The 71,054-nt window shown below is 45.8% G+C and overlaps 1 protein-coding gene and 1 long non-coding RNA gene across 3 annotated transcripts; one reads left to right on the plus strand and one right to left on the minus strand.

The window, feature by feature from the left end:
- Positions 1-776: 776 nt before the first annotated feature.
- LOC129211125 (uncharacterized) lies at positions 777-6,651 on the minus strand. The gene is made up of 2 exons (XR_008578756.1): positions 5,346-6,651; positions 777-2,389 (listed from the first exon to the last, which is right to left on the minus strand). It is a non-coding gene; the product is annotated as an uncharacterized LOC129211125 (long non-coding RNA).
- A 13,381-nt stretch (positions 6,652-20,032) lies between these two features.
- Positions 20,033-30,906, plus strand: KLF15 (KLF transcription factor 15). 2 transcript variants are annotated; one of them, XM_054838444.1, is made up of 3 exons: positions 20,033-20,467; positions 21,592-22,699; positions 28,844-30,906. In XM_054838444.1, the coding sequence occupies exons 2-3, from the start codon at positions 21,657-21,659 to the stop codon at positions 29,010-29,012; spliced, it is 1,212 nt and encodes a 403-aa protein (XP_054694419.1). In that variant the 5' UTR covers positions 20,033-20,467; positions 21,592-21,656; the 3' UTR covers positions 29,013-30,906. The 2 variants fall into 2 exon arrangements, with proteins under 2 accessions (XP_054694419.1, XP_054694418.1); XM_054838443.1 differs by lacking the exon at positions 20,033-20,467 and adding an exon at positions 20,648-20,690.
- The last annotated feature ends 40,148 nt before the right edge of the window (positions 30,907-71,054 follow it).

Genomic DNA, 71,054 nt, shown 5'->3' on the forward strand with positions numbered 1-71,054 from the left:
CCTTTGCTTTGTGGCAAAACTACAGCTGCTGTGACTGCATGGGAACGGATCCAGCTGAAAAATACCCTGCCTGAGGAAAAGTTCCTTTATATTATGATCACTGTGATGGCTTGAGGAAGAGGCACACGTGGGCTGGGGGAAGGTGGAATTGCTCCTTTCAGTGACAGCCTGTGCTTTGATTGTCTTAGGGAGATAATGAAACTGCAGCTTCGTGGTGGTAAAACAGGCTGATCCTGCAAGCCCTGCACACAAATTGCCTTCAACAGGAGTGTATGGAGCAGACCAAAAAGGATTCATAAAGTGAAGTTATGGGTCATGCTAAGAGCTGCAAAAGGGAGCACATGCTTCATGGCTCTAAACTCTTTCTGCTCATGTGGAATGGATTAAAGATAAAAACAACCCTGTTATTCACTTTCCTCCTGAGCTGTTTCAGTCCTGTCTATCTTCTTCTCCAGAGAAGCTTGTAAAGGAACTATTATCTGTGATCCAAGACTGTGGCTCATATCCCCAGGGTAGCTCATGGGATCCACTTCCCCTTGCCAGAGAACGAGGCATTACTGGGACCAGCTGCGACGGTTTGGGAATGTTTGGTGCCAGCCTGGCTGTTTCCTTGCAGGATCCTCCTATTTGTACCTCTATTTTAAGTATGGAGTACTGAGGCAGAGAGAAGCAAAGTGACTCTGCCGATGCTGTGCAGTGGGTCTTTGGTGGGACAAGCCCCAAATCCACATCCTGTAGCTGTTTAGCTGGAATCACAAACAGCCCAAACATTGCTCGTCATGCAACAACAGCTTTATTACTTGGAAATGCTAGAAAGTTTCCACATCCCGTTCCTATTCCTTTGCCTGCACCTGTGTGAATGCCCGCTGTTCTCCCCACCAGGATGTCAGCAGATCCTGTAGCTTGTTTTCCACTGAAATGTCTCCTCTTAGGTAAATATTACATCTGGGGTTGCTTTGCCAGTGGCTTTCCTACCTGGAGTTTGTACAACAGGTCAATGCCCTGCTCAGAGATAAGAGGAGTACTCGCTGTGAGTGCTGTTTGCTGCTGTGATATGCCACCCTGCTCTTCCCTCATCAGCTTCTCCTTTAAAGGTTTTTGAATGCTGCTTAAGTCATGGAGGTTTTAGCAAAGTGAAGGAAATTTAAGACAAGCCGTTGAGTGCTTGGACGGAGCAGAAGGACTTGTTTATTGCAACAGCCGTGGCTTGTAAATTATTCATCTGTGTGTAATTGAAACACGCAGATCCTCAGAGGTCTTGTTACAAAGGGTGAGGTGAAGGATCATCGAGCTTCGAGCAAAACAGGAAGGTTAACAGGTCCTGGGGAACCCTTCTCCATCCACCTGCATCTGCTCTACAAAAATACCTGTTTGCAGAAGAAAATTGAGTTGCTGATAAGTGAAGCCATGCACAGATATGTGTCTGTAGGGGGAAGAGGACATCTGTAAAATATCTGTGTCAGCTTTTGCTCCAGTGGGAAACACAGATTTGAAGCTGGTTGCAGTGAAATGTATACACGGCCTGTAGGCACAAAAGGCTCTGGCCTCTGTGAAACGGAGAAGTAGTTTCCAAAGACCGAGAGAGTTCAGAATAGCCGGCTAAGCAGAAAAGAAGCCAGCACACTTCGGCTCAGCAGTTCTGTCTCCAGACAAAACCAGACTTCAACTAATTAAAAAGAGCAGATGCTAGCTGGAACATTAATTGGAACAACTATCATCTTTTGTCTATGCTTAAATCTGTATTCTAGCTTTCTTATAGTAGGTTTGGAGAGAGAAAGAATTAACCCCTTAGCTGGCTTATTATTTTGTTAGGCACAGCATGTCCTTAGAAGAGAGCATAATGAAATATCTATGAATAGGTTTGGATCATTTTTTTTTCAGGAGCAAACAATTCTCCATCTAATAATGCAGAACCATCATCACAACCAGAATCCTCAACCCTTCCTTCTCACGGCGTTGTCAGTAAAGTGATCTTGCTCAGCTTTCAGAGGCCTTGTAAGTAGTGCTGGGCACAGGGCCAGCTGCTGTTCTTCCCTGTATGTATTGTATTAAGAGGACACCTCTTCTCTGCCCTGTGCTCATTTGTTCCCCTCAGCCTGTGTTCCTTCTCATTAGACTTGATGTATGATCTATAGAAAGTGCAAAGAGCTCAGCTGACATCTGATATGCTTATAAATAGCCTGTCTGCCCTGTTACAGTTCTGTAGCTATCCCAACATGAGCAAACACTTGACGTATTGCACTCTTCCTGGAACTGGGATGCTATCGAAGATTTTCCTCTAAAGCATCCAAATTTGGCCTCTGCTGGAAGCCGGGTACTTGACTGCAGGCACCACTGGTCTGTTCCAGATTGGCAGTTCCTCGGTCTTGTCCTAGTCTCTGATTCCTCCCTAAGAGATGAGGCAAAGGCATCATTTGAGTAATGGGGCTCTTCCACTGTTCCTGCCCTCCCTGCTCCGGTCCCCTGTCACAGGCAGGGCACACAGGCACAACTACAAGCCCCGGTCCTTTCCTACCTCTTCGCTCACACGCCAGTCCCAGGCTCCTGTTACTTCCTTCGTTCCCATGCCCCCAGTTTCCCCCATCTCCATCAGGGCCAGATCCCGTGTCCTCAGTGGGCTCACCAAGTCCATCACGACTCTGGCAGTCCTTGCTGAGATCTGTCCTGTGATGCTTTCCTGAGCACCAGCACTCCCATCTAAAAGCGACATGCTATGGCTTCCAGCAGACAAAGAGCAGCAAAGACAGAAACCCCCAGTGCAAACTCCTCCATGCTTCCTTGGTACGTATCACGTAACCCCTTTTTCTTTTGCCAGCCTCCTTGAGTGATAACTATTGTCATTTCACACCCCTTGTGTGCACTGAATGAACCTCAAATTTGGCTTCCAAAGAGATTGCCAGAGAGAGGTGAATTTAGGCAGGAGATCTGTGGAGGCTTAGGGGGCTGATTGCGATATTTAAGATTATCCCTGACTCATTTTCTTTCAGGTCTGATGCAAGAAGTGAGTCAGATCCCTCCGACACAGTTTGACCCGACGGATGCGGCCAGCAGACAGCCGAGAGGCAGTGTGTAGAGCTCATGGTGTTTTGCAAATGGAATAAAGTTCATTTAACGCAGCAGGCGGCTGCCTATATTTGCTGTTAACTCAAAGGCCTCTCACCTGAAAACAACCTGCAGATCACTTACCCCATCACTGCTCGCAGGTGCAATTAGCTCCTGAGAGCTGCTGTTGGCGGAGGCAGCGGGTATTTCTGAGAGGTGACCCTCTTTCCCAAGACAGGGCAGAGGTTTCTTTCCTGTGATGCTGAGTTAATCATATTGAAATGCTCACAGTCCTACAGCCCCTCTTGGGTGGCCAGGACCCTGACCAAAACACGGTCTCCTTCCTCTGAGCTTTCTCTCTTAGCGATGCTGCCAATACTAGTAGTAACGTAACTTTGCTTTTTTTTGGCTGCTTTCTCTTCCTAGATGTGAATGCTGTTGTTACTAAATGACACCTGTTTCCCATGGGTCCCTTCAGCTTGTAGGAAAATCCTTCTTTCCCCCCAGCTCAGCCGCAGACAGGCATCTCCTGAGGCTGGTGGCTTAGGTAAGATGCTCCTTCTGACTCAGTTCTCACTGCACTGAGCTCTCAATGCCTGTCTTCCTTCTGGGTGTGTCTTGTTGACTACTGACAGCCGTAGGTGAATGGCTTGCACACTGATTGATGTCTGGTTTTTAGACATTTAGAGGTTAGGAGATGAAGTTCATGGAAATTTGTTTCCTAATATTTACCTCCCATGTTCTGCCAGCATCTCCCCTTACCAGCACCCACCCCAGTTTCACTGCCCTCCAAGTATCTGTGGTGGTCTGCTGCCTGCTCTGTTCTCCCTCTCAGCCAGGTTCTGGTTCAGACTCTGCCCATTTTCTTCCAACAGGAGACAAATTCCTACTACAGCTCCTGCAGCCCATCCCCACCTCTGTAGGGCAGCCCCCCCCTCCCCATGCTGGGTATGGGACAGCCATTCCTTTGCAGTCCCCCAGCGTGGTGTTTGCAGCCGAGCTGTCTGCAGAGAGCATCTGCATTGCTGCATTTGGGCTGGGGGCAGGTTTTATGATTGCTTCTTGAGTTGTTCTTTGTGGTTGCTAACCCTACCTGTATGCCCCAGAGATGTGCGGTGTATCCCAGCCCCCGGGGAAAACGGGGGCAGCGGTGCTCAGAGCCTCTGATGGGAGTTTCTTTGGGCATGGCAGCAATCTCACTCTGCTGAATGCAGACTTGTGCCAGGTTAAGCCATCACCCTTGAATGCCTTCTCTGTTCTTGTTCCAACGCGGCTTCTAAATTAGAAACCCTACCACCTGCATATGATATGAGCAGGGATTTTGCAACACTGGGAGGCTGAGTCAGGCATAGGGACAAGAGCCATTTCTGCTCCTGAAAGGCTCAGTTGCATTCAGGTGCCCGCTGCAATGGTTTCCCTTCTCGCCCCATCTCCCCAGGGGTTGTGCAATATTGGCAAACGCACTGGTCAGCCCGGTGTCGGAGGAGCAGCCGTCCCAGCGCTGGCAGCTCCAGGGCCCTGGGCGCTAGCTGGCTCAGCAGCGACTCTGCTCGCTGCCTGCCCACGGCTTTTCCCCCAGTCAGCAACAGCATGTCCAAGGTAAATTACCTCTTTTTGGAACAGCTTTAATTTGAGCTCAGATTGGCAGCCTCTCTCTTACTGTGAACCTTTTCGATATAGCAGCAGGACACCATCCGCGTACGGAAACCAAGCTGAAAATGCTTGCCGTGCTGTACCCCCTCCGATGGCCCGCCACATGGGTGTGTTATGTGGGCTAAAATTTACTGCTCCCAATTTCCCTAGGCTGTACCCTGAAGGGAAGGCAATTTGATGCGTGTCCTTCAGATCCAGCCCCTTTTGCCAGTTCCTGCTTTTTAAGCTTCCCAGATAAAATCTAATGGAGCTTGTTAGGGCTGTTCAGATCGGTGGCGGCTGTGGGAAAGGGTCTTGTAAAATAAGAGTATTTGGATTTCTGTTATTCTCATATTTAGTTTCCTGTAGAACTTTCAGTGCTTTCTGAGCCTGGCCTACAGCTAAACCATTCTCAAGGACCAGTTAAAGACTCTTATTTATTTTCTTGATACTTTTTCTAGCATCTTGTAAACCATCTTCTGCCTTTGGCACTCTTAAATGGTGAAGCAAGGAGTTTTACCACTACAATATATCTATGTTTTGTTACAGCAGAAGGAATAGAGCCCGGTTCCTAATGAGGGTCTTCTAGTTGTTCTAAGTTTCCCTGTTTGAATATACAGCATCACCTTGGGATAAGCCCAATGAAATCTCCAGCAGTTCCCCTGATTTACCTTCTACTCCATGAACACTGTGTTAGACCTGGGACTTTGTGCTGTGCTCATCCTGGGTCACAGCTTGATCTCTTCTCAGAGGGTAAATCCTGCAGCTCCGTTAACGTGTGTCTGCTCAAGACAGCCCCGTGAAGCAGCCCGTGTGGCTCCTTGGCAGGCACGTGGACTTGAAGGCAGCCAAAGACGACTCCTGGCATGTTTTCTTCTTGAAAGTGGGGATAAGGGAGGAGGAGGCTGCAGTAATTGAGCTGACAAAATTTTTCGTCTCCTGTCTGAGTCCCAGTGGGCCCCAAAGAGAGTCGAGAAGTGCCAAGTCCTTGGGCTGGCCCTGTCCCACGCAAAGGCTGTCTTCCAGTGTGGTTCAGGAGCCTCTGCTCAAGGTGATTTTTCGGCATTTTTATTCCTTTCTGCGCCTCTTATTCTGGGTTGCTGAAGCTTTCCTGCTGGCTCATATTTTTATGAGGACTTGTCTCACCCATCGGGCTCTGATGACTGGGCCACCTTCCCGTCCCTGTTTCCAGAGGAGCCGTGCTGCGGCTGAGCCTCACCCGGGGCGCCTGGACACGGTCTGGCTCTGCCCCAGCAGACCGCAGTTCCACCGGCAGCTCAGCCTGTTCCAGACTCTCATTCCCTTTTTGCAAAGCCTCCATCTCTCTCAATTCTTTGGTGCATCGTTGAGCCCAGTGGCACCTCCGTTGCTCATTTTCTCTGGGCTCAACAAAAATGCCAGCCCTCAGCGTTCTCATCCCATGTCTGAGTCCAGCATTGAACCATCTGCCCCAAGCAGCCAGCGGAGCTGTCGAGATGCCCTCGGGGATTTCTCTGTTCCTGCCTGTGTCCAGCTCCTTTGGCTGCCTCAGAGCCTTTTTGCATGATATCCTCTGATTTCTCTCCCTCCCATCATCCCCAAAAACATCACTGTCTTTTGGCTTCCCCATGAACCTTCCTCGATTCTCTTACCCCAGAGAAGACCTAAATATCTCCATGCACTCTTGCTGACCTACGGGGCCCTGGGATTTTTGTAGCCTTTATTTCTCTTGCCCAAGCCCATTTGTACTAGGCAGTGTCCAAACAAAATGAAAAAAATCGAAGGATTGTTCAAACCCTTTCCTCTACCCCATGCAAACAGACCCACTCGTGAGGGCAAACAGGTCTTTTGCCCATCATTTTGCTGCTGCACAGTGATGCCCCCTCTCTTTTAAAATGTTTTTGCCTGAAGGCAAATTATTAAACAGCTTTTTGAGCAGACTTGCACCGATTTCATTGTCAAACTCTTGCTGTTTCTACACACTGAAGGCCAGATCCTGGGGGTGCTGAGCCGATTTGCTATGAGCCGTGGTTATGCCCGCTTCCTCAGTAAAGTCTGTTTCGGCATTGCACAACGTGTCTGTTCTCTGGGGGGGCCGTGCGCAATCTCTGATCAGGACAGACGTCTGAGCTTGATCCTACTGGAATGACGTCAAAGGTTGCAATATTGTACCTCTTCCCGGCTCCGGCAGAGCCCGGCCTGGCGATGTGCCGCTGCAGTGGCTGCAGCTGCGCTTGAAGCCGTGCGGCTGCTGCCGGTTTGACCCGTGCAGCGCAATTAATACGTTACTAAATGGCAGCACAGGTGGTCCGTGTTGCTTTGCACGGTGGAGATCTGCTTACATGCCTGGCTCTTCCTTGCAAATTCCTGCTGTTCCAGAAACGTCTGACTGAAAGCAAATGGAAGTTGCTTTTAAAAGGAGCATCCTCTGATGTTGACCTGTGAGCAGGGTAGAGGCTGAGGTAAAACTCCAGCAAACTCCCAGCCTTTCCCATGCTTGGGACTCAAGCTGGCACAAACAAATGTCATTTGTCACAGAGCTGCAGCAGGCAGCACGACAGAGGGTGCCAGTAAATCACTGGCTGTGGTTTGGCGCTCATCTCTGTGGCGCTGGTTAGGAGTACGTTATCTATAAGCAGCTAGTTTGAACGCTTGCTGCTGAGGTCTGCTGAAGGCGACTGGGACAGTTAAAGCAGCAGCCTCAGGTTGTACCCAACCAGCCGTGGTGAAATAAGGGTGTCAGATACACTGCTACGCCTGGCGGCAATAGGGGAGGTTTCCCGGTGCTGCAGGGAAGGGACAGGCGCATCCTTGGGGCACCCCGAGGCACCCCAGCCTGCTGCCCTCCCCAGAGGCTACAGCACGGCAGGAGAGTTGTGAAATGCCGTTGTGCTGCTCAGCTCGTTACTCATTGCGACCTCTTGGCATCATTACCAGCGCTGCCTGCGTCTCACCGGTCCTTTGCCGGACCTACCCGCTGGTAAGGTGGCTGCTGACATTTCACATCTGCCAGACCCAGTTTGCAGCGAGCTGATTCCAGCCCTAGATGGGTGAAATGATGTTTCTGGTTCGGTCGGCTGCGCGCTGGCCCAAGCTACGGCCCATTTTGACAGCTCTGCACACAGGTCAGGGGGAAGGAAGAGGTGTTTGACGGTTTCAATTTTTATATGAATGCCCAGGCAGTTCTTAGGTTCTTAAAAGGGTGCTGACCGATTAAGAACAGCTCCCAAGTTTTGATTTTGGAAATACTGGGATTTTCCAAGTTGTAAATCCAGCAGGAGGAGTTCCAGCGTGCCGTGGCTGTGCACAGCGTCTCCTCCCGTAGGCAGCTCGGCGCTGTTCGGCAGTGGCTGCTCCCTGGGCGCTGCTGCACGTGGTGAATGCCATGGGGAAAGTAAAAAAAGATGATTTGTAATGTTAGCAGGACCATTTTTGATGGCTCATTAAGTGAGCAGACTATAAGATGTAGAAGACTGTATAAAAAAAAAATCTATGTTTACAAAAATGGGAGAGATTGTTTTTTAACATGTATAAGCAGAGGTAAGGTATCTTTAAAAAATTTGGAATTTTGAGCTGGAAATAGGACTGAGACAAGTCTTGAAAGTAAATATTTAATTACTGGATCAATTTTGATAAAGATGCAGAGTTTGCAATTGATTATTTTAGCCTCTGCTGAGCCCATTGGTGAAACTCCTCGTTAGTACTGGTGTTGCTGTGGGTCCCGTCAGCAAATAGCTTACACTTGGGATTATAATTGATTTTTGCATGCTAAAAGTGAAAAACTTGACATCCCTGAACCAACATCCTTTCTGTCTTCTCTAATAGTGATAACTATCTTATTTCTGGGTGTAAAAGCAAAATTAGTTTCCTTGACTGGCCGTGTTAGCAAGGTTGTGAGAAGGGCTGGCATGACAATACTGTGCTCTTTGCAGGGCAGAAATTAGCCAGTATTTACCTTATGGGCTGTGATATTTAGACAAGAATTCCAGAGAGAATTACAATAGTGAACTTCATCTAACTCTGACGAGATTGCATGATCAATGCTTAACTGTAATAAGAGAGTTGATACTTATTGATTGACAGGAGCCGTAGTGCTATCTAGAGAAGCCCTGCTGCCTGCATTAGCTCAGAAGATGATCATGATTAAATGCAAGCTTAAGGAAGGGAAAGAAAAAAAAAAAGTTCAGATCTAAAAATGTTGGCCAAGCATTGGGGTAAATCTGCTTTAGAGCCAAGGGCAGTTGCTGCGCTGTGCCTCTGCGGCAGACAGATCCCAAGTCCACTTGGTCAAATACTGGGTGATTGAGAGAGATCTTTTCTCTAGGAAAAAACGAATTAGCATGTCATTAAGTAGAGGTTATGGAAGAATGAAATCATTAAATAAGATGCGATGTTCTCTCCCATTCAGTGATTACAGTTTCTCCTCATAGGAGCTGCCATATTCCCTGTGCCATTGGCACAATTCGGGCATCTTGAAAAAAAGGTTTTGTCATCAACTTTTTTCTACATATTCTTCACCAGACAATTGATGTGCGTTTTATGAGCATCAGTTTGGTATTGTACAATGTCAACATTATTATCGTTAGGGAACAGGTGGAGAAATCAAAAAGCAAGGAGATGAGGTGAGTCATTTCTGGCTGGAAAGACAGTTAAATAGTAGCAGAATTGAGAAAGGACACGGTTTCCTCTCAAGCAGTGTTTATGGGAAAAAATATATGCCCATAACCTGAATTTAGCTCTCTGTTATTTCTTGTGACACCAGTAGGGGTGAATATTTTGCTCCCAAACACCAACAGAATAAGAAAATGTGCATCTTTAGACCACAGGATGTACAACTAAACCTCCCTCAAATTTTCTGACAAGTCCAAGGTTGGTGAATGAAAACACTTGCTATGATCACATCTGTAGTTTGAGGAAGAATAATCCAGGTCTTCTTCATTGCTTACATTGCTACTAAGGATTCATTAGATGAGAAATTAGAAGACTGCATCACAATGGATAATTTTTAAAATGAGCAATCAATTTGTTTGCAGTTTTTTTGTTTGTTTATTTGTTTTTAATTATTCTGCTGAGAATATCTGCCCTGTGACAAGCAAAGCAGTCAGCCCACAACAGCAGCGAAATAAATCTCAGTCCAGGGCAATACAAATTGGGAAGAAGCTCCAGAGAGTGGTGCTATTTGAAATAAATTGAGGAATTATTTTGAAAGCTTGCATGGAAGAACGGAGTTTTGCCAACTATTACAACTGGACTTCAGAGTAACTGCTGAGTGGGTAATTAGTCCCTCAGGAACACGGGAGTCTGGACAAATGCAAGACAGAACAAGAGGGGAAAAAAAGTGTATGAAGAATTAACTTTAGAAAACAAGCTAGAACATTAGTCACAAGAGGGATATAACTCAACTTTCATTTTACGTTTATTTCTGTGATGAACAGAAATGTTGTTCTTAACCCCTGTACTGAAGCAGGAAACCAGAACCTTCTCTCTTTTTAAGGTGGCTGGAACTACTTTAATAAAGTTCATCTCTTTGATAAGAGGGTGAAGGGGAGGGCAAAGAATTGTGCTGAACATACTGCAAACCCAGCAAACGGGACTTTTACAGGGAAAGAAACCAGTTGTGAAACTGGTTGAGATATTACGTAGTGCCTGTTGTGGTCTTCAGCGACTCCCCCATCATGAAGACGGAGCAATTAGCCAAGGTTTAAAAGATAATGCCCCCCCCCCCAACATTTGCTCACAGCCTGTCTACAATGCATGGTCTCATTTTCCCCTGTGCTGAGCAGCACCACGGTTGCAAGTAGGTGATTCACCAACCCAGCATACTGGAGGATCTTGGCATACCTCTTTGCTGGGTTTACAAAGGCTTGATGAAATACAACTGCAAAGAAAACTCAAAGCATGTGAGACACTTTTAAGGTTATATAGTGCACATGTGGTTGGTCCTGCCCTTCCAGAGCTCCTGATTCATAGTCCTGTGCTGTAACTATTGAACTATAGACTTATTTGTAGAGTTTCTACACTTGGTTTTTGTGGTTCATTGCTCCCATCATTATCTCAACAGCAGCAATTTGCTAATCAGTCCTCTTTGTAGAACAGGACTAGTATTGCTTTGCATGTTTGGTGTTTAGAAAAAAAGAAGAATGTAATTCATGTGATTCCAGAGAAGAAGGAAGCTTTGCAAAAATGTCTAATATGTTCATGTGTAAATCTACATAAATAGGTCATATTCACTGAACTGTGTGTCTGGAAGGTTAACAGTAACATCACAGCTGAATGTTCAGGACCAGATCATCATCAGACCTGGATCTTCTCAATTTTGAGGACTTTGCACTTTGGAGCTGTCTTTACTCTGTAACCTCCAAAGAGATTGAGTCAGCTTCCCTGCTGGGCTCTCACCATATCCTTGGCCAAATGATAGAGTCCCACTTGCCCATTCTGCACCAGTACCCCCAGGAGCACTGTCTGTTGGTGCCGCAGTGTTGCATTTCTGACCTGGTGATGCTCCACTATGACCTGAGCAAAGGTTACTGGTGTTTACATGTAGGCTCTGTGTTTACTATTTAAGGTGAGCAAGAGGCTCTGGATTCCATCGGTTGGGTCATCCTCTCTGTTTCCCAATTCAATGCAAATGGCCAGACACGCAGGCAGCTCTTCCTTAAAAACATACAAATTCTCTTGAGAGGTGTGCCAGTTTCTGGCAGACGTGGTGTTGGTGATGCACAATGGACACCACATGGTCATAGCTGTTCATTCCTGTAAACATTGTCTTCAAAATCACCATCTCCTGTCACCACGTTAAGCCACTTCCCTGGAGTGCTCGGCACAAGGATCTTGCACAAACACCCCCAGCTCTGGCGTATTCCTTCCAGGAGAGGGCAGGGGAATACAGTTTATTGCAGATCTACTCCTGAACTAGAGCCAACATTCGTCATTTCCCAGATTTTCCTGTATGTCTTCCAGTATATTTTGCTTTCCTAAACTTGGATGAGCAGAGGTAGGTGCTGAATCTCCTCGAAGTGAGTCAATGGGTTTTGTCACATTTACAGACCTGCCTGTCCCTGAGTCATCTTCAGGAGGGATAGCTTGGACTAGGCTGCTCCTCTTGCTCTTGATCCTCGTGCAATGAGCCTCATGTGTCACGCTGAAGACATCGGCTTCTGCGCAGCTTCAGGACCAGGGTTTAAACAGCTGAGCCCCAGCTCTTCTGCTTCATCTCACCATCAAGCCAGGGGAGGCAGTGATGGGACAACTTGTCTGTCACACATTCAGCAAACCCAAATCCCTGCAGAAGGTGGTCTGATTCCCTCAGACATTCGTAACCTTAGCAGGTGCAGCTCTGCTCGTGGGTGCTCTTGCCAATAGATTAAAATGCAGGGGTTATGCATGGAAACTCGAGCTTGGAGCTGGACCTGGTTAAAGATGGCCTAAAGAAATACCAGCCAGAAAGTCAGCTGATGTTTTCTCTCTCAGCATCTTAATGAACAGAAAATTTGGGAGAAAATCAGAAACTCTCCCCAGCTCCCCACTGTCTTTAATAGTCCAAAGGGTATTACCATAAAAAAAATCCTAAAATTAGTTTTTCCAACTTATCTCCCCCTAGACCTATGACTCTGACTTGAAAAGACCACATAATTTCCAAACTAGTGAAGGAAAGAAAAAAAAAATCAATAAACATTGGCCCTGCAGCACAGATGCCCTTGCAAGGCCAAAGAAATTAAGTCCTGAGATTGCTGTTGCTGTTTCCACCTTGTCCTGCAGGACCACAGTCAGGGATAAACATATTCTTTGTGTCAATATTTCTGTAGTACTGAGAGAACTTGCAGTCCTTATCTGTGAGTGTCAAGGACTGCAGAGTTAAAGTGAACGTAACATTACTGGAGAGTCTGACAGGGTTTTTGTTCCCTCTGTGCCTGTGTAACTGTTCTGGTGCTGAAAGCTGCAGCCCAGCGGACCTCGGCCGGACACGGCCATCGGCTTTGTAGCACACAGAAGGGATCCATCTGCAGAAGGCTAATTCAAAAAAAATCCCAAAATAGAATTTGAACTTCCTTTTAATTTTTTCTTTGCCTGATTATTTTTGCTTCTCTCATTGTAAAAGAGCGGCCTTGATTTGTAAATCACATGGAAATGTGCAAGTAATCAATTCAGCCTGACTAACCCTTGTTTTGCCAAGTGGCTGGCTGGCTCATCGGATTACTAATAGCTTGCTGCAGTAAATGGGCAATAGCAGGAGCTGGGGCAGAAATGCCACAGGTGACCTCTAAAGACAGCAAAGCACTTACCCAGTACAGCACAATCCCTCTTTTCGCCCGCCTGTGAAGTTCAAACTCTTTCCCTTCCAGTCCCCTCAAAAACCAGAAGTAATTTGTAACACAAAGCTGAGCAAATATACAGAAGATGGGAAAACCTGAGGCAGGGAAAATAATTCTCTATACAGTCAGTATGGCAAGGCAAAGCGTGGGCAGAGCCAATAATGCTTAGGTGTAAACTGTTGAGTGTGGAGCGGCCGAGCCTTTTGCTGCCTTCCCACCTTTAATGGGTCTGCGCTACGTGGCATAACAACTTGGGAACAATTTCAGCCCATGGTTTCTTTTTAACTTTATAATGCAGTGCTACTATTATCTCCAGGAAATTTTTAAAAGGCTTGAATGCCGAGGTTTATTTGCCTTTCCTGGCTGCCTGCTGTCAGACAAAAGACTATGAAAAGTGCCTTAATTTTACATTAGCTCCCATGTTTGAGTGGGCTGTAGGAATGCTAGAAAGGTTGTGTGAGCAGGGGAACCAGTTTGACCAAAGTTCTCTCCCAAAAGGTGGCAAAGGAGAGAATGGAAAATCCCCAAGCAGGACCAAGGGACAGAAGTAATAATAGATTTTAAAAGGACTTGGCAAAAAGATGAACAGAGGGAAGGAAATCTCTTAGCGATGCACAAAAAAGAGAGAGCAGGGGGAAAGACACGCATATTTTGTAGCAGGGAGCGGGGGGCTCAGTCTTGCTGTAGTACCAAATGAGGGATGCCGATGTGAGGCATTGGTCATAACTGCACAAAAGTCATCCCCAAAAGCCTGTCCCAGCTCAACAGTCATTCCTGGTTCTCATGAAAAGCTGGCAGCCAAAAGTGATCAGAATGCCTCGTATTTATCTACACCTGGGCGTTTCTCCTGCTGTTATTAAAGGGCTTGTAGTGTTTCCAAAACCTTAGCAAACTTAGCAAACTTAGATGTGTGTCAATTTGCTTTCACTGTCATAAGGCTCCAAAGAATTAATCAGTAAATCGGGTCACAGCTTGAGAAGTGCAGTCAGGTATCACAGAGGGATGGAGAAGTGGCTGAGTCTGCCCAGAGCCTGGCACCTACCACTGTAGCTTGTAATTCTCAATTTTTTGGTTTAATGCCCAAAGTGCACTTGCAGAGCACAAAACCAGGATTGTGGTTTGAGGCCCTCACAGCAGATTCATGGGTACAGCAACGCGATCATCCCAGGAAAGAGAATTTCTCAGATAAAATCTGTGCTCAGATAAAGTGCTGTAGAGGATGAAGCTGCGGACATCCTTCCCCAAGGATGACCCCAGATGGGGGCTCCAAGTGACAGTGACTTTTGCATGTTTTCTCATTATTCTCTGTTGTATAATGACAGGTTGGTATAGAAGTGAAATTTTTTATGCTGAAGTGAGATCTCAGAACTTTTGCTATCGTATATCCTGTTTGTTTGGTTTTGACATGTCCTTTGTCTCTGTCTAGAAATTTTGTCTGGGCAGAAAAAGAGGACTTTGGATATTTGTCCAGGGTGGCCTGATGTCCAATAGCTTGGTCAGGGCAGTAATTTCTACAGGAGTGCTGGACACTCAGAAATGCCTAAGGCACAATCGCTGAACATATGCACAGGGGCTTTGCTGAAGTTTCCCAGCACAGATGAGCCTATGGGCACAGCAAAGGGTAACTGGATATATGCAAAAAGTTCGGTGCATCCAGAACTTGTCACATAGTGCGTGAGCAAGCTCAGGTCAGGGGTTCATCCCAGATGCTCTGGACTCACTTTCCAAGCACTGCGTGCTGCCTGCCTGCATTTTTACTATGTTTTTCCAGGGAATTCTCAGGGAGAAATACAGAAGCCTTAGTTACACTCACCTGATTATTTCCATGGCATTTCACCTCATGGTGATCACTGTTGCCGTATATCGAATGGGTAGGATGCTCTATTGGGTTCTTCAGATGTGAAAAAGCATCGGATCCCTCCTCCATCGCGGTGTGCAGCCGCACAAGAGCTGGTGCCAGCACAGGAGAAGATGGCTGGACATCTCCTCTGGTAGTAGTACATGTTTGGATCTCTTTGAGCCCACAGAAAACATCCCATCTTCATATTGCTAGCTTCAGCAACAGCTAATGGCACAGTCCTGTAGCTGTGTAGTGGGCAGCGCATCCAGCCTTGAGTAGTACTTTTAGGAAAGCAGAAAGGTTGTAGGCCTAGGATGGATGAAACTTGAGAAGCAGAACTGGGACACCCACCATTTTATTTCCTTGTAAGGTAAATATGGGATTTCACTGCCTCTCCAGCAATTTAGAGACAGTCAGGAACTACTATAACTAAAAAACAAATAAATTGTCTCTTGCATGTGGAGAAACAAAATTTAGAGAAACCTCTAATGTGTTCCAATGCATATGTAGGTCATAATAATAATAAGATTGTAACTTTGGGGTTTTTTCATGGTAATAAAAATCATAAGGGAATTTCATATCTGTACAGCCATTAATTCAAATTCCATTTAAGTTCAGTCTTGAGGGCTTGGGATTTTAGCTGTATCTAAATCTCAAGCCCTTTGCATTGCATCAAGGTAAACTTTACCTACTCAGGAACAGGGGTTTTAATTGAGAGAAAAACAGTAACACAAGGTTTGCCAAAAATCTATTGGGGTAAAACTATTTAAGGCCAGGGTTTTTACCGATGTAATGCTTTTTACATCACTGAAGTTACTGTAATGCAGAATTTGTCCCTGACGTTTTCATATAAATATAGTATCTAGGAATTTGATGAGCATGTATTTATGCATTATTCACTGAGATGATGTGGAGAGGAAGAGTGAGGTCTGCATGAGAGCAGAGCCCTGAGCATCCCCGGGTCCTTTGGTGATACCCACCGGGGTGAGACAGCACCTGTGGGGTCACCTCTGCACTGCTGCTGGGCCGGGTCTGCTGTGACGTGTCGAGGCTGAATGTCCTCTTGGGAAGAGACAGGTTTATGTTTGCCAAAATGTGAGATGTGTTACTTGCAATTCTGAAGCAGTGCAGGCAGAGGATTTTTTTGCCAGTTTAAGGCCCTGGGCTGGAGTTGAAAAGAGATGAAACTGTGGCTTGGTTCTGCCACAGACGTTTGGTTTGACTGTCTGTGCCTCAGTTTCCCCCCATAAAATCATCAAATGAGGATAACACTTAATTTTTCCTGCAGGACAGCAATTTGCAGTCCTGAGGCCCACAGTCCCTCAGTGGGAGAGTAGGGATGGTGCTCTGTCCCATGTAGCCCTCAAAAAGGTGCACAGACTGTGTTCTGATATCCCGGGCTGCACCTTCCCAAGGATCTGAAAAATGAAAAACTGCATTTGAAAAACCACTGATTGAGCAGAAGAACTCACTGCTGCTGCAGCTGGCACTCCTGCAAGCTTCCTCAGCTGGGCTTCACCTCTGCAGGAGTTAAACACGGATCCTGATCCATGCTGAACATTGCATAACTATAGTGTATATGCGTGTAATACATATATGAAAATAATATAGGTATTTATATAAAAAATTAGTAATGACCATAATAACACCAGGGAAAGGGGCAGGCGTGCGGCCGTGGGGCAGGAGCGATGGCATGGGACTTGCACACCTCCAGGGACCTGCTGATCCCCAGGACCTCGCACCCCTCCAGGACCCCGTACATAGCCAGGAGCTTACACGCTTCCAGGGGCTTACACACGGCTAGGGGCTTGCACACTTCCAGGAGCGTGCACACCTCCAGGGATCTGCACACCTCCAGAGGCTTGCACGCTGCGGGGTCCCGCACGTCCCCGGGGGCTCGCCCATGTGCTGGCCCTCCCGGGCGCCGCCCCGGGGGCCGGGCCGTGCCGTGCCGGGCGGTGCCGCGGCTCCCATTGAGGCCGGTGGCGGGCCGGCCCCCGCCGCGGCGGGGCCAATGGGGGCGGCGGACGCGGTCGAGCCTCTCCCCGGCCTCCCCCGCCGGCGCCGGGCGCCCGTCATGTGAGGGGGATATAGTACTACGGGAGCGGGGCCGCGCTCCGCAGCCGCGCACCCGCCTCCCGGGGGAGCTGCGCCCGCCTTCCGCCGCTCCGCGCTGCCCTGCTCACCGCCGGGGCTTGTTCTGGTTATCGTGGGGTCTTCTGCCTTTTGTTGTTGCCTTTTTTAATTTTTGCATTTGTAATTTTTTTTTAAATTTTTATAATTGTTTTTGCTTTTTGTTCTTATTTTTGTGATTTGGTTTTGTGGGGTTTCCTCCCCTATTTTCATTGTTGTTTTTGCGTTCTTCTGATCGTTCTTGGCGTTTTCTCCCTCCCTCCCCGGCTTGCAGTGGAGTTCAGGTAGGGGTGTGCGAGGGGCGCGGGGGTTTGCGCGGGTGCGCGTCCCGGCAGCGGTGCCCCTGCACTCCGTTGCCGCAGCACCAGTAGCCGGTGAGGGGGGGCGGGCTGGTGGTGTTTGTGCCGCTGCTTCCCGGTCACGGGGGGGGGGGTGTGGAAGGTGAAATCCTCCCCCCCCAGCGGTGCAGCAGGGGGGTGCCGGGCTGCGGCCAGGGGTGGGGGGCTGTTTTCAGGCTGGAGCTGTGCCGTGCCATGGTGTGACAGGCGGGGGGGTGGGTTACTCCCGGTCAGCGCGGCCAGGGGACCACGACGGCGATGGCGGGGAAGCTCGGGCCCCCAAAGCCTCCTGAAAAGGGATGGAGGGAGCAGGAAAACAATAAAAAAAAATAATTAACACCCCCCCCAAAACACCACCACCACCACCACCCCCCAGCAAGCAAGCAAGCAAATGCTTTGCAGCTGTGGAAACCCGGCTGTGGCTGTGCTTGTGCCGGGGTGGGATGGCGTGTGTCCCCCCCGGCCCCGTCACTGCCCGGGCCGCTGAGCCGCGCGTTATTTCGGGCACCGTTCGCTGCTGGGCGGCCAGCCCGGGGGGGGGGCGGGGGGCGCTGCTAGTGCCCGCTGCAGATAAAGTGCTTCCTCTCGTGAAGCCAAAGTTTGGGGGTAGAAAGAGGCTAGTTTCCAGAAAATAAGGCTTTGGGAACGTTTCTGCAGCTTCCCAGAGGCGGTGGCGTTGGAAAAAAAGACAGGGAGACCCTAAACACCCCCCCGGTGTCTGGGAAGCAGCACGGCCACCTTGCAGAGGGGATGAGAGCAAATGGATATCCTGGCTCTTGGCTTCTATTATCATCATTATTATTATTTAGGCTCCCCCCCCCCAAATGCATTTCTATTTTAATATCTTAGAAATGCTGGGCCTGGTTCACTGCCTGGGTTGTGGTTCTGTCCGTGGAGCAGGAGTCAGCCTGAACAGATTTAAAATCTTCTAGGAAACAAGGGAAAACCCCAAAGAGATTAGTCCTAAACTAGAAAGAGCTGTATACAGCAGTATACATAGGAAATGACAGTCAGGGTATCTGAGCCCATGTACTGCTGGGCTATCAGTTGCGCTGGACTGGCCGTCCAGAAATGACAGGCTGGGAAATATGTCCCCGTGTTTCAGCAAGTTCCCGGGATTTAACATTTTAATGTTACTCTGAGTCAGAATATGCCTTCTGGTTTTTTGGGGTTTTTTGGTCATTGTTTTTTTTTTTTAGCTGGTGATTAGATGGACAGGTTTTAAACAGAACAACGTGTTTCTGGCAGAAAGGACATCATAACAACCCAGGGAACTCTTAAAAGTTGGATTCTGTCATGCCGCTGTGTGCTGTTGAACAGCTGCTGTATTTCACGCCAGAAGTGGCTGTTTTTCAGTGGTTCAGGCACTGAGGTCCCTCGATAGGTGCTTACATTTCTAACGTGTTTTCAGGGCTCCTAGAGATGAAAGTGCTTTATGTAAACAGCATCATTAGTTTTCATAGCTTGTGTAGCCCTGACATTCTGGTTTTGTTTTTGAATCTTCTGGCTTTGGCTGTGTCTTCAGGCAAAGTAGGGATGAAAGCCTTTTTGGTTGTTAGCCTGGCCTTTAGGATAAAATATAGCCTCTGCCTGATCCTGCATTCCAGGCATTCCCCAAAATCTTCTTGGCTGCTCTGCAAGTTTTGAGAGTGCACAGAAAGCAGATCTGGCCCGTAATGTGCCTGGATCTATTTGCCTCTGACGGTCCCCTATCTTAAAATGACTCCGGTTACACCAAGTGACATTGCTCCCTGTCAAAAGGGATGGCAAAATAAGCATGCTGGCTGTTTTCTGCTGAAGTACTTTGCTCACAGCAGTTGCTAGGAGTTTGTTGGGGTTTTTTTCTCCTCCTTTCAGCCCTTATTCAAATTAGGGTTTAGTTCTATTCCCAGTGAAATATACGGCTATTTTGATATGTGGCTTCCTAGTTCTCACAGGCATTTAAAGAAAACTTGAATTTTTTTTTTAAGAAAGAACTTTACCAACTGCTTTTGGTGCACGCTCTTTCCCTGCACGCACAGAGCACGCCAGCTTTTCTTAGAAAAAAACCACAACACGTTGCAGTCCAGATTTCACTCACAGCACCATTCTTCAGAAGTTCAAGCTGGAACAATGCAGACGTAGGAGGGAAGCTCAGAAACCATCTGAGGGCAAGTCCTCCTTTCTGCCCCACATTTCACAAGGCAGTCACCAGTTTTTGGTGCAAGATAGAAACAAGCTGCTTGGGTGAATTCTTACTGGAAGCCAATACAAACTTCTCAGCAGCAGATTGTGTTTTCTCTTTCAAAACTGGGAATAGCTCAGCTCTGGGACTTCTGCTGAAGGAACTTTCTGTCAATGCAGAGATTAAAAAAAAAAAAAAAAGCCCTGTGTGTTAGAAATAGTTCAGCTCTTCTGACTCTTCACTTTTACTATAAGGAATGATTATAGACTAAGGTCACAAAACAGAGCCACTAACCTCTGTTTGAACTTCCTCGTGTTCGGCACATGTGGGTATTTCATTATCGTTTCAGAGGCATAGCTGACTGACAGGCATACCAGGAAAATGTGCAATCTTACTTTTAAGTCCTTCTTTCAACCTGCCCCTACTTCCTCCATGTGCATAGGAAGGAGGAAGCTGTATCTTTAAGAAATACGGTTTTTTTCCCTCTGTTTCCTGTGAAATATTAATAGACGCTGCCAAGGGGATGGAGCTCTTTAAGGGTGTTGTGTAAAACATCTCGCTCTGCGTTCGCTGCAGCACTGAGCACACAGACGCCTTTAGATTTTTCTCCAGAGAAGGCAAAGACAGGGCAAATTTTAGAGATCAGGCAGCAAGGATGCTCTGCAATAGCAGTAACAACGATCCCCTTCCCTGCACAAAACTGGAAGCTATTGACTATTCATGGCAAAGCGTCCAAAGCGCAGCGGCAGAGCCTGTGGAAAATGACAGCGTGTAACAAGATTGACTGGCATTTCCTTCGCGCTGGGTCACATGCCTCCTAATTCACACACACACACACAAAACCTCATAGGCTGATCAAATGACTTCTATCTCTGCAGTCCGCATACCTTCCACGAAAAGAGTTGGTTTATTATGCACGTATACAGCTCTGTTTTCAATCAGTCACCTTGAGTGAATGACTGAGGGCCAGTGTTTGCTCCATCCGGAGGTCTCTGCGTTTGCTCTCTAAGCGGCATAGTCTCCCTCCGTAAGCAATTTTTTTTTTTTTCCTCTGGGGGGGAAATAAAACAAATATGCAGATGTCCCTCCTGCCTTTCCCTCCCCAGAAGCCTTTCTAGGAAGTTTGCATGGCTCTAACTGGGAAAGTGCAGGACGGTCGCCACTGTCGGTGAGCGTTGCAGTGGGCTGCACTAGGAAGGATGGATTTTGCCCTTGTGCCTCCATGGGATTGCAGTGGGGTTATGGCTCACGTGAGTAGGGGCTTGCGGGATGCTGCCCACTCGCTGCTTCAACCTGGGGGAGAAACTGGGAGCGTAGCTGCCCACTGTGGGTCGCGGCAGATTGAGATGCCAAGGGTCCGTATGAGCCCTCCCAGTTTAGCAACTGGCACGAGGTTCAGATCACCTTGACCTCTGTACCCAAAGAGAGAGGAGTATGGAGTGATGAGGTGAAACCAGCCACCAGCTGGCTTGCCAGGACACAGTAATTAGCTCAGCACAGTGCCAGTCTTATTAAGGGCAGTGCAGGTGATGATGATGTTGGCACACTGATTCATTACATCTGGAGGGGAAAATCCGCCTAGTAAATGCTGAAGCACAGTAAATATTTTTGGCTCCTGAGAGACTGATCCTTGCATTATGCTGATTAGCCTATATTTGTGGAACGGAGGAAGTTCAAAATAAGGTTGGTGGAAAGCTACAAGATAAGGAAAGGATTTGCATTTTATGGCCACCAGCAATAAACTTTCTTTATTTGGGGTTTTTTTTGGTGTTAAAAATTTCAACACTTTGTTTTTTCTCCCCATTCCCTTCTTTGGCTCTAGGTTTCACTGTTAGGTGAAAGCCCATAATTTATTTTCTCTGGCCAGTAATATTCTGGAAAGGAGCTGTAAATCTAGAGTGCACACAGTTGGGAAATGATTTCTGAAAGAATTCTTTTGCAAATACGTGGTGCAATCCTGCAAAACGCTTCAGCCCTGACAGTCCTTAAGGGGTGGTACAGACGTATCAAAGCGTGTAGCAGCATGTGTGCTCAGTGAGGCTGGATGCTTAGGACGTCCCTGTGAGCTAGAGGGCTTTACGAGCTTTACTTCATGGAGATAAATGATTAAACCAACTTCTGACTGTTGCTGTTTTGTTTTCCTTCACTCAGGCTCTCACCTGAACTTTTGCCGCCTGTTATATGCTGTTGGGATATCCATAAGAGATTGCCCAGGAATGGTGGATCACTTGCTGCCTACTGATGAATCCTTTTCATCTACAAGATCTTCTCTTGGATACTTTGGGGACATGACAGCAGGGGTGAGGTCCTACCAAATGCTGCCCTCTCCCCTGTCGGAAGATGACAGCGACTCGTCCAGCTTTTGTTCTTGTTCCAGCCCTGACTCCCAGGTTCTCAGCTCCAGCTATGGAAGCACGTCCAGTGCAGAAAGTCAGGACAGTATCTTAGACTACTTATTGTCCCAGGCATCTTTGGGGAACACTGCTGCGTCATGGTGGGACAAAAGGAGACTTCAGCCGATAGTGAAAGAGGAGTACTTTAGGTTGCCTGAATTTGCCGTGGATATGGAAGACTCTGGACCATTTCAGCCCACGCTTGAGGAAATTGAGGAATTTCTGGAGGAGAACATGGAGTTGGAGCTCAAAGAAAGACCTAAAAGTGAGACCAAGGACTTGAGAGCTTGCAGCCAAGTTTCTGTTGCTTCGCTACAGCAAAAAGACCATATGTTACCCAGCGCTGGTTTAAAAGAGAGTAAAAATGAACAGTTGAGCAGCTCAACAGAAGGTGGCCAAGCTTCAAATGGAGGAATGTCCCTGGAGAATGGGATACCGGTTATGCTCCAAATTCAGCCTGTACAGATCAAACAGGAGTCCAACACGAGCCCTAGTTCCCAAGGACCAGCACAAGAGAACATTAAAATTGCACAGCTCCTAGTCAACATCCAAGGACAGACATTTGCCCTTGTGCCTCAGATAGTTCAGTCATCCAATTTGAACTTGTCCTCTAAATTTGTCCGCATTGCTCCCGTCCCCATCGCTGCCAAGCCAATTGGACCAGGAGGCATGATCCAGGGTCAGACAGGAATCATCATGGGTCAGAAATTTCAAAAGAACCCTGCAGCAGAACTCATTAAAATGCACAAATGTTCTTTTCCTGGTTGTACCAAGATGTACACGAAAAGCAGCCATTTGAAAGCCCACCTGAGGAGGCATACAGGAGAAAAGCCTTTTGCGTGCACGTGGCCAGGTTGCGGATGGAGGTTAGTACTGGGGTGCAGCACTGTCCTCTCCCCCTACCCCTCTTCTACTCACTCGACATAACTTGCCAAGCAAGTAGGCTTGCACTCTGATTTATAAACTGTTTCTGTTCCCCAAACTTGTTCGGTTGGTTTGAGAATTAAGACCTCTTTCTTCCTCTTAGGTAGTCCAGGGGCTTTGATAAATTAAATAGCAGAGCATCACCTGCTGACACCAGCTGTTTAAGTGTCTTAAAAAAAATAAAAGTAGTCCATTGTAATTTGTATTTCATTCCAAGAGGGTCAGATTAAGCTTGTTACTGCAGGCAATACCTTGCGTTCACATCGGTCTGGTTGCAACACACCAGCTGCAGCAGATGCTTGGCTGGTACCGGCTGAGGGCTGTAAGCGAGTGGGATGGTTTAGGGCAGAATCACTGTGCGCGGCCGTGTGCGGCTCCAACTGCACGGGGCCAAACGTGATCACTGAAGGGCTGTGACAAGTGAGCGTGGTTAAGAGCAGCAGTATTCTGTGCAGTTTCATAGAAAAGGCACTCCATCCCACTCCTTCTGGAAATGCTGGCAGTGACACTCTGGCATGCTCTGGGTTTTATTCTCTGCATTGATTCAGAAAAATGTGTGGGTGCCACTCAAAGTTGCAAAAAGCTGTCAGATGTAACGACATAACCAGAAGGCTGAGGTGGAGTTAAGCGTTGCTTGAATGGAAGATTGCAGGTTTGATTGAGCACAATGTTTCACAGAGAGTATCTCCTAATTTTTTTTTTTGGTATTTTTAATACTAGTTGAGAAATTAAAACTTTGTTAAGAAAAATCAACCTTTTATTTTAAGGAAACTTTGATAGAAGCCTTCCTCCATCTTTCCAATTAGCTATGTTACTAACCTGCCTGCTGCAAGTGTTAATGTACAGCACCACAAATTATGATGGGAGAAAACAAAATCTTAACTCCCTTGTATAAATTAAACCGTGTTTCTTTCAAAGAATATCCTGCAGAGCTTCAGTGAGCAATGTCTAATGAGGAAATGGGTTGTGATCATGGGGAACAGACGAGGTAAAAAGTAACAGGAGAGGGTTGTGTAAAAATGCAAGTATGTGAGACATGCAGCAGTTAGAGATGGCTGGATTGGTTTGAGGGAAAAGGTCAGAATGGGGCTGAATCCTCCGCTCCCAAACTGGACCAGTTTGCAGTTCGAAGTTTGCCTCTTGGTGGGATTGAGGAGATCAACGCAGTTAATTTCTTCGGTGATTTTTCTTTCCAGTTTCAGTTTATGGTGGCTCTACAAACTGGCGGTGATTTTCTTTCCTTTTGTGCTGGTGGCACTTCTCATGAGCCGAGCTCAGTGGCTCGCTGCTCAGGATGCACTGCGATTAAAGCCCCGTTATTTAGCTGATTGGTCCCAGGAGCCGCAGGCTGGTTTGCTCCTGGCCTGCAGTAGAGGCACTCGCTCCTTTTTAGTTGGTTGCCAGAGTACGTGCGCACAGGCAGCAGATGTGCCTCCTGCCTGTGAACGTGCCTGTGGGTGTCGTGTTGGCTTTCCTTGTGCTGGGATGTGAGCAAAACTCTCATTTTTGTGACACGTGAGGGTTCGTCTGATCCACGCTGAGATTTATACCAACAGTCCCGGTGACTTTTGTGGCTCAAGATCAGGAGCCTGAAGTGTTGCCTGTGGGTGACCTTCTCCAGCTCTTATTACAGAGCTGGTGCTTCCCAGGCTGCAAAACAGGGGAACGCTTAGGAAAAATATTAAGTGGTAAGGGATGGAGTTTGAATTTACACGGGGGTGCCTGCCTTCTCCCAGCATTACAGCGAATGGTGTGGATCAAAAGCAGGATGCAGGTGTAAGGTGGGCCAAGAGAAGAGCAGGTCCTGCAGCCTGCAGCACCCTGAACTTTTAGCCAGCCACAACTTTTTAAAGATGAGAAGCCCAACAGGGATGAGAAATTAATCACTGTAGCTACGAGGAACGCATGCCCTGTCCGCAAACAGCTGCTGAAGGGGCTTTTCAAAGTCTTTATTGCTGTTTGTCTTTGCATTTCACAGCCCAGGCTGGTACCCCAATCCCCAACACCCCCAAACTTTGGAAGGGCTCTGCTCTGAGGGGGGAGGTTTATAGCCAGCAGGAGAGGCAGCACCTGGGGAGCCACTTCCCGCGCTCACAGCAATCCTTAGTGCCGGCCTGAGATTCCTGCACATCCCCTACGTGCTGCTCCCACATCAAAGGCCAGACCCAGTTGAGCACTGAATTACTCTGTCCCCTTTTGTCAATAAAGCATGTTTACCTTTTCCAGAAGTTCAGCGAGAGCTGTGATCTCAATGACTTAAGTCAAATGCATCTGGACTCTCTGTTTGCTCCCAGTTTTATATCATCTCAAATGAATTCAAGCACCAAAACACTGCTGGGCTTTGCCCCCCCCCCCCCCCCCCGCATTCTTGTGCTTGTGTATTTATTTTTTCACTGAAGACACTTAAGATCTGAGCTCACTGAAGATAGTAATTTCAAAAACAAAACAAAGTGTTGCCTAGCACAAAGTGGCTGAGCTGTGGGGGAGTTAAAGCTTTCCTTGCTCTCTGGGCAGTCCTGCTGTGGTGAAACTATAGGCTTTAAATGCACCAAGGTAGGGGCGTGAGCACAGAAAAACCCTTTTGCCAGCCCCTAGGACAGCCAGAAACCCCCAAGGACCTCTCTGGAGGAGGCTGAACCCTGCTTGCTTGTGCCTTTCCTTGGCACGGGGCGAGAGCTGTTTTCGGCAGGCTGCAGAGAGGCGTTCATAAGTGGCCGGTGACCCGTTGCTTTAGATACCCCGCTGTACCGGTCAGCGCACTGATCCGTGTCGTGCCAGCTTATACCTTTGGCACACAGCAGCCTCTGGTTAGCACTGCTCCGCAGACAGCCCTGACCAAAAAGCTGAGCTGCAGCGTGGGCCGGTACCCAGCAGCCGTGTTACAGCATGGAGCAGGAGAAGCTCTCGCTGGTGCAGCAGCGTACAAAACTGCGGTTGTTGTAAGGCCTGGGGGATTAGGCAATCGCGTTTAAATGTCCTGCCACATCTTCTGGCTGGAGGCACTTCCCTGCAGCTGGCAGGTGACAGCGTGCAATACCAGCTCTGCCTGGTTTGGTAGGGAGCGTTTAAAGGTTTGTTATGCATGTGGCCGGGACCGTGTATGGGGAGGACCATGCGTGGGACAGGTCAGGGCAGGCGTCTCGCATTGGCTGCTTTTGCTGGTGCTGTGCAAAGGGGTTTGCAGGTGCGCAGGAGGAGCACTGGTTTATGGTAGCAGTGCTTTGGGGATGGGCAGGATGAATCTAGAGCCTCCCCTCAACTGCAGAGGAGAGGTACAGCCTGAGTCAGTCTCAATGGCTGGTGGCCATGGTAGGGACCATGGAGTACTAGGCTGAAGCTATTGACCTTTCTTGCCCTGTGAGCTACATAATGATGTCCCCGTTTGGCTGGGAGACACAGGACACATCCTACACATTGGGGAGCTCTAGGATTCGTCTCCAAGGGAGACGTAGTTACAGGCCCTTTGGGGTCCCACCAGATAGAAGGATGAAGGAGACTCTTCTAATTGTTGTGGGATTACGCAGATCCCTCCACCTTTGAGGAAGAATCTTTCTGGAAATGGCAGTGACTTGGGATAGTGAGGTGTTCCTTTGGGGTACCTTGTTTTTGTTTGAATTTGGCATTTCACTGTGGATTATTTGCAGTTTTCTTGGGGTGATCTCAGTGCCAGAACATGCTGCAAATATCATTTCACTGCAGAGCTAGGCCACCAGATCCTCCCGGCTTCCTTGTCCTAACCTTTGCGTTGTTTTTTTTGTAAACACACCGACAGCTCGAGGTTTATTTCTGTGGGCTCTGTAAGTTGATCTTTCCGTGACTGCTGGGGAACAGTATTGCAACATTCCTGCCTCTTCAGCTAAGGACATCGTTATGAGGCAGAGTGTATTTTTATCGGATGAACTCATCCGAGCTCCCAGGGTATGAGCAGAGCTGCTCATTCCTGATATGCGCCTCTTTCTCCCCCACCATCCATGCAATCCCCATCAAAATGCACTTGCGGAGCTCTTGTGTGGGATTAGCCATGTGCTACTGCACTTCTGTTGCAGATGGTGACCTTAATGGCCAAGGACACGGGACAAGGCAACCTGGCCACATCTGGTTTTACTCCTTCTCCTAGTGATAAGCCTGTATATAAGAGGACGGCTCTTTGCAGAGGTGCTTTTCCCTCTCTTTTCCCTCTTTTCCCTGGATGCAGTTGCCACCACTGGCAACAGGTCCATTCCTTGTCTAACGCTGGGTCCCGCTGAGGCAGTCTGCATGGGCAACGTCATGCCCTCTCCAGAAAGATGCTTAGTCCCACTCATCCATAGCTCTACAAGAGCATCCCTCTAGGGATGTGGCACTGGGACTAGCTCACTGCTAAGGACTCGGGAGAAATCCCTGGCCCTGCTGTTCCCAGGTCCAGACTGTGGTCTTGGGACATCATGGCTGGAAGGAGCAGGGATGCTAGAGAAAGCAAATGTGCAGGTACTACGGGTGAAGAGAAACCCATCACGGCCTTTACAGAGAAGACGCATCCCAGGTGAGGAACAGGTTGATGGATCTATTAGGGCATCTGCCTATGGCTCTTAATGGTGAATTTGAGTCTTTCACCATGGGGATACCAAAGCAAGTACAAGGCAGAAAAGCAAGAGAATGGGTGAAGGAACCTCCCCTAGAAATGCCCTTGGGAGAGGTGTGTCCACACTGTATCTTACCCACGGTGAGTATCTGCATCTGCTTTGCGCTGGCTGCAGAATGCTCTCAGGGTAGCATCACTGCAGAGCTGCGGGAACTGAGGAAACCATTCCCAGCTTTCCCAGTGCCTGTGCCCTGTTCCTTAACTGGTAGCAGGAGATCAGAGCTAATTAAAACCTTTATGTGGAAACTTATTTTTCTTGCATGAAAGAATTATTCATAGGAGCCCAGTGGTCCTGTTTCCCCCCCTTTCATAAAAGTAGCATATTCACTCTGTTGGTGAAGTGATATTTTGCTCCAGAAGGGCACATTTTTCTACATGTCCTTTCCCTCATTTATTCAGCTAGTGCCCATGACTTCATTTATTTATTGTAAATAAACAGCTGATACCATTTCTTGCAAGCTCTCTTTCTGTGTTGGTCTTTGTTACTGCTCTGGCAACAAAACACTTAATTGCCCTTTGTCAGGCAGCAAATTTTTTGTACCCATCTGGACAGGGCTGTTTTAGTGTGAAATTATTAATTAACCCTGTGGCTCCCAGTCAGGTCCAAGCTGGAAATAGAGCCAGCCCTGCTGTTAAGACCAAAGGATTAGCTGATTTGAGTTCAGTAAATCCTGTGGGATTCACGGTAGCTGTTTGGGGATTTTTCTGTGGAGATGGAAGGTGGGAAATATGTAAAATTTAAATGATTCAGGGAGACAATTTTGGTAATTAAAGGCTCGATCTTGATTTCAATTTACCCATGAAGTAACTACGCCAATGGCCATTGGGGCCCACCTGGATGTCAGCTGTTATGATGTTGAGCATCTCTGGTACTAAGCTGTTAATGACTATTTAGCCTGCAGGAGCATGTACAAAAGCCAATTTTTCAGCTGGATCTGATAAGCTGGATCAGATGTAGCTTCTGGGTAGCTCTGTCTGGCTGTTATCTGGGGTCCATCTCAAACTAGGTGCAATTACTGGATGTCCGTTGTGGTCGCGTCAGGGGGAGCTTGGAGCAGACCTCACCTGCGGGACGTTGGTTGTTATCTCTGCTTGAGAGTGGTCTGTGCTTGGATTTGCAGGAGGGAGGTTGCAGGACAGGCTTTGAAGGGGACTGGCAGAGGGATCAAGAGCAACGCTGTTTTAGTTGAGCTGTACCCATGTTATTGGGTTTAGGGCAAGGTTCATACAAACGTTGCCTCCATGCATTGCTCTGAGTCCAGAGGTGATGTGGGATGAGGTTGATAATTGTGTGTTTCCATCACTGCTGCTGACTGCTGGTTGGGACCAGACCTTTCTGTTTGCATGCTTGGTCTTTGCCACAAGCGGAGTCTGCCAGTGGCCTGAGGGGACTTTTGTTCCCCGCTGTGAGAAACTTAGCGATGTAAAAACCTATTTGTCTGAAAGGGCTTCTCTTCTCTTGCAGGTTCTCCAGGTCAGATGAGCTGTCCCGGCACAGGCGCTCCCACTCAGGGGTGAAACCCTATCAGTGCCCTGTCTGTGAGAAGAAGTTTGCGCGAAGTGACCACTTGTCCAAACATGTCAAGGTGCATCGGTTCCCACGAAGCAACCGCTCCGTCCGCTCCGTGAACTGATTGGTCCCGCTTTGCCCTTCCCGCCCAGCCATCCTACAACAGCTGATGACAGCACTTTGCTCACTATATTTGTAGTGATAATTTATTTGTCTCCACAGAACAGTCAATGCTGTTACTTGATGCCACCATGTCTGAGTGTCCCATGTCCTTTAAAGATGATTTGAGAATGAAGTTCTTTTTGGGTCAAGGGAGGGGGTGCTTCTTCCTTTTTGTCTTTTTTTTTTTTTTTTAAGGATGTTATTTTCATTTCCTTCTATCTTTCCCTCCTTTGCTGCTCCTTCTTTTGGAAATTACAGTGTTTTATTTTTAGCTGTTTTCTGCTGCACAGGAAAATGTAAGAGTTGCTTGCTGCTAGTTAATTATAGCCCTGGCATTCCTAAGGGCTTTGCTCATGTACAGGCCATTCATTGTGAGTTTTTATTAAGCTGCTCTATTTGTCCAGTTTGGAAACAGCAAATTCCTTTTGAAATGAAAACAACTCCTTTGTTTTTGGGTCGCCTGAGCCAAGGATTTGTAGGGGCTGGCCATAGGAGGAGGAACAGTGGGAGTCGGGGACAGGGGGAGGCAAGGCATGGAGAGTGCTGGAATGCGCCTCTCTGCCTCTCTGACTTCTCCAGCTCACATTTACCTCTTCCTTGGCCAGGGCTATCTATAAATATTTATGTATATATATTCATACATGCATATATATATATATTTAAGCAGAGGCATGTCCCAAGCAAACCTGGAAGCTCAGGCAGGGTGCAATGGCTTGGAGTGGAGCCTTTTGGTGTGGCTGAGTGCATACCGTGTGCATGCTTCTCCTGTCCTGTGCTGCCGTGGGGGTGAAGGGATGCCCGTGCATCGAGGGAAATGCTGCTTTCCTTTGACCGCTTTGCAGCATCCACTGTCTTTAGCAGAAGAGCTGTTGTCTGGTGTGTAAAACAGCAGGAAGCCATTTTTTGAGAATGGCTGAGCTCTGTTCCTGTCTCTGCTCCTGTTCTCCTGCATGATCTTGGGGGAGAAACCAGAGCGCCAGCCCTGGAGGTGCCCGGTGGCCCTGGTGAGCACCGGGCATACCGAGCATCCACTGCGAGTCAACGCCTCGCTGGCTGGAGCTAAGTCTCCATTTGTCCACTGGTCGGCAGGGTCTTGTGGGATGTACCTGGACCCAGGGGAGGGTGGGAGGCATCGTGGCCTGGTGGGACCGCACCATGAGATCTTCTGTCCAAGGGTGATGTTCAGTGCTAATCCTCTCCTTCCCGACAGCCATGTCAGAGCTCCGTGCAGCTGGGGTGGGCGAATGGGTGAGAACAGTAGCCAAAAGGAAAAAATTTGTGTGGTAGCTGGCTAAGAAGGGAATTTAAACAAATAATCAGATGGTAGCAGGCAAGTGATTTTGTTTGTGTTTCTTCTTCTTGTTTTGTTTTTCCTTTTGAACTCTGGCGATTGCAAGAAGCTTTAGAAGAAAATAGAATTCAGTAATTAGGAACAATTTTATAATGGATGTTGCATTTCCTTTCCATTCGCAGACAGCATCTGTTTGTCTTTTTGTTGGCAAAATGGGAAATAGGAAACTGCGATTCTAGCGCTAGGCAGAGCAGGAGCCTGTGCTGTGCAAGAACAGCAGGTCTAGCTAAAGCGAATGCATTCCTTTTGTCCTCTAGAAATTAATATAAATGAACTATCATCTATTGACTGGTTTATATCACATCCTATGAATGTATGTAAATAAAACTGTACATAGATGCATATCTATATAAAATATCTTTTAATAACGTATCAAAATTTGTGTAAATTGGAAACAAAAATACCTATAAAGCCAGTGTACATAAGTTACAATTCTGTATATTTTCTTTTGTTCTTCATAAAAATATATTTACTTTGACAATAAAATGAAAATGGAAATTTTAAATCCCTTCTTGAAATTATTATTCATTAATTTCCTTTGTAGCCAGCTCTGTAATCAGGACATTAGTGCCTGAAATATTGATTCACCTGGACGTAACTTTTCAGGTGCTGGGTAACAGGGAGGTGATGGAACAGATCTGAAGTTGCCTTCAGAAGTTTTTCTCATCTCAGAAAGTTCTTGGGAGGCACAAGATGTGTCAGCTCTCCCTTCGCCGGAGCCCTCACGCCTCGCCTGGCAGCCGCACTGGGACCCGAATGCCTTCTGTGGTTTCTGACTGCTGTGGAACAGGTCTGCAGCTGCAGTAAAACTGTGGTTAATAAATTAGAGCAAACAGGTTCTGAGGAAGTTCAAGCTGTAGTGGTTAGTGCAAAGGAGGAAGGGCTTCAGAGGCTGCTTGAGACTGTGACGGTGACTCACTGTGTGACCCAGGACAAAGGACTCAATTGCCATGTGCCACAGTTCCCTTTCTTGTAAAGCAGGGATAATAACGCATCATGGTGATACTGTGGGACTTAATTTACGTTTGTGTGATCCTTGGATGGAAGGAGCAAGCAATAAGACCAGTAGTCACAGGATTAGATTGTGAAAGAAAGGCTCAGCACAGCGGAGGTCTTGGTGCCAAGGCGCTTCAGTTGGCTCTTCTGTAAATCCCATGCCTGAAAGAGTGATGTGAAGGATCTGTGGTACAAAGCATGCCTCAGGCCTGAGGAGAAGACGCCCTGTCCTGCAACAACCATTGCTTCCCATTCATAACAACAGGGGCATGAACATGATGCTCTTGTGATCTGCAAGCCAGGACCTCTCTTGCACTGTGCTTTTGATTGCTTGGCCTCCATTGGAAGAAGAAACCAGCAACATTACTGGTGTTAAAATCACTTCTGAGTCTCCATGGGAGCAATGGTGCAGTGGGTCCAGATCTTCTCCCAGCAAGAATCACTCTGAGACTAATGGGCACTTAGGGATTAAAGTCCCTCCCCGATGAACAGCCACCAAAAAACGCCAGCTGATGAGCCAGGGATCTCCAGACCCCTGATTATGTTTCCTAGAGAACTTCTATGAGTCTGGCAAGAGCACCGAGGGATGAGGCAGAGTAAGTTATGTTCACTCCAGGTTGTTGTTACCTCCTGAGATGTAGCCTGAAGACCAGAGTCCTAAGGATGGCTGTTTTAAGAGCGCTAGTTGTGTACGCACTTGAATTAGCAAGCCTGCACCGAGAGGATCTCCGATTCCCTTCTGTTCTCACCCTATCGACATCATGCATTAAACCAGCTGCTTTATTTTAACCAGTGTCTCAGTCTCCTCCCATCTCATCTGGAGTTCTGATATTGCTGTAACATTGGGCAATTCACCCTGCAAGACACTCAGGGCAGAAGTTGTTGTTTTTCTGCAAGCGTCAGTACTTAAAGCTGAAGTGGAGTAATGCAAAATAGCTGCTGTTGGAGCACAGCAGTGCAGAAATCTAAGATCTAAGCTATGTTTTAGCCTGGAATATTTTCCATGAAACACTTATTCTCTTTTTTTTTTTTTTTCCTTTTTTCTTTTCTGAGTGGGGGTTGTGTGAGTTTTTCTGGCTAATACCTGTAAGGAAATTTAAGTTTATGTAAAAGCTGCCACATTTTACTCAAAAGAGTAGAGCCATGTTTGCTGTGAAAGGAGAGTTAGTTCTGCATGAAAATTAATGATGTTTTCAGAGGTTTGTCACAAAAAAGTAGAAATTTCCAAAAGTAGATTTTGATGTTTGTTTTATGTGGAATTACCAGCCCGCCCAGGCCATCCTGATTCATGAGAAAAATGTGGCCTTGTCTTAAGCCTGATTACTCTTTACCCACCTGAAGATAAATATATATTTAAGTGCTTTGATGCAACAACTGTAGATAAGTTTATAACGTCCCTGCTTCAGCAACTCTGCACGGCAAAACACAGCATGGCATCGTTATGCATAAATCTCATTGACTTAAAAACCTGTAACTGGGTTTCTGAGGTGTGAATGCACACGTGTGCAGTGTTGGAGCCTTCACATAATGATCACGCTCTGGTTCCTAACGCTTACAAGATCTTTTTTAAGTTTCTAAAAGGTTTTGTTGGCAATTTCTGGCTGTTTATAGTCTCTTCATCAGAGCTAGGGGTGAAGGAACAATGTTACGAAGGGTGAGGAGCTGTCAGCTGGAAGGTTGTACTTGAGGTAAGGACTAAGCATAAGGAATAAAAGTGGTACTTCTGTAAGGTGGCCTGACTTCTGTCAGCTGTGGCTAAACGCAGAGCAGTGGAGTGATGTGTCTGAGACCACAGAGGGGAAATGGGAACAGAACCAAGAAGTCCCAAATCTCCTGTGCCCCAGACAGTGGCATAGACCACACATCGATAACACACAGCAGGTTGTAAAAGGCAAAGAGTAATAGGACATGTAAGTGAGACATCAGATAAGCAAAGAAAGGTAAAGACGGGGCATGAGATAAAGTCAGGCTGCACTGATAACGTCTATTTTTGGAAAGGATGCCAAGGAGAGAGGAACGAGAGCTCACTTGCTGGTGTGTTGCGCTTGGGATCACCAAGGTAAAACGCCCTAAAAAGGGTCCTGCTCCCCTGACCTATGTCATGTGGGGGCTTTTTCCCCTGGAAGTTTGGGAGGGAGCTCAGGGAGCTGCGTCCCTTTGGAAAGCAAACCAGCCCATGGAGCAGGGTGGTGTGATGAAAGGTGACAAATCAAGCTCCCTGGAGGAGTATGTGGGTTTAGATCCTGTGATGTTTACAACAGTCCCCTGCTTCCCGCCCTCCCTGGGGAGTTGTTCCCACTTAAATCCTTCTGCTGGGAGCCTTATCCTTCTCTAAATGGCCACTATACATTTAATCCAAACAACCAGGTGACTCCAGCACAAAGCCAGTGGCAATAAGCCAGCGTTAATGATTACCCCGGGCCCCTTGGGTTATGTAAGCCTGGATGTGCTGTACCACGGGCTCTCGGCTCAGACATGCCCTCCCCGTCTGGGAGAAATACCAAGGACCTGCCAACACACATAGAAAGCTGTTCGGAGCCAGCTGGGATTTTCCTTCTCCCTTTTTGACAGCACCTATGAAACCCGTTATTCACTTGGTTCAGCGATTGCCGTCCTTTGCTTGCTTGTTATTCAGAGATGCTGCTTTTAAAGAATGAGTTGTGCTAAGCTCCCACTGACTTCAGCATGAGCCAAGGACAGTGACTGCCATGGCTTGCCCAGGGAAAAAAATTCCCAGCTAAGACAGGGACTGCAGATCCTGGTGGGTCCTTGGCTTCCCTTGCTTGTTTCTTCTGGGACATCTGTGGGTTTGTGGCTTTCAGTCTCTTATCCCACAGGTTTTAGTTTTGTTCTTGGTTTCTGGTGGGGTTTTTTTTTTGGGGGGGGAGGGGTGTTTGAAGGTGTGTGGTGTGTGAAAAATAGATATTATGAAGAATCTTCTAGCCTTGACATCTAACGTGTGTTTGCATACAGCTAGAGGGATGGGACATAATGACTCTTCTGGTCAAATGATCCTGTATCATGAGGCTTGTAGCTCCTCAGTGCTCCGTGTTTCACAGGTCCTAGCTTCAATCTGCTCTGCCAGCTCAGCGCAGGTCTTCCCCCAGCTGGAGCTGGAGCGCATCCTTCATCTCTTCCCATGTTCCCTACCTGAATATCACTTTTCTAATAGTTTTGTGATTAGGCTGACACCCATCCTGCCCCATGGAGCTTGCATGCCTTGTCCAGCATCTTGCTGAGCCCTGGCTTGCTATTTAAGCATCCTGTGGTTTAGAGCAACATCTGGCAAAGCTCTGGCCATCATGAGCAGAGGGCAGTGTTTGCATCTCTGCCGAGTGCAGCAAGCCAAGATGTTAGGTAAAATGGGAATGAAATACATGCACCTGTTGGGAAAGCCAGCTCTCCTCTTGCTTGCACTGGTGCACATCTGGTAACCCTTCCCCTGTTCATGCTGGAGCCATAACCATCCTGAAAGGGAGAGAAAATTGAGGTGAATGTGGCCTATGGTTTTCTGGAAGGGAGTGGAGGAAAGAGAACAGAAACTGAAGCAAGTTACGGCTTGTTACGGCACTGTTCTGTCTTTTCCAGCACAAATAGAGTGACAAGCTCTTTTCGCAGAAAGGGCTCTGCTTGCTGGGCAGGAGGAGGGTGGTCTGAGCTGGCAGCGTCAGAGCAGCTGCGTACAGTGCTCTGGGGCAACAGGAGCTTTATGGCAGGGGACAAACGATAGTCATACGTTGTGCCTTGGACAGTTGGCAGACATACAGAGAAGGGGCTGGGATTGCTCACTGTTGGTCCTTCATGTTCCGTTTGATGTATAAAGATACCACTTTTCTCCTCCTGTAGCTGATTCTTGGAGTGGCCTCGAGTGAGTTTTAGCACTTCCCAAAGCAGAAATATTATTTATCTATATGACCCTGATACTGGGAACCTCAATAATTACAAGGCACTCTGACATCTTCAGTGGAAACATCTGTCCAGGAATTGTTTTGCATGTGACTGAGGGTGGAGTCCAGAAACCCAGAGATAGAAAGGTACAAAGTATTACTGTTCTGTATCTAAAAAAGCCTCTGGCATCTGCATCTCCTATTGAGTCCAGCGGGCACCAGCTTAAGCCCTGCTAGCTATTCCAACATTATGGTTGCAAATATAGGGATTGGGCTATTGGGCTGAAAAGCGTCCAGGTATTTAGTAAACTCGCCTTCCATAAGTGAAGGAGTGACATGAACGTTCAAGTTTGGCTGTTGACTGCTGACTTTTTCTGAGAAGTCTATAAACGGCAGCCAGGTAGTCTCTCACTTTTTGTTTCTCTGGTATGTGTTGTTTTTCCATGGACAACATGTCCCGGACCTGAGAGAGTTGGCTGTAGCTGGATTCATTCAGACGGGGTGTCCCTAGTGGCAGATAATGCATCGGGGAGGGCAAAGGGCTTGGAAATTTCGTTATGTCAGAATGGCTGCCCTGCAGCCAGAGCGGCTGGAAAAACACCCAGGCTGCGCTGACGGCGGCAATGCCGTAGCAAGCAGTCTCACGGACCGGCGCCTGTGCTGGACCTTGGCTCTGCTGTGCTGGTTCTCAGGTCTGACTAGGACATTGCAGCACCACTGAGACGTGGATGTGGGCATCCCGGGGCAGGGCTGACGTGGGGAGCCCCTTGCTGTAAATGAGACTTCTCTGCCTCAGCTGATCTGGAAATGGCCTCTGATATGGGCTCATCCCTTCTGGGAGCACCAGATGCTATTGGGGAAGGTCAGCTTTGGCTGGAAGTGGAGTGCAGGGTGACAAGCAATCTGTCCTCTCTCAGAAAACCGAGTTAGTTACAGCTGAAAAGTTTGCTGCTAAACTCTCCCTCTCGCTCCCCAGGTATTAATGGCACAACTGGAGGGTGTTCCTTTACCTGTGACCCGGGACCTTTAGTCTCCTCACAGGCTATTCCAACAACTGATAAATAAATACACATTAGTAACACATTTCCCTTCAAGACAGCATGCATTTTCTTTGGCACCGAAGCTCACAACAGCCCTTGTCAAGCACTGCTCGGCTGCCCGAGCACTTACCCCTCACTCAGCATCGCTGGCACTGCCTTGTAGAGAATCCAGGCTTGTGCATGAGATTGGTGACACCCACAAAAGTTTAATGTGAATCAAGCTGTGTCATGCCTAAAGGAATGATTAGCAAATTAGAATTGGTCCTGATGACTTCATATGAGTTACCTGATATACTGTCACAGATCCCTGGTGTGTGGAGGACCGTGAATCCAGGGAGAGCTGGAGCCACCTTCCTTGCTTTGCTCCTGCATTTTCATGCTAATCTCAGTGAAACAAATTAGCTGTGCTAAATTAATAATAATATTTGGCACTTCTCTAGCATCTTCCAGCTGAGGAGCAGAACATGCTTCCCAGTGGGGAATCAAGCCTTTCAAGCCCCCTTTCAAGAGTATTGTCACCTTCATTGTACAAAGTCAGAAAAAAGATTTAAATGATTTGACCCTTAGTTCTCAGCGAGCTTGTGGCAGAGCTGTAGAACAAACCCAAATGTACCAATTCCTTCTCAGACCTGGGCCTTAATCCCAGCTTTATCACTTGATGTGATACTGATGCGTAGATGCAATTAATTGAAGCACACTGGGGGAGAAGTGGGGATGCCTTTTAGCCTCCTGGATAGGCTTAAGACCTGCATGAGGTCAAGTGCAAGGACTGACAAGTGTGTTCTTTTTGCTGATGAGGCATGAGTGATGTTGGCACAGGTGTGCTGTGACCCTTGCAGCTGCTGCAGCACCTGGGGAGCAGCAGAGGAACAGCTTGGCTGTATCTGCTTGTGACTTTTTGAGTCCTTTCAATGGTCCTCAGTGACCTCTGCAGATGAGTTCATGTTCTTAAGCTTCTGTGGGGACGATGTTGGCTCCCACAGTAAGTAGCAAAAGTTCAGCTTGATTTTTTTTTGTTTTCCTGGCTTTATCACCCTGTAAAGCACTTCCATGCTGCTTAAGACTTCACCCTTATGGTGTGATCAAAAGGAGATTGAGTAGCACCCTCAGAGGTTTCCTTGCATGAAAAATCCAACTTCCACCTTGCAGTACCTTCTTATACCACTACCTGCAATCTTTCCTTCCTTAACTTTGATACTTTCTACTTATCAGGACTCTTCTCAAACACATTCGTTTTAAAGAAAATGACTGGCTGCTGATGCACTGTATGTGAGCTCTCTAGCTAGCTGTTATCTATTAACACAAACATTTCAGATTGCATAAGAGCACCCGTTTTGAAAGTTAGCACATAAGATTTAGTCCATTATAATCTCTGCTGTTTATTCTGAGCTTTTATTCAATTTCTGCAACTAGATAATTTGCATTGGATTTAATAAACTCTACTCTTTGTTGTGATAAGTTCTAATTATTACTTTCAAGGTAGTTTATTGGATCAACAAATATCTAGTCACTAGCTAGAGTGATGTGCTGTTGAGAGAGAGGTTGCTACCTGTCTTACTCATAGTGACTAGGTAGGTATATGTAACCCACAGAGAAACCTCCCAGAGTCTGTGTCATAGCTGCGGTGTATTTGCAAAGCAAGAGATAGCCTGAGTCAGCTGCAGTCTAACAAGATGCGCAGAACAAATAAAGCACATTTGGGGCTGCTGAGAAAAAAATAATTCCTTTTCATTAGAAAAAAAATGAAAGTGCTCACCAGAAGATGTGAGAGAGCAAAGGAGAGACAGCAGAATTGCTAGTGCGGTGGCATGTGCTGGTTCGGTTCCCAGTGCTGCTGGACCGGTCCCTCAGTGTGGCTATGCCATGCCTGGACCTGCCAGTGTTAGGTGTTTTGAAGCGATGCTCCTTCCCTGTTTGCTTTCCACTGAGGCTTCCCTTGTGAACTGAGGATGTTGTGATTTTACCAGAAGGACTCTGTTGATGAGCTAATGTTAAAGACAAATAAAGTTTCTAGTGCAAAACGTTGCAGCTGGATGGGGATTTATTTACGTGAGGTGCTGTTCAGAGATTTGTGGCAGTCACACAGCTATGCAGAGAACGAGGAGTGGGATCTTCTCTTAGTTTGTCCTTGAGGACCCCTCATGAGGCCACATCTGTGTCTACATTAATGGAGGAGCCCTGGGACAATGAGGTGTGAAGGCAGTGGAGGGTTCTCTATAACCCACTTATCTCTGCTGTCAGCACCTTCTCTCTCCTTCTTGTCCAAGGTCTTTCACCAGTCAAAACGTTTCTGTCAAATGAATTTAATTTTTTTCAGTTTTTGTAAAAGCTTTTTATGCTTTGCTTTTTGTCAAATGGAAATTTTAAGGAGAATTGTGTTTTTGTTCAAACCTCAGCAGTTCTCTTTGAAGTTGACATTTCCTTCACTTTTCAGCAATCCTAACAATGTGATTTTTATGACCAAAGCATGAACAGCTTACCAGAACAGATTTCTTTCATGTTTGTAAACATTTTTTATGGGACAAAGTCCACTCTTTCCTGTTTGTCTTTGGAAAATATCCACCTCAGAGTCCCATGGCTGCAACCTCTAAATGCAACCATATGATAAAAGCCATTTGCTGTTCCCCTTGCCTGGCATCAGCACACAACCTCCACCCATGAAGACCATCTCAAGGCCATTTTCGTACTCCAGGGGAAGTGCAACAGTAAAGAGAAGTGAAGACTCAACTGAAGTCTTTAGAGCCTCCAAGCGGAGGCAGCAACAACAGAATAATATTTCTGATTAGTGTTGCAATGTGACGGCAACTCTCATGAAGGAAAAGACAGAAAAACTCTAACAGAGAAAAGATGTTTAGAACTTCAAGGTCAGAGTCTCATTCATTCTTCACCATGCTTTGCTTTCTCTGGTCAGCGGTATTGTTGCGGCAATGCAGAGGTATTAGCTCCCCTAATTTTCCAGACAGGCACAGGGACAGATGTGGGCTTCCTTAGCAAAGGTGGAAACACAATTTGCAACTTCTGACATCCTGCATCACGTTTAATCTGCAAGCCTGCGGCTGCCAGGTTGATAAGCAGCACATGGACTTGGAGCCTCTCCTGTCTGGGCTGTGGGTACAGAGACCAAGACAAAAAAAGGACTCTCGCCCAGGTGAGGACTCAGCGCTGTCAGGGAAGGCTAAAGCCTTACTGAATTTGTCAGAGCCATGGCTTCACCCTCAGTTTGTACTCAAGCAGCCTTCCCACTCAGGGTTAATGGCTTTGCTTGCTGGGTTGATCTGGGAGGTAAATGGTGTTCTCACCTGGGTCTGAGGCTAATTGGAGGTCTCAGCTGAAGGCATCTCCAGGCTCCCATAAGGGGAGGAGCTCAGGTGGGTGGGGTGGTAATGGAGTGCTTATGGGGTGCTTGTGGTTTGGGTGCAGACCCTTCTAGGGAGCAATCAAAGCAGGAGGCTGCAGTAAGGAGTGGCTGGCCTGTGCAGTGAGATGCTTTGAGGAATAAACCTTCAGCAGGTACTGTGTTAGGGAGGCTGTGATTGACATAGTTACATTTCTTGGATTTTTTTGGAGGGTTTTTTTTGAGGAAAGAGGGTCCCTGCAGGGGTGAAAGAGGCTTAAGGCTGGTGGATAAAGACTGTGTGCTGGTGTTTGAGCCTAGGTGGTGATGAATTGTGCTTGGCTGGGAGGAAGCTGAGGTGCTCCCTAGCCAAGATGTATGAGCCTGGGGTCTGGTTGTGTTTGGTCTTGCTTAGAGGGATGTAAGATTGATCCTTGGTTTAGTTCAGGTGGCTGTCCTAGGCTGTGCCACAAAGTGTGACTCAGAGGATCATACTCCTTTCTGGACCTGTTCTTCTTTTCCTTCTCCTGGCACAGAAGAGAGGGCTTCCTCCTGCTCCAGTGTCCTAGTGTAAAAATAAACCTCTTGTCAATTCTTTATTTTCCTCTTCCCTGGATAAAAGAGGCTGTGCTTGGAACCATAAAGGCAAGTATACAGGCTGGTTTTTGGGAGGCAAGGAGGAACAAACACAGTTTAGCCTCTGAGCTAGAGAGTTTCCTAGTACAGGGCACAGTCCAGATTTTTCCACGTGTGGGCTTGAGCCCAGACATCACCCTGACAACATGTGGGAACATAAATACAAACAAAAATAATTTCCAGATGAGGGATGTATGCAATGTTTTCTTTTACTGGCATTTGTGCTTGCTTATTTGGCTGAAGTTGACAATCAACTCTGCTTATTGCAACAGGGTAGCAGGAAGATGCTAGGAGCAGCAAAAGTGCCCGTTCAGCTGTGTCTGCATCCCAGGACGGGTATCAAACCCATGGCAGCCACCTTGGGGAAGCCCATCTCGTGAGCTTCCTCATGTCTGACTGTGCTGCTTTAGGTCCCCTTCTTGCAGTGTGTCCTCATGGGTCTGGGTAGGACTGTGTCCTCAGGAAGTGAGAGCAGTCTCCTGAGGAAAGGAGGTTTTGAGTTTTATTTTCTTTCACTTGTGAATGATATTAGTAGCTTTTTTTTTTTAAGGTTACTTTTGACTGGGAGAATCCCTAAGCAGTCTGATCTTGGTGGGATCAGGGTTGGTTTGGGCTGCATGCCCAGCATATCTCAGATTTTCTGTGGGGGATAAAGGGGAGATACTGGGGGTGGTAGCCCCTTATCCTACATTGGCACTAACGTCTTGTTCTCTTCTGCATTGTGTGTCTTAGTCATGGGGCTGCACAGCCTGTTTCTGATCTCCCCTGAAGCTGGGGCTATGAAAGCAGTATCTCAAGCTCCTTTTTTTATACCAGAAGATAAAAACATGTATATATAGATATATGTATACACACACACACCCCCCTATAGATAGTACAAAATATGCTGCTCTAAGCAATGCTACCAGGATGCTTAGGCGTGATTCTGTACTGCAGTCCTTAGAGGAGGTCCTGGTCTACCTGGCCACTGAATTTCTTGCTGGTTTATCCCCATGGCAACATCACGGAAGACAGTAATGACACTAGCTTAAAATTGGTGAGAGGAAAAAAGGGCTGATTGGTGCTGGGTTCCCTTGTAGCTATGTATCTTTTTTTTTTTTTCCTCCAGAAAAATCAGTCTGTGAATGTAGCTTGGTTATATTATAGTAGGCAGTCCCTGATGTTGCTGCTTTGAGTCTGTATGTCTAACAGGTCTAAAAATAACTAAATAAATCACTCAAATGAGGCAGCAAGCAAATAGATTTGCCCACCTGTTTATTAATAAACACATGCACACGAACCTATATTTCTATATTAGAACATGGCTCTGCATCTCCTGTGGGTATAAAAAGAAAAACACCTGGCAAAGAGTGAGGGCAGTAAGGCAAGTACAAAGTTTCCACAGTAAACATATTTGTGTTTGCTGAGCAAGTGTTGCCTTAGGAAGGCAAGCAGCTACCGTTCACTTGCCGAGCCTCAGATTACCAAGCACAGAGAGAGCCGACTCCGGCAGCTGCAGATCTGCAGATTGCAGTTGGATCATACAGGGGGAGTATTTGAGAGAAGGGACATGCAGGCATCCTTCCCAGCCTCTCTCCATGCTGACTGTGTGTGTAAAGTCCAAGTGCACTTCCTCCTTGGAGTTTGGCTTCAGAAAGCAGCCAGGAGATAGTGCAACTGATGAACTTTGGTGTCGTTTTGTTTTTCTTTTTTTTCTTTCTTTCTTTTTTTCTGGGGTTTACTGCTTGGAGGGTTCCTTCTCAGGATGGTCAGCACAAGCTCTAATCCTTACCCTTGCAGAAATATCTCTGCTGGCTTGCAGAGCAGTCCTTTTACAGCATCAGTGTAGATGCGATTCAAGGCAAACCTTTCCTGGTTGGATTCACGGTCATTTACTGGCAGAGCTGTAACGTAAGGGTAGAGGACAAGGGAGGCACAGGAGGAAGCTGGAGGAAGAGTGTGGGCCTGGCATAGGTTGTCTGGGAAGGGAAGATCAGGGTGCCCTGATGATGAGTGTGGCTTGTGCTGTGAGGTGGGGGTAGCTTAAAAAAAACCCAAACAAGTGGATGCATCCATCCTGATGGCTCCTTTTCTTGTCTTCCCATTCCTGTGTGCAAGGTGTGGTATACAGCTCTCCCAGCCACAGTACTATTTCTGCTCCCTCACAGGGTTAGCTGAAACATGCTGAACAAGGGGCAAAAGGATAACAACCCCCCCCCCCCCCCCGCCCCCAAGCAAGGTACTATTTGACTGGGACCTGTTAAGATGTGTGGCCAAATCTGGGGGTGGGTGGATGGATGTCTGAGGTCTTTGTATGCTGTTTTCTAGCTCTGCAAGAGACCCAACAGTTCAATTCAGGATGATACCTCTTTGTAATTAAACAAATAGTTTGGCATTGGGCTAAGACAAAGCCTCCCATCTAACTGCCTCCAGCTATAGCTGTGCAAAGGAGATGTCAGGTTCATGCTAAAAATGATCTGAGCCCATGACAGGCAGTTGTACCTAGACCTGGCTCCTCTAACATATTTATAAAGCTGTGGGTCCTCCCACTCCATCAGCAGTGGCAGTAAAGATTGTTTTTATGAAGCTGTTGGCTAACATAATCATGCTTCACAGTTTTATTTTACATTGCAATTTTGCTGACCATTAATGTGCAAAACCTGAAAATTTGAATTACTGGTGTGGTCTTAACTCTGGGTTTGATATCTAGGGGAAGGAGGATCACAGGTATTAGAAAGCGCTATGATTCTGTGATGTGAATGTCACTGCATATGGCCACATGATCTGCATTTTCTGCCTGGGATTTGCTGATGTTTAATCAGAATCACAAAATTATGTTTAATTAGATCACAAATGGTAGTGAACTGTCATTTCTTCTGTGCATGAAAAATCTTGAATATCCTGGAAAAATCCTATGAAATAGACTTGCCATCCCCTATCCCTCCTAGAGAAACTCTCTGCCTTTGTATTGGGACAGGACAAACTTGACAAAGTACTATCTTAGTAGTTTCTGGTTGCATCCAAGTGTTTTGTGTCAGCAGCTACTACCTGCAATGAGATCTCACAAAAAGAAACAGTAGGCAGAGGAATATTTCCAGGGTGGACAAAACCCTTCTTTGAGCCAGGATTGGTAGTAGGAAGTAGAGAGGCATTTTTCCTCCTAGTATTTTCATTCAAAACTATGTTCAGTTGGGATGGATGTTAGAGACACATGGGACCTAGTCTGGTCATATCATAGCCACAGGAAATTGCTGAAAGCAATGCTCTACCAAGGTCCCTTGGCATCCATGTACTAAAGAAGATATGTTGGTTTATCCTACTAAAGTAGGAGACCAAGTGAGGTCCTTCCTTAGACTGTCCTTGTTCTCCTGGTGGTCAAGCATAAAGTAGCCCCAGTTAGTAAGTCCCTCCTGACTGTCCACAGATGCTATCTCATTGATGAAAAATGGCAGTTAATATTGAAAGCTGTGGAAAGAATGGCCTGCCAGACATTTGAAACAGCAGTGAGGGAGGCTAGATGTGTTTAAGCAATAGTAGGGGATGGGTCACTTAATTTTGCCACAACAATCTATTTCCATTTGGTTCTGCCTGCTGGGCCCTAGGCAAAACATAACTCACCCCTGGAACAGTTGTCCAAAGGACAGAATCTAATGAGGCTAAAAATGGATCACACTCGTTTTCCTTAGCTCTTAAAACAAAATAATGTATAATGCCATTAAATTGTGGAAATCATTAAAAGCTACATGCTTACAGATGCATATTATGTGATTGTCAGACATAAGAGCTCAGAGGAAATAGCTCTCTACCTAAGTCTGTTGTTGTGTGATTTCTGGTAGGAGGCACCTGTTAAGAGCCTGCACTGCTGAGGAACTGGACATTATTTAGGACATGTATGAAAATTTCAGTCGTCTTGCGGTTCTACAGCTATTTCTGAAGTAGGTCCACAAGGCAACTGCTAATACAAAGTGAGCTGCATGTTTTTAAACAAACAAGAGGATTTAGATTAAATATTAACTTTCGGTCATTTCAACTCTGATAGCTTTGGCCTTCAGGTTGATCATTTAATGAGCTCCGTCCTATTGCTACAGCAACTGCAGTGCTGGAAGACCTTGATGTTCAAGTCAGCAAAAAAAAGCTTATCCTGAAATTTGCTTAGACTTCTATTGATAAGTGTCTGTGCTCAGAGTCAATTGTTCAGATAAACAAGGCTTGGAAATGTACCATAGGGTTTAATGCAATCCTTGTGCAACACCATCGCAATCCATCGGCTCTTGCGCACTGTTAAAAAATAATACCCCCCCCAACAAACCTTAAATTTTGTGCCCTCCTCTGAAATGCACTAAGCCATTCAGTGATGTTCGTTCAAGAAAGCAGACTGACTTGTTTGTTCTTGCTGAGTTATCATTGTACACGATGTAATTCTGGCCCATGAACGTGCGTGCCCTCAGTGTGCTGTGTACCAGCGGAGCGTCTGAGGTGTGATATAAGCTGACTTTTGGAAGTCCAGAATTCATCTGCGTCCCCCTTCCAGCATGTGCTTGTACACAGCACTGTGCCAGGTCTCAGCTGCTTCTTTTTCATCCCTTTCAAATACAACTTCTGGCCAGAAGGTCCTTTCTTCTTGGACCTCTCCCAGACTTAAAGCACTCAAAATTTCCCCTGAATGATGGTCCTTTTTTACAAATTCTTCCTGGGATGACTTCTTATCTGGTGTAAATCAATATCACCTTGCTGAATTCACTGCAGGTATGCCATTTAATGTCAGATGAGGTTTTGGGCAGTTTTTGCAGCAGTAGAAACTCCTCAGTTCTGTTTACTTCTCTGAATGTTAATCTTAACACTGAGTTCTCTCTCTCTAATTTTCAAGGACAATAATTCTTTCTATATCTGGGCAATTGCAGCTCTGTTTCTGATACAGAGGTCTAGAATAAGAGTGTGAGCAGTACACACATTTTTCTTTCTAGGTAGAATGCTCCCTCTCTCTCTCTCTCTTACAGAGGTGTAAATATTGTAATAAAATGTAAGGCTACAGATGTACAGCTGAGTGCTCATCAAAGCTGATGGCAAAGCTGCTGTTGTCTTTAGTGTGCAGCGCTGAGGGCATCTTGTTTGAGTTGTGTTTCATAATTCTTTTAAAACTTAAAGCTTTATGCCCGATTTAAAGTACAGCTGGCAGGAAATGTTTTTTCCTATCCTGAAGAACACTTGAAACCTTCAAAAATAGTTCTGCTCCAAGCTGAGATGGACTGATAGCTCCCAAACTGGAGAGCAGAAGCAGCCCACTGAAACTAGCTGAAGCTCCAGTAATTTGGATTCTTTTGGAGAACCTGAGATGTGTTTAAATCCACAGTCTGGATCTGACTCTAAGTCTCCTGTATCAGGGTGGATGGCCTGGCCAGCAGTACTTTGCTACTTCATGTTTTCTCTTGCTACTCTGGTTCTGAAAAGTACATCATGGACCTGAGATAACGTTTTTTTACTGAGCTGTCACTGTGAAAGCTATTCCCAGGAACTGTTTCAATTTCAGTGAGTCTGCATTTTCTGTCAAAATAACGTTTTGTCAAAAACCTCCAGACTGTTTCTCATCCAAAGCCTGCTGAAGTCAATGAAAAACATTCCTCTTCAAGAGAATTTTAATTACTGTTAAGAATACCAGAATAAAAGCATAATCACATTAGGAATTTGCTCTCTTGATGGAAGTCTATATTGATCTTTGTTCTACACTAATGAAAAATAGGAATGGGGCTATTGGGTAAAGATCTGGACTTCCCCTTGGTTTGAAAAATGGGGTATGAGACTAATTCGTGCCTGCCAGAAAGCATGCGTTTCTTTGGTGCTGGAATAGTCTAGCAAGGGACAGGCTGCCATAAAGCCATGACCACATAGCGATACCTTGGTCAGGCATGTGTTAACAAATTCACTCTGAGACTCTGTGCGTGAGTGTTTGGCTTGTTTGTTTGGTTTTTTTAAGCAAAACAAAAATAAACCCTCCACCAGCAGCACAACCCTTTCCTCCTCCCTTGAAACTTTTGGCTGATAGAACATCATAGATCTTAAAGATGACTGGAAGAAATTCAAGAGGCAACAGTTACAACATCATAGTTGGTTTTGGGTTTTTTTTAAAGTGTATGTTTAAGAATGAATGACAATAAAAGACAAATGAAATCACCTCTCCACCTAACTTCTTCCATAAGAATGTGTGCAAACACACACAAAAATATCTGGGTGAGCTATTACCCTGGAAGTTACTCAAATCTTAGAGTGATCCAGTTCTCTTGGGAAGAAGAAGAAAGTAAAGCTGCCAACTTCATGCATTGAGTGGAACAATAATCCTGAACTAAGAGAAAAGCTTCCAAGTCTTCAGATGGTGAATTATTTATCTGCTGACATAGAACAATATGCGCTTTGTAGTTGATGTATGAAATTCCCTATGTGTGTCGCATTAGAAAGCAAGGGGGTGTGGAGTTATACAATTATATTTTTTTTTAATGGAGGAAACACCCGCTCCCTCCACAGCTTTAAAATCTATAATTAGCCACAAGGGAACCCAAATGTCTCCGGCAGCCCCTTTTGAGGTGTTTGATTATTATGTTACTAGGACCAAAGGATTCATCTGGCAAAAGCTGTCAGAGATAAAGCTATGGGATTATCTATCAGTCCCCAGGACAACTCCAGCAGAGTATCCCGAAGGGCTCCAATCAGTGTGTTTCAGTTGCTTTATATTTTTTCCCTTTTTTTCCTCTTGTGTTCTCTTATTTCTCTGGCTTTTCTTGTCTCCAAGACTGCCTGTAAAATACCTTTTACCACTGTGCTGTTGGGAGAATAGTAGAAACATGGTTTGCTTCTCAACAGGGAAGAGGGATCTTTAAATGGAAGGGATTCCCCCTCCCTGGAAGTGTTCAAGGCCAGGTTGGATGGGGCTTTGGGCAACCTGGGCTAGTGGAGGGTGTCCCTGCCCATGGCCAGGGGGTTGGAACGATACGATCTTTAAGGTCCCTAAACCATTCTATGAAAGCGAGTCTTTGTCCCAGGATTGCCAAGCCTTGGCCCCAAAGCTGAGATCAGAAGCCGGAGGCCTGGCTGAAGGCAACTGGTTTTGGGCTTCCATTGCCTGAAGCCCTGTCTGAGGAGAACTGGGCTCATTACAGCTGCGAACTACCCGAGCTATCATGACTTTGCAACATCATCATAAAATAAAATCTATATAATTAGCACCAGTTATCTAGAGGCAAAAAGACTTTGTATCTCATCACCAAACTTTTGAGTCAGATTTTAATTGCTTTAACCTTTAGTGAAGGTAAGGCTTTCAATGGGCTAGTTGCATCATTGTCTGTGATCAGAAAACTGTCGTTGCTCTCTCCAGCATCCTTGGAGCAGGCAGGATGCTGCTGCATGAATTGCCAGAGGCGGACCCCAATACCACCCTTCTATAAAAAGCACCCACCCTGCAGATTTCCTCTGTAGGATGGAATACCAGGTTATGAGCCATAAAAATACTTCAGGGTTGTTTAGCGGTGTTAAGCATGACTATCTCCTGATGGGAATAAGCACACATACCCAGCAGACAAATGTCCTCTGCCTGGCCATCAGACCAGTGACACTACCTGCCCCCTGTGCTGGCTTTCTCAACGGGGAGGCCCGGTGCTCAAGAGAGAGTGGCCACCCCTGCATGTGGTCAGGCGGGTCAGGGCCAGGGCACCTTGCGTTGCCTGTTAGGGAGATCAATACAGGACTTCAATCTCTGCTACTTCAGCACCTTTTGTTGGAACATCCTCACATGCATTTAACAAGTGGGGAAAAAAAATCCAGCTGCATCCCAAGTTCCCATTCGGGGCAGCATGCATGTTTTGCCCAGGTTGCTTGCATGTAGTGATTGCTGTCTGGATGCATTGCCTCTGCTCCTGGAAACAATGTCTTTTGGTGTATATCCCTCAAAGTAGCAGAGTGTGGAAAAAAAAAAAATACACAGGGGAATGAAAGGAAGATCAAGGATGCAATGGCCCCGTCTCAGATTCTAGCGTGAGATAACTTAATGCGTCAGTTTTCAGAGAGTTTGGGGAGAAGCATAAGGTATTTTTTAACTGAAATACTGTGGACAGGAGGAAGCCACTGTCAGTTCTTACTGTGTCCTTCAGAACAGGAGAAGGCTTTGTGGAGGTGCAAGAAAAATGTGGCTTGGTGTTGGGGTTTTTTTTCCCCTCCCTGATCTAATGTGAAGACTAGTTTCCATGATCAATGTTGCAGTTTACTGGTGGTGAGTTGGCAAGACTTTCTTGTGTTAAACAAGATAGGAGACCAGTTCCAGTTATACTAATCAGGTCAAATGTCAATGAAGCTGATTAAATCCATTCCCTCAGGCTCAGCTCCCTTCTTTGGCTGTTGTTTTGCAAAGGAGCGTTGATTACGATTAGTGCTGATTACCATTTTTTTGATAAAGGTATTATAAACCACAATTTTATCTTGTGGTATCAGCTCCAGCAAAGAGAAACCACAGACATGAAACTTTACACTGTTTGCTGCATTCATTCAACCAGCTTGATGCAATAAAAAAGCTCAAATATATCTTCCTTCAGAGCCTTGGCTTCCTTGTTTCAGGATTGCAAACACCTGCAAAACCCTCTGCAAATATCTAATCACCACCTGTAATGTGACTGAATGGCAGGACCATTCTCAGCCTTCGTCACCTTCACTGTCCTGGGCAGGGATTGCCAAAGTTGCTCTTTGCCTTCACTTTCTTTGAGCTTACACAATTTTGCTGTTCAGCACATTGCAGAACAGCCTGGTGACTGATGAAATACCTTGCAGAGATGACAGAATACAGTGTAGATCTTCACACTGCACTCTCACAGGAGAGAGCTGTGCGTTGCAGTGGGCCAGGGTCTGTCAGAAAGCTTCGGACTTTTTGACCAACTTATTCATGCTACAAGCTGTGTCATGATCTGGTATTTTGAACAAGAACAACTCCTCTGACCTTGCACTGAATTCAGGTTTGCATCCAGAATGGTTGGTTGTTCAAGCCCTAGAATTTTTTCTCTTAACGCCTTTCCATCCTATGAATTTGGGATCCCACCACTCAAAGGCATTTTGTGGTATATGTTCAGAGTAACAATTAGTGCACCAAGCGTACATTAGGACTGGAGGTAATGTAAGAGCATGTGGCTTGCTGGCACCATGGAAGACCCTGTAGAGCTACTTATGGCCAGGTCTCCTTTGTTCAAAATGGGGGTGTTGGCACATGCCCATGTTTGTGTTGCACTAGTAGGACCGGCTCTGCAGCAGGCTGTCAGCAGGAGAGATGAATGCAGGACCTCAGCTGAACATTGACTCTGTGGCTTTTTTTGCTCATACTGCTTCTTACCACCCTGCCTCACCTGGGCCCTTTAGTAAGTGCTAAGGTGGGGAAAGCAGCATTTCACCTCCTTGTAGAGATGTGTCTTGGGGACTAAGAAGGGAACTGCCTTGGCAAGAGGGGTTTGTAGGAAGGGCTGAGATGCTCCTCTGGCTATGCTCCAACCTCATCCAGTTGGTGACATTTCCACACAGGGAAAGTGGGCACAGAAGTAGCTGAACCTGGTATTTTCTGTTGTGTTGGTCTTAGTGTTGCTGCGGGTCACTGTTTTATAAACACTTCATCTCTAGGAGAAGGGGTTTGTTCTCCTTCCAGCTGCAGGTTACAGCATGTTGGAAGATGATCATGCAGGAGCTTTGCCCTCAATAAAAGAGGGTCAGGGGTTGTCTAGTTTGGCTCAGGTGCTTGTTTCATTTTTAAAGAGATACTCCATTCTGCATTAATTTAAAATATGGCTAAATTGTTGGCAATGAAACAGTTCAGTGCTTGCTGGAAGATATCTGTGTATATGTAAAGCAACACAGGTAACCCGCCTGATGCGCACCCTAAGTTGCCTTCTTTTCTACTCAAGTGGTATGATCATGTAGGTACCCAACTCCTAAAAGTTCAGAAAGACTGAAGAGAAGAAATATTTTCTTTTTGCTTTGAATTCTTGCCTTTATTGCTTCCCTTTCCAATAATCTCAGTCCAAAAAGCAGTGATGCAGAGGGAGAAGTGCAGCCTGGCATCACGTCAGTGCCTGATCCTCCTGCACAGAAATGGGCTACCAAAGCAGTGACTGCGCCTGCCAGCGTGGCTGTCTGCTGGGAGCAGCGTGCTGCAGACCTTGTGCCTCTTCCAGGAGCCACGTGGGTTGTGGTGTCGAGTGGATTTGTGGTGCTGTGGCAACGCCAGATACTGTCAAATCCAGACAACTTCACTTCTCTGAACTTGGAGGAGAGTGCGTGCCTTTCTAGGCTGAGGTCTGGTAGGAATCTGATTCCCAATCAGCATAAAAGCAAACAGATTTCATGCCTCTGAGGCCCTGAGCTTTGGAAATCTCAGCCTTTAATTCTTGTTGGCATGTGTGGATGGCAAGTCCTTCCTCCCGAGCGAGGCAGTGCCCTGGGACAGCGGACAGGGTTCACTGAACTGGAAACTTGACCCTCTGTAACTCTTTTTGGACCCTGTAACTGCTTAGCAAGTCTTCCATTTTAACCAGTGCACTCATGTGGCACAGTTTTAATCCTTCACTGCTTTTGAAGAACGGTCATTTAAAGTGAAATCCTGGCCTCGGAGGAGTTGGTGAGAATTTTGAACTGTCTTCAGCCAGGGCCACCGCTCCACCTCTCACGTCCCACAAGGGCACCGAGCGAGCGGAGAGGAGAGCGCTCGCATGTATCAAGTGCAAAATAAAGCAGGGGGGTCGGGAGGAGGAAGTCAGGGTGCTGAACTGTGCATTAAGCTGCTGCTGCTGCCAAGGGACTCCTGCCAAGGAGGGGAATATGTACTTTACATGCCCTGTACACCCGGTCTCTCCTTGCTCAGCGTCAAGACCACAATGTAACAAGTACTTCTGTGAGAAGGCAAAATATGCAAGTAAATAGCAGCAGCCTTTAGCTCCAAACATGTCTTGGTTGGTTGCTCCTGTTTTCTCGTCGGAGGAGTGGTTCAGCTAAAGGAAAGGTGATTGAACCATTACCAGAGGGGGAAAAACACCTATTAAAATTGAAATACTTCAAAATACTGGAAATGGCTCCCTTGTGTGAGAGCGATTGCTTGCCTTGGCCACTGACCTGTGCTTAGCAATCCTCTCCTCCTGGCAAAACTGTGATCAAGAGCTCTAGGGCGATTCCTGACCTGGAGGGAAGCAGAGCTAGAGAAGTGTCCTCATCCATACCAATGCATGTGTTAGCTGGGAGAAGTGGTGAACAGCAACAGGGTGTCTGAACCAGCTGCAAGTATCTGGAGACTGTGAACAGTGGAGGAAGGAAGGGAAGGGAATGGGATGGGATGCTAACTCAAGTTTGAGCATTAGGAGTAAAAAGCTTAAACTGAGCAATGGAAACTGTAGGTTTACATGTCAGGATATATTTCCTAACAGTGATTTCTGTCAAATTGTTGGATAATCTCAAAGGGAAATGGTGGAAATCTCATACATCGAGATATTTCTCAAATTAGGTTTGGATGAAGGAAGTAGAGAATACATACTTGCAAAAAACAGTTGAACTAGATAATCTAGGAGTATTTTCCCATCTCTAAAGTGTGATTTATGCTATAAGCACTGCCAGACCCTGCAAACTAATCTGTTGTGTTAAAAGTGACTCAAACACAATTGCTTATATTTTTATACCCCTCATGATGTTAAACATTTGGTTTGCCAAGAAGAGTTGGAGTATCCAGGACACACTTTACTGTGAATGGATTTCATGAACTATAATTACTAGGCAATAAATCCATACAAGTGGGAAACGTCTCAGGTCTTGTGCTGAATAATAGGAACTGACTGTTTTGAGGGGTTACATTTTTTGTGTGAACTTGGAAGGAATTAAAACACCAACGCTACTTTTGAAGGGCCAGTTAGGGCAGAGGCCACAAAATTGTTCTTTACATTAACAGTAAAAAATGTATTTGCGCAGCTATTTCTTGGATGGAAGCTAGCACAGAGACAGCTGGTTTTAATTATGCAAACAGATGCAATAGCTGAGCAATTACAAGTTGATCATGAGCCCATGCAAGGCAAGGGGATCTTCAGCAGTCTGTGCTTAAACTGCTTGTGTTGGGCAGGATCAGACCCGCAGATGAGAAATCTTGCGCTCACCACAGCAGTCCTAAGAAGCTGCTGGGAGTAAGGCTTTTTCCTGTGGCAGGCTCCATTCGTGCACCAGCATACCTTGGTCTGATTTGGTGGTGGGTACAGGTCTTGGGGAACAACTAGCTTGACTGTGGTTCATTGGCTTTGTTGAAGTTTCTTCCTGCTTCCAATGGGGTAAACGACAGGAGAATATGACTAGGTGTATCTCTGGGCAATTGCCTGCCACTGTTTTGGAGGAGACAGCAGCTGTTTCTTGTGTGTTGCCAGAGGAGTTTGCTACTGATCATTACAGTAATTGCTATCAGTGGTAATGGATTTATTATAATGCTCAAAAAGGGTTTCATGTTACTTGACACACTAAAAAGAGAGTTTCTTGCCCAAAATAGTTTAAAATCCAAGCACAGATATGGATCTATTGATCTGTCACTGTTTTAGGCACAGATTGCCGGGGTACCAAAGCATGACCAGACTTACCACCCCACTGAAGGCAACAGGACTTTGGTGGCAACTTGAGTAGGGTTAAGCTCCTACAATCTGTGTGTCTCTGTTCTGTGTCTTTATTATTTCCCTCTCCCTGTTTGTTAAAGAGGCCCTACAGGGTATCAACAGGCAAGCGACAGCTTCATTCACACACATACACACACACACACATATATGCATGTGTATACACACACATATATACTATACAGACTTTAAGAAGTAATTATAAGCTTCCAGGTGTCCAAACTCAGCATTATCTATTGTCATCAGTCATAGGGCTGCAGTGGAACAATGATCTAGCACTGCTGAGAAGGACAAATACAAACTCATCAGAGGAAAGACGTGCACTTGTGCATTCAGGGAGTTGTGCAAAATCCTGGCCTTTAACTGCTTGTCATAAAAAGCTATGGCTTCTGCAAGGGGTTCCCATCCCCCCTACCCCCCCGCCCCCCGTGCCAGGGCAGAGCCTGTTCCCTGTGTCAACTGAATCAAGAGGAAAGTCTTCTCCTAAGTCAGAGTACAAGCCTCAGGCTCTGGATCTGACCCTGCAAATAGCAGCTCCGACCCATAAGAGGTTGGGTCTTCTTGCCTTCTCACTCTGTTTAATATCACTGACAACTTTGTGTAGAAGGATTATTTCTGACATGTACGAGTACTCATGAAGCATTGCTCTGCTGATTAAAACATGTGCAAAGCAAACAGTGTCAAGTCCTGCCCCCTCCCTCCCTCGGGGGAGTCTGCCCAGCCAGCTGAGACCCTCTGTGAGCCTTTACTAGAGAGCAGGGGGAGTGGCAGACTTCAGAAAGCAGCCACTGTCCTGTGGCTTTTAAGGCCACTTTGTAAAAGACTGACTCAAACTGCTCCCCCATCACGTTGAGCGTGACTGCGTGGCCATCCCAAAGCTCTCTGGTCTGGCAGTGTCTGGCTTGGTTTCTCTGTGCCTCCATGACGGCAAATCACGCTGAAGTGGAGCTTGTCAGTGTGAGCTGAGAAATGAAAAGGTGTCCTAGCTGTTGCAGGAAAACATACAGGCTCCTGCCCGCAGGCTGGGCATCGAGCCTGCCATCTGGTTGTTAAAATTACAGCTGGATCCCAGGTTGGCCAGGTTCCCTCCTTACCCCAGATGGACCTGACTCTGGGGGACGTGCTGCCTGCATCTGGCTTGCAAGTGCCTCTTCCCTCCTCCTTTCCCTGTCCCCTCTAGTTTAGATTCCCAAATCCCTCCCAGTGTTGTAAAGAAGGGGATATGGGGATCTCCCAGGCCTCCCCTTCAGACATGGTTGATACTGTTTTGACAGACCTGCTCATTCATTCCAGTCTTGTGTCATTCTGCACCCCCAGCTCCACACTTCTCTTAGGCTGCTCCCTCTACTTCTTCTGTGAGCAAAACACAGCAGATATTCAGTCTCCTTTTCCTTCTTGTGCTTCTGTTTAAAATCTTCCCCTTATCACAAGTTCTTCTGCTGGTGTCCTCACAAATTATATTTGAACTACTGTTCTAAGCAAGGAGAAAGTATCCTTATCGGTTTGGTAATGACTTCTGGTTATCTCAGACCAGCTCCAAGAGCTTGCTGAAGGAACTTGAGGATGCTCAGAAGTGTATAAACAGGAGGTGCTGAACACCACATAGGATCAAATCTGGTAGGAAATGGTATCGTATGGAGGAATGACTGGGCTCCACATTTGCTTAGTCCTCTGCCATATGGCATTGGGCAGACCCTTAACTTTCATTCCTACCTTTGTGATGGGAATAGTATGCAGCCCACTTCAAATTAGAGTGGGGACCTCTTAATTCCTTCCAGAATTACACCCTTGCTATGCAAAGTTTGAGTTTTATTACAGATCCTAGACCAACCTTTATCTCATAGCCTTTGATCACTGAATTTTTTTCTTTGGCTAGATGCTCTTTCATTGCAACTCCTGCTGTAACTTTCCCAATACTGTCCTTTTTGTCAGTCTATATATTTTTCTGGTTGGAACCGTAGATCTCTGGATAAGCAGTATCAAGTATTGCTTTGAATATTGAGCAATTAGATGACAGAAAGCTTCTCCACAAAGCCAATAAAATGGTCTCTGGTGCACATACAGTTATCAACAGTGCTTTGGTGCTCTGTTCCCTTTTGCTTTATTAATCCTGGCCCTGTGGGCATTGAGCAATGATCCAAATGATATCCGTGCTGCACGTACAGTGCATTCTGCTGGCCACTTCTACATAGCAAGACAATAGAACAGATTTCTGAGGCTGAGTACTTATACTTGCAAGCACATTTGCAACATTAGCATGAGTTAGCTTATGCTTGCAAACATCCGCAGTGCCTGCGTGACTATTTAGCCAAGAAATGGGCATGCATGCACACTAACCTAAGCAGGGACAATTTGCCTCTCTACAGTGGCTGTAGCTGCAGCAGGAATATTGTGCACCCTCCCAAACAACTTCTATCTGTAATTAGGTTTTTAACCATTCATAAAGTAACTCAGAGTGAGACATTATGCTTCCTTCAAGGGAAATCTAGGGGATTTGTACTTTCTTTTTGTGCAAGTGAGCAGGATGTTTTCCAAAGAGGGACTGCGAGAATGGTATGGAAAAGAGCTGTCTGGTGGGGTAGGGCACACACTGTCATGCAGAAAAGCTTATTTCAGTATCGCGCAATGGGCTTTATTTTTACTTCTGATGGCGTCTTTAGGGCTTTGTTGGCTACATGACAGCAACATGTGAACAATATGTTACTCATCAAAAGCTACCTGGCACGACTACCCCAAAAAAGAATAGAACAGAGAATAAATACAGCACAGAGGGAAGTGACGACAGCAGCTACATTTCAAATAGGTTAATCTTTGTTTAAATGGTGTTTTGATGAGGAAAGATTAAATGATGTGCTGGAAGTGGTGCAGTATGACTAATGAGAGAATTCACAGTTATAAGCGATAGGAAATACCAGAAGGGATATAAACCATCAGGCATTCACACACTGGTGGATTGTCAGGAAAAAAAAAAATTGCTGATTGGCAAAAGATATCACTGTTGGCTGGTTTTTTTTAATCTTCCTCTGAGATATTTCACCCCATTAGAACTATCTCCAGAGGATCCAGAAATGAAAACTTGGGCCCAGAAGTGTCTTGCTGCACGAAGGAGTTGGCCTGAGATAAACTGGGGCTGATATCTGGCTTGTCTGTTCCTCCCCAGTAACAGCCCAGCTGCCCACTATGACACTGCAGAGGGTAGAAACCAGCTTCCTGTGTTTTCATGGCCAAGGACATTTATCCAAGGGGATATCCAGCTGCAGACAGGCAGCTCCTTGCAGGATGGCAAAATTGTGGTGAGTTGTTTGTGTAGCTGTACTCAGGCAGGAGGGAACAGCAGGAACGTCATAGCGCCATTGATTTGGCGGAGGAGATGAAGTTTTCAATTATATGATGAGTATTAATGTTCTGTTGCAACTCTACGTGTATTTCCTCATGAATTTCCCAGTACTTATTAGGCCTCTTAGGCTGGGTACAAGTTGTATTAGTGATATATAATAATAATTAGTTCTCCTTTACAGAAAGTAACGCTGCAGCAGAAGAATGATCTGGCAGGTGCTTAGCTCAGGACTAGAACAAAATGAGTCCCATTGGCTCTCTAACCAAGAGGCTATACTGCCGTAGTCCTTGAGATGAGTGAGGTTTTTTTCTTTCCAATAGTTTCAGTATTTACGCCACTCCACTATTTTGGTCTTGGTGCTTTCTGGGCTAAACCAGTGTGTAACAATGGAGAGGAAAGATTCTGTGAAGCCCTGGACAGTGGTTCCACATGCAGCATTAGAAAACAGTTTTGTTATGAGAAGTTATTCAGCTGAACACCCTGAGGGTGCTGTCCACATCGACCAGTAAAGCTCAGCCCATTTCAGTGGGATATGGCAAAATTTGCAGTAAGGCTCCTTCCTTACTCTGTGAGATTGTGCTACGCCATGTCACTGTGCAGTACTGTGTTGGTATTGCAAGACCTTGGAGATACCACGGTACTAGGAAGACAGGGAGACAGCACCCAGCAGCTCGAACCAAGCTCTAGCAATAACGCTGCAGGGACCACACACAAAACAAACCACCTTTTCTTTCTGGCGTAGCTTTTGATCATTGATCCCTATGGCATTGGACACACAAAGGAAAATACCAATAACAGGAAAAATCTGGCAAGAGAGGGAAGAGGTCTCTATGCACTTTTCTGTTCAACTGATGTATTTCAAGCCTTATCCAAAATCTAATGGATCAATGGGAATTCTTCCAGTAACTTCAGTTGGGGTTTTATAAGGCTTTAATTAATGGCCTGGTTGCTATGATTGTGCGTGTTCCTCTCACAGTACCACTGCGGGTTGTGCCTCCAAAAAAGAATTAAACAAAAAGAGTTCCTTGATCAACATTTTGCAAATGGCAACAAATTAACTCACTTGGGAAGCATTTGATAGCAAAGGTTTGTCTCCAACTGTCTAAAAGTTTTCTATTATACATGGAGGGAGAAAAAGCCATTTTTGACCCTGTTTATGGCTGAGTTCCAGCTGTATTAGGTTTAAGGCTAATTTTCTGATAAGAGGTAAATGTTTAACATTAAGACTAAAAATGTCTTAGGATTAAGGAGCTCTTTGGAGTTAATGTGAATGTTTGGCATAGGACTGCAAACTGCATCTGACTTGGAGGAGAAAGAGCATGCTCTAGTGTAAAGGCTTCTCCTGTGGTTATCTTTTTCCCTTTGGGCAAGAGTCTCAGTGGTGTGGTGTACCAATCCAGCTGCTACCCCTGATTCTCTGTTTCTTTTTTCTCCTTGTGCCTTTTGAGGAATCTGTCCCATCTCTTTTTCTTTTCTTTTTTTTTAACCATGATGCTTGTTTGCTCAAAAAATCCTCCCTTGGCTCTCTAGCACCCACCCCATGCCTCATCCCCAACAGTCACAGTCAGCTATGTTCCTTAAAAGCCAGATGGAATTTTAATAACCAGCCAGCCAAGAGAGGCCAGTATTGAGTGGCAGCTTGTGGGTGCTCATATACCTGCTTGCACCCACAAACAAGGCTCTGCAATCTCTGCCTTGTGCCAGAAAATACCTAGGTTTGAAATCACAGAGCTGCAGACAAAAAGACAGGGCTGTGGTCAGGACTGGGCTGAAAGAGCGGTGCCTGTCCTGGAGAACCTCACTTTGTTTATGACCGATTCTCTCTGGGCTGCTTTTAGTGATGTGGGATAAAAAATGATAGTATGTACTTTGTAGGAGTGTGTATATATAGTGTGTGTGTGTGTGTACACCCAGAGACAGGCACATTTATAAACAAACCACAGAACACATTGCAATGCTTGAACGCACTCCAGTGTGTCTATGGACATCTTGTTCTCTCCCTCCTTCTGTCCTTGAGGTATCAGGTTTCCTTGTTTACAGTCTGCCTCATTCAGGATCTGGAATTCCTAAAGAGCAGCAAAACACTATCATGTGACTTATTTCCAGGAAAAGCGGAAGAGGTTCTAGGAAAGGTCAGTCCTCATGTTCTCATTTGCTCCCATCAAGAATGCAACATGACAGAGATAAAGCCGATGTGAAATCCCTGATCCTTTGTCTCTCTGTTGAGCCTGGGATGAGCTCTGAAGAAAAATCTAATGCTTGATGCAGAGATCTTTACAGCCTTCATATTTCCCCCCCTCTCCCCCCTTTAATGGTTTATTCACATGGGACATTTCACACAGAAGCAGGATTCCTGCCCCCTGGCATGTCAGTCATTTCAGTGGCTTCCTTATCTTCTGAAGGGTTATTTTTGCATGTGCTGTCACAAGTGGTCATAACCCTGCCTGTGACATGATGAACAAGGCCATGGGACAGACCCAAGGAATAGTACATGTAGGGAGGACTACAGTAACGTAGTAACAGAAAACGAGTAAAGAGGAAAACACAAATAAAACCAACAGCCTCTAGGTACCATATGCCAAAAGCATCAATGAGAGCATTTCTAAAGCTCTTCTCATTGGGCAAGAGCAGAACTAGTGAAACTTGATTATATGGGGTTATCTGGATGGGTGGCACCTGGGTCCCCGGCCCTGTGCCATAGCTTTCAAAGACCCTGCACTATAACAAGTCTGCAGTGCCTCCTCTGGCTGTGCCCCACAGGTCTCAGGAGCCTAGCATCTCTCTCCTTGTGATGGGGCCATTTTGGCCTCCTCAAGAAGGAGGACCCCTCAAGGATTTTATCTTTTCAGATGCTGCAGTCCTGGTTCCTCGCACTCTCAAGGTGTTCCTGGTCCTGAATGAGATGGAGTATGAAGGATGAGCAAGGCTGAAACCTGCTGCTGACATGCCTTGTTCAGCAAAGACGATGATGGGTATGATGGAACGATGGTAGAAAATGTAATGGAAATCTATAGTTACCTGTCCAATGGAAGATGGGAGGACAGTGCTCATAGGGTTGGCTTTTGATATGACCAAGGTAGGCACTTTCCTACAGTGGTTGGCTGATGGCTGCCCTGCCCTGCAAGGCCATGTTGGCTATTGCTGCTATAAGGGAGGGACATGGTGTGAGGGACACTGGCTATTCCTGGGGAGCTGCTGCTGAATCTCTCCTAGAGGCTGCAGCCGCTGCTTCCATCCCTCTGATCTTGCTGGCAGCAGCAGGAGAACCCTTAGGTGATGATAGATATTGAATCTTGTTCTGATAACATCATGGTCAACAGCAAAAACTATTGTCTAGATTTTTGCCCTGCAGCTGTGTGTCTTTGTACTTCAAGGTGCTGAGTTTTCTGGTCTAGCTCCAACAAGAGCATGTACAAGCGTGCTTAAGTTTTAGCAAGAATCCTGCAAAAAGACTCTCATTTTTAAGTCCTTTCTTAAAGCCAGTCTCAAACTCTCAGCACCAGGCAGGACCAAACCCATAATGATTCTCTATTTCTGCACAAATCTGCTGGAAAATACATTTGTCTGGAGACGTGCAGCAGGCTGAAGGTTTAGAGCATTTCCCAGGCTTCCTCCACTTGTGCAACTTATACACCTATACAGGCCCTCTGCACAAAGTCCTATTGTGCTGTGTCAGTATTGCAAGGGTGAAGTTGCAGGGGGCAAAAATACCAACAAATACGCAGTGAACACACTGCAGCTCTGTTGCCATGAAGTGAGAGCAGTAGATATTCTAGGCTCTATTGATTATTCCAACACAAATCAATGTTGGATTAGGAAGCAAATCCAAAATTTGGAGAATCAATAAGGAAAATCAGTAACATCTGCACTGTCGTCATTCCTGAGGCACACTGACTATAAAGCACAGATGCCTATAAAATCTGGCACACATTGCTACGTTATGAAAAGAAAACTCATGGCTGCAGCATGGTAAATACCTACAGCACCTGGTGTGGAAGCTCAGTAATTTTAGGAAATTCTGATTCACTGCCTAAAGTCTAGACTGTAACTTAAAATTAGCCATACTGCCTGAGATCAGGGCCTTAGCTCCTCTCACTGATAGTGGCCAGTGGTGGTTACTTGCAGAAGGAGAAAAAGAAATGGATATAGCTTAAGTCTGTCCTTCCAGTTACAGCCAGCAGCAACTTGAGGATCTTCGAAACCAGAAGTTCCTTGTGCATCTTCAGGTTAATACCAGAGATCAGCCATGGGCTGATCCTCTTTTTGAACATAGTTATGCCTTTGGACTCCATAACACCCTGCAGCAACCAGATTCATGGGTCCATGAGGCTCAGTGTGAGATATATTTGTGTGCTTGTTTTAAATACACTGTAGTATGTAGCTTTCCTGCATGTTCTCCCTTGCCCATGGGACAACATCAGGCAATTGGTCCCCAGGTTCAAGTCCCTTGTATCAATTGGGCAGTGCAGAGATGTGCTCTGGTTCCTGTCAACATTCAGTCATCTGGCCACTGGACTCTGAGTAGAGGTGTGACTTTGAAGAGAAAGTCCTGGACCAGAAAAGCCCTACTCCAAAGGTTCCTGCCTTACTGTACTATGTCAGAGTTTGTACTGAGTGAAGTCTTGGGCCATGCGGTCTGTTTGCTAACCAGAAAACTTATGTACTGCCAGGCTGAAATTCCATGTCAGTTTGAATCAACAAGTCTGACTTTTATTTTCCTGAGATCTCATCTGAGCTGCTATCAGCTTGGATCCAACCTGGTGGATCAATGAAAGTTATGACGCTGTACAGATTTGTTTTTCAGTGGCATTGATAAACCAGTGTTGCAAGATCCTCAGCTCAGACTCAGTCTGGCTAACTGAAGGTTGTGAAATTTCCAAAGGCGACAAGGAGAAAAAAAGCAAAAAACCACTCTCCTATGTGTTGCAACTCTGAGTGCAATCAGTTGCAAACAATAATTCTCTCACTGGACACTCAGATTCATTTTAGTTGGGTCCATGGAAAGTCATTTCTATATATATCAGCTACATGTCTGACCTGTGGGTTAAACCAAAGAAATCTGCTTGCAGAAAAGTTGCAAATGCAGAATTCTGGCATGGCAGTCCAAGTTCTGCCCTCAACTAATACAATTTGTCTCAAAATTGTGACTACGTTGAGCAATTGTCCAGGGGAAGGGAAGAACTTAACCATTCTGAAGAACATCTCTAAGTGAAAAAACAAGCAATGAGAACCACCAGAAGTGGAAATACTTGATTAATGATCAACACTTTAATGAAGATATTTGCTGTGAAACAGCTCCCAGGGCTGCACTGGTGCTTCAAAGCATTCATAGAATCCTTCCTTATCTTCTTGGGCAGTTATGGTTTTAGCTGCTGTGTGCCATCAATAAATGACCCAATTCCCCAGCATTTCAGCTGCTTTCTTTGACTCAAAGTGCGGGTTAGTGGCTGAAACATGAAGGTACTGTGTTTAATTGGATCAGATTCCCACAGAAACCTACGGAAGCATTTCTGGTATTAGTGGGCACTTCAACCCCTGAACGCAATACAAAGTCAGAAAAAGTCTAGTGAGTATTCAGTGATGTTGGTTGGATTATGGCAAAGCAGAGAAGCCCTAGTCTTGGGCTGTGCGGGTGATGTATAGGCAGAGGACACACAGGCAGTCCCTGTGTCAATGAGCCTGGCCAGAGTTCAGCAGGACTTTCCCAAAACTCTCCCTTAAGCAAATTTAGAGGAAGGGGCCAAAGGGAAGAATCAACAGAATTTGCACCTGAGAGTTGAGGAAAACAGCAGAAAAGCTCTAGGAAATTCTGCTCCAACTCCTTCCACTTGGAAGAAGAGATTCACAATGTGATTTCAAGCTCCCCAAAGTCCCCCCAGAATATAGGCCAGAACAAAGATAATCTAATCTGATTTCACTTCTCACTACTGTGAAATGGCCATAAAAACATCCAAGACATTTTTACTTCTTTTAAATGTCAACTATCTGCAGGATCATGTCATGCATACCATTGCTATATGGATGCTGTTCCTTAGTGGAATTATCATTTCACTGAACCTCGGTATGTTGCAAGAGGAAGCCCTTGTTAATGACAGCTACAGCCAGAAGCCTTGTGAATATTTTTACTAGGATCACTATAACAACACTAGGAATATGCCACGCTATGATAATTGTAAAATTTTACCCACTCTGGAATTGCCATTGTGGGTGACCTTTCTTTCAGCAAGGGCAAAATGTAGCACAGAACAGGCTCCTGATACAGCTTACCCATGCCTCAATGGACCTGTCTTTGGTGCCTTTCACATGCGTGCAAGGAGGAGCTGAGACGATCCCTCATCTGAATCTGAAAAAGCAAGTGTAAGAGTAGGCCAAAGCCCTTCATAACTTTTAATGCAGTAAATAATGTTGCATATGCAGTGTAGCAATCGCTGAAGGCAGTGCTTAACATCTCAGGTAGTTTTCCCTTTTTCCTTGATTACTATCTTGATCATCAGACTTCCGTATTTGTAACTGATGTTACATTGGACTCTGAATATAAAGACTAATGACAAGAGAAAGTGGCAGTAATTTCTGACTCAACATTTTCATCAATAAAAAACAATCCTAAAATGACTGACACTGCATCGGCTAGGGCAAGAGTCTGATCCCTTTGTACTTAAGATACTGCTTTGAATTGTAAAATCAAATGAGGTCATGTATATAGCAAGGTGCATGAGTAAAGGCATCACAATCTGACACGTGGTGAAGCGCATTGAAGTCGTCCAAAGGGTGGTGCAATAGAAGAGTGAATTGTTAATAGTTCATTTGACTTTTTATGACTCCTGTTTTGCAAAGTGATCGCGTGCTGTTGTTTTGAACTTCATTTGTGTTTGTTCTCTTTCCTAGATCTACCTTTGTGATGGCCACTCCCACAGCAGTCAAACCTGAAGAAATTCATGCCTGGACTGATGAAGCTCAGTTTTATTCTCAGCTCCTCCTGAGAATATGGAAGTTTTTCTTCTACCTGCATTTTTTCCAAAGCTTTCCTAATTTAAGATCAGTGAATTAGTTCTGGCGTCTTTGGTGTCAGCTGTTCTATGTCATCTGCGCATATTCTATTACTTCTAGGATCCCAAAACCATGTGAAATGTGCTAGGCAGACTTTCCATTGCCTGGCATTTTGTATATGGGGGTATACAGGGTCTGTGTTTAAATTCTGAGCCAGGCATACCAAGCCTGGATTTCAGTGAACCAAGAAGTTGTGATGACACCATAGATATGGACTATAGCACAAAAATATTTAAGCCACCAAGAGCCAAATCTGCTGCACCTGGTGGCACTAATCCCTGACATGGGGTTTGCTTTTTTAATTGGGTACAATACCAGGTCAGTGTTAGGCTACTGCAGATGACTTGTGTCCACACAGTGCGAGTACCTCTGTAATATACCTCCCCACGTTTCCTATTTTGTGTGCAAAAACGTCTTGGAGCACTCTTCTGCTTGTTGAGGGGTACCCAAGGGATTCTGCTGAGTTCAGCTTGGTTTCTCTTCTCTCTTCCTTAACGAATGGTCAGTGAATGACATTTTAGTTCCAGGAAGAGAATCCTTTAAACTCCACACGTCAACCACAGATTGCGCCCTGCACAGAGCAAACAGTGTCAGGCAGACAGGAGGAGGACTGGGGTCATGACAATGGCTACTCAACATCATGGACCTCATGAAAGCTCTGCGTTCCTGCAGAGACAGAGCTAACTTCCCTCTAGACCAAAGTACTGGAGACTGGCAGGGGCAGAAGCAGCTCATGTTTGGATGCATGAAGACTCTACATTATGAAAACCTCCCAAAAACAATACAGAGGGAAAAATAAAGTGTTTCAAAATTTGAGCCCAAAGGAAAAACAATTTGACGTCTAACAAAAGACTGATTTTCTTCCCCCATAGAGAGGTGTCTGCCACTTACTCGAGCTGGCAAGGCGGTGTCTCAAAGGGCAATTTAACCAAGTTGCATAAGGCCTTGGCTGGGTGGCTGTAGAAATATAAGGCCTCTTATCTGAATGCTAGCCACAGCTGTTAGAGATCTTGAAGGAATTATCTCTGTGCCTGTCAAACATCTGCTTTGTAAGCAAACAAAGAGGCTGAAACACTAGTGGTGTACATGACACACTGCAGCTCATGGGGCAGAGCCAGGAGGCAGCAAATGGGAGCTTTTTTCCCCTGGCATCAGGAACCTGATGTCCCATGAGTGACTCCAATGGATGGATAGGCCCTAATCCCTCTGCGTTATATAGACCTGTGCCTTGTCATAGAAAAATGTCCAAGCATTGATCTCAGTGTCTTTCGTAAGCTATAAATCATCTGCAGCTCTCATGAATATTCTGGCGTATAGCCTACAGAACTACATTTATTTTCCCTCTCACCACCGAGGAATTATTCCATATAAATTTGGGTAGACCCAAAAGGGCTGATGCTAAAAAGCAGGATGTGCACTGGAGCCCTTTGACATTAAATATCTTCTTCCTTTTCTGTCTTCCCTCCCTTAGTCATCACTATTTTTTTCCTCTACAATACAGTCATAGTGCTTCCTCTGTGAAGCAAGCTAGCTGCCTTTCTGTACTTCTGGTAGTCTCTCTATTACCACCACCCGCCCCCCCCAACACATAATAAATACTCTTTGAGAACCTGGCCACAGGGAGTGCGGGATGCCTGTATATTGGGTAACCAGAATACTTTGTGTTCTCTTCCATGGGTCCCATAAAACACATTGCTGTGACTCTTTTCATGTATGCATGTGTGTCCAGATGTGGTCTGTGTGCAATGTGAATGTTCAGTCTCCTGAAATGTAGATGCTGTGGGAGAATGTAGTCCAAATCTGAGGACCAGCCACCACATGAGGATACTGATTTTGTGTTTTGTTCTTTTGAGACTTTCCTCCTGTGTGCTCTATCAAAAAACACTGGCACTAAAAAGGAGGATGGTGACGGTATGACTGGATGAACAACCAGATGAATGAACGTAAAGGTTGTCCTGGGGTCTCTCCTATCTGTTTTTCTCCTGGCAGAGACCTCTAGTGTGTTCCTGAGCTGTTTATCTATGTCATTTTGAAAATATTTTAGTTCAAAGTGATGCAGCTTCACATTTTCTTTATATGTATAATCAAATGCAAACAATTAAGATTGCCTAACTGAACTCTGTGCCAACAGGTAACTACAGTTCAAAGGACCTTTTACTCAGTTAACAGGTTGGACAGCATTTCCTCCACACCCTTCAAACAAAGTTATGGTGTAACATCTAACAGAACTTTCCTGTCAAAATCTCCAGTTCTGGAGTGAGCTCTCAGGCCAACTGCCCGAGGCCCCAGATCGTGAAGGACACCTCTGGGCTGAGTAGAAAATCAATGTTTTAATTGATTTTCATTTCAACATTCAATGTTCAACTGAAAAAGTGGAAATGCATCCATTTCGGGCTCCATGCAAGACCACAAGTCTATTGCCAGTTCTATGTGTGTCAGCTGGAAACTACGAAGCAGTGTTGCCTTGCAATGAAGACAGTCTTATCAAGGACTACCAACTAATTTCCATTCCGGTGATGTTGCTGCAATTTTTATCTCATTATTCTCAATGACACTGGGCAGAGGAGGTGTTAATATAAAGGAAGATTGTGTTTCTAGTTACAGCTTAACACTATAAAGCCGAGAGAGTGGGTTTTGTTCCAAGCTTTGCCATAGATCTGGGTTGCTTAACATACCTTTGCCTCAGGGCTTTTAATCTGCAAAGTGGTGTGAGCAGTTACACTTAGCTGTGAATCTAAAATAATTTCTATATTTAAAGTGCTTTTTCTGGAAGATAGTGCTGGTGCATAAATATCATTGCAGTGCAGGTGGCTTGGCTATACTTGTCGTAGGAGAGATTACTTTCAAGTGTCTGCTCAGATGCTGTATTTCAGAGATTCACATAGTTAAGTTTGTGCTCATCATTCATGTGGATAGCTGGATTTAGTTTAGCTAGGGCTGGAGGTGGTATTTGGCCAGACAGGTGTCTCATTGTCTGAATGAAATCTGAATCTTCAAAGAAAGGAGAGCAGCAGGGAATGGACTCAGCCAAGGACTGGCTGTGAGATATGGGGCTCTTCAACTCCCAGGTTCAAATCCAATAAAGTTAATAGAAATCATATGGCTTTCAGTGAATTTTACTATTGAGTTACAGGACAAGTGACTTCATCAGCTCTATGGACAAGCTGGGAACAGTGAAGAAAACTGAATAAACTGTATCATCCTAGGGCAGTGGTTTGGTACTTCAAAGGAGTGATGTGTGAGAGGAATGAATTAAGTCAGTCTTATGGCTCCCTTTTTTGACAGAGGAGGATAGACTTTACAGAAGATGAGCACCAAGGCTTCTTCCCGGGAAATCAAGTAGGTCAAAATCTTCTGTCAGCTCTGTGGTCCTTTCCAAGACAATGAATGACAGTTCTGGTGCATCAGGAAAACTCACAGTTCTAACCACACATTTTCTTTGGTTTCTTTGAGAAGATAGGTTACCCTCCCTTTTTGAAAAAGGTTTATTTTGTCTTCATACTCACAGAAAAGATGGATGTGAATGCAAGGAGAGGTAAAGGGATGGTTTGCCAGCATGGCCAGGGCACCTGCAGGATGTATAAATGTCCAGTGACTCATGGACGTGCAATGATACTATAAAACCTGCACTAACAATTTTTTTACCCCTGAAGAACCAGAGTCCTGACACCAGCTCTGTCCTTGTGTCACCTCACAGTTTTCAAATAGCTGTTACGCTTCAGCTGGTGGCCATTTTACAGCAGCCCAGGGTTTCTTGTATGCTGCAAAAGTAGAAGCCCTGTGATTTCTGAAATACCCTGCTAATTTGAAAACAGATCCCAAGGCACATAGCAGTCTGCCAGGAGGAGGAAAGGGTTTCCGAACTTCTGCTACACCAGTCTCATCCCTGGGGAGAGCTTTTGTTTCTCCGCAGGCTCCAGACCCTGCTCGTAAAAAGTGACAAGGGACCAGTGTGCTTCTCTCAGTGGGGAGTTAATTAGCAGCCTGGGTGAAACACTGGGAGGAAGTTGGCTATTTTCTAGCAGTTTTTTAATACTCCTTTTCCCTGAAGGATGCTGCCAGGCAGGGAGGCTGTGGTGCTCAGGGCCTGTGATTGGCTGAAGTGCCCCATGTGACCAGGGAAGCCATTTTAGCTGAGGGGCCTTGGGGTTAGCTGGGGGTTTGCATATGCTCTGGTCAGCAGTGGTCTGTGGGCTGGGTTTGCAGGTGTGTATGTTAAGAGCAGCTGTGTTAAATTGTACTCACTGTAGGAACAAGCAGTCTGGCTGCTCTGGAGGTTGGAGAAGGGAAGCACTGGCTTTATCTCCTCATTCCGAAGCCACTGGAGGAGAGTCCTGTCCTGGTGGAGCTTGCAGGACCTGGTGAGGAAGTGCCCAGGGCAGTAGGTAAGGCTCTGCATGCCTTTTGGGTTTGGCTGTTTATTTGCCTGGTGTTGGCTTGCTGGTGCAAAAACTTGTCTCAGCATGTGTGTAGGAGCATATGCTTGCTTTGCCCTCTAGGTGTATTTGGAGAACTGGATTGGGCCATCTGCGTTTGGAGCTCCTGGCATTTATTTCTGTGATGTTTGGTTGCTTTCTTTTGACTATGTTTGCTTTATCTGTCTTAGTTTCCTATCTGTCCCCACTTACCTGGAAACTTGTAGTGCCTCTTTTTGTGTTGCAACAACTCATTTTAGGTTGGGGGGGGGGCCTTTGCATTGTTGGCTGACTGGAACTGAAGTATTGAGAGGTCAACTAGTATGAACAATATCAAGAGAAAGACCTGACTACAATGTGGATGTGTTTCCTAATGTTTAGGCGCAGTCCCAGAGCTGCTTTTCTTTCTGCATGTGGGGTTTTTGCATCTATTTACATTTTACTTTGAGTTTGTGGTTATAGAAGCAGAACTTGGTAGGTGCAGCTGGTGTGGTTTTTCCATATGAAATTTCAGGGTGGGAAGAGAATTTCTGGCCATTTTCAGGTGGAACTGGATGTCCCAAGCCAAGGTCAGAGCTCCTGGAGTTGTGAAAAAATGTCAGAGCTTTTGCATGAGGCCAAGCAGTAAATCATGGGCAGTGTGTCAGGTTAAAACAAGAGAACAAGTCCCCAAAACTGCTGTTACCCACGTTCCTTCAGCATTAACAAATAAGAGTTTAACTTGTGATTGTGTAACTGTGGAAATTGAGGCAGGGAGTGACCAAGATCACACGTGAAATCATTGAAAGAGCTTGGAGTGTCATCTAAGGATGTTGGGTGTGACTTCTGGTTAGAACTGATGATTTTGGGTGCCTCAATGTGAGAGGTTTAATAGAACCTGGTGGGGGGGGGGGGGTTGGGGTTTTTTTGTTTGTTTGTTTTTTTGTATCGTCCCCTGCTCCCTCTCACCACTCCAGATGTTCACTCTATCTATAAGATACAAAGTACCTTTCCAGTGCACAACTTTGGGTGCTGTAGAACTGAATTGTCTGGAATAATACGTGGTTTTGAAAAATCCTTACCTTGCATCCACCTTCTTCCTTGAGTAAGAAATGCTATGGGAAATTGTTCCACCTACGTGTACCCCAAAGCTAGAGCCTAGTGTAGAGAAACCTACTTAGCTTTTGTCTGCTGTAGTGCACAGGTGAGAAAGGAGCTTCTAAGTACATGACTTACTATTTCTAAAATATGAAAGGCTTATGCAAGGAACAGCAGATACAGCTACAAACCTGCCAGAATGTGTCTTTCTCTGTGTGACTGGTGCATGGTGTTGAAACTGGGATCTCACCTTAAGGAAATAGCAGATAGGACTGTGAGAGGGACAAAGAGAAGTCAAACCTTAGCATGTTTGGCATGTTAATGTGGGCTCTGAGAGTGCTAAAGGGACTGTCTGAGGCATGTGTGGTTAGCAGTTTTGGCTCACCACAGGTAATAGGAGGCTGCACTCATGAAGAACTAAATGTACAAGTTTATTAAAACACCAGTAGCCTGTTGTCTTTCTCCAGGATAAATTTCTTGTCGTCTTTCATCGTGCTTTATAGAGCGTGTTGAGACACAATTGTGAACTGCTCTGCTGTTCTTGTTCAGAAGCAGGGAGTGTTCCTGTGAATGGGAAAACTCCATTGGGATTAATCATGGGTGATTAGGCATCTAATGGCCTCTGCAGCTCTCTAGATCTGAGGTCCACAGCAATAGCTGATGTAAAAATGGTGTCTGTGTGACAGTGAGTAAGAACTAGCATGCAAGGGCATGTGTACAGTCCTGTCTATAGGCATGTACATGAGTTCTGTTTTCCCAGCCTTGCAATTTCATACTTTGACAAGGTTCTATCTTGCTGCTGTGTGCATGATCACTTATTCTTGTCCTCAAAACCAGTATTAGTCAGCATTTTCTGAGCTTTTTTTAGGGATTTTGAGGAACTACAGAGTTGTCAGGGGTGTGTGCATGTAGAAATAATACCAGTAAAATCTTCACCTAAAAGGGAAGACTGAAATTCACAATTTTTTGTGTGGTTGGTTTTGTGAGTAAAAAAATCGATGCATTAAAAAATTAACTAGACAGTGGTGGGAATATAAGTGAAATCTTTGTTCTGTGTGTGTATGTGTTTGTGTGGGTCATTTTAAGTGATGGGGAGGAGAAAACACACTGAAAAATGCCTTTTTAGAAGTGTCCCAATGCCTGTTTCAGATCTAAGCCTGCTACTGGTCTATTTAGTCCTTCCTCTGGAGAGTTTCATGGAAGGTCTTAATTTCTGCAGGTGCTCTCTGTTTACACTGCTCTATGCGCTTGTTGTGGGGGAGAAAGATCTTGTTGTCAGATGTCTAAAAATCTATTTCAAAGTGGAGTAAAAAGCATGAGATGTCTTTTTGTTCTGCATTTGTATGGCTTTTGCTCAGCAGGACTGCTCATGGCTAAGATCCTTGATCAGTACAGAAAACTAATAAAATAAGCTGCTACCTGGGGCAGGCTAAATTCTTAAATCTGACCAATGCGAAAAAGCAAGGCTCTTTAAATGCCAAATAGACCATCTGTCAACATGTTATGCCGGGTTTCTGGAAGGCCAGCAATACAACTTAAATTGTGAAACTGTCTAAAATGTTGCATAGATAATAGTTTGTGATATGAAACTTTTAAGTTGTGATGAAGCCACAAAAAATCCTGCCATGTAAGTCATGCTGTCTGGGAAGGGAGCAATCAGACAATAGCAGTTCAACTGACTCCCCAAACCAGCCTACTAACGATACTTGACGTATTGTAGGACCAGGCACTTGAAGTGAGACTGATGCATTTCAAAAGACTATGTAGGCTAGTACGTTGCAGTCAACTGTTTTATTCATGTTCTTGGAAGGTACCTCTCAGGAAAGTATCTTTACTGAGGCTGACTTTAACATGGGGAGTCCCTGCTGTAATGATTCATATAAAGGAAGGCATAGATCCTTGATGTCCTCTGCATACTTGTTTGCATCCTGATGACTTTTAAGAATGAATTCACTGTGGGGTGATCAAAGCTTAGCCCAGGCTGAGTGGGGTGGAGGAAGGAAATATTGCTAAATGAATGTTGTGCTATTAATTGCTGAGCAGATGCCTCCCAGGTTGTAAAACCAGTCTTTTTTTATGAGGCTACCTCTGGGAGGCAAGATGCAGCTGAATAGATTCCAGCTCAACAACAGTGAGAAGGTGGCCACAGCACTCGCTTAAATTTGCTGCTCAAATACCTGAGTTGAGACTAGGAATGCTCTAGGCTTCTGTTCCCCATCTGAATGCTTATCCTTCCCTTGTTCCCATTTACGTGATCA

This window comes from Grus americana, chromosome 11, assembly GCF_028858705.1.
Source record: "Grus americana isolate bGruAme1 chromosome 11, bGruAme1.mat, whole genome shotgun sequence".
NCBI classification, from domain to species: domain Eukaryota; kingdom Metazoa; phylum Chordata; class Aves; order Gruiformes; family Gruidae; genus Grus; species Grus americana.

Bases quoted from the DNA above. Each gene is read 5' to 3' on its own strand.
- KLF15 (XM_054838443.1), top strand. From the start codon at position 20,663: ATGGGATTGCAGTGGGGTTATGGCTCAC. The intron at 20,691-21,591 runs GTGAGTAGGGGC...TCCTTCACTCAG, and splicing joins GCAGTGGGGTTATGGCTCAC to GCTCTCACCTGAACTTTTGC. The intron at 22,700-28,843 runs GTTAGTACTGGG...CTTCTCTTGCAG, and splicing joins TGGCCAGGTTGCGGATGGAG to GTTCTCCAGGTCAGATGAGC.